The following is a 72,089-nucleotide window of genomic DNA, read 5'->3' on the forward strand; positions in this document are numbered from 1 at the left end:
AAACTTGGAACAGAGACAATCCTTCAGGGCAAAGCATTTCTATTTCTTTTAGTTCTTTTAAAAGATGAGTTCCTGGGAGATAATTTTCATACCTCACAGCCTCTTTGATCGTTGGCATAATTCTCATTAGAAGAGTTTGAAATTCTTTATCCTTTGGAATATTTGCTATCTGGAGAGTCTTGCCTTCCATCTGTTGCTCCCTGGCTCTCATTTTTTTGGTCCCTCAATTAAAACAAATCTGCTGTATATGAGTCACAATGACCAAATGACCTCCTTTGGGTTTTTCCTGTGAGTTTCTTCTCTTACTTAAATAGCAAATTGCCAATAATCATCATACATGGTTCCCAGGACTCTGGCAATATGCCTTTTGAGTTCCATAATTTAAGCCTTTTTGTTTTTCTTGAGAATTTTCTAGTCTGTAGATAAAATTGCTCCCATGGTTTGAGGATTTCTACAGAGAGCATGTGAGAAGGAATATATAAAGAAGACTGAAAAATGACAGCCCCGGAGGTAATGGTCATCCCATCAAGGATGCCTGTGTGAACCAATATGGATGGCTTGTGTCCACATCCACAAATGATAGGAGGCCAGGCATTCATGTCGATGCTCAGATTACCCTCTGTCCTAATCCATATATCTGAATGCAACCCAGGGGAAAATTCTGGTGTTGCTTCTTGTACTAGATGAATACCTAGTGCATGATACACTGCTCTCCTGTTCCCTCTTTTCTCTGTAGGAACGCTAAGGAATCCATCGTTCTTACAGTTCTGCACACTCATCAGGTGAGTGAGCCTCTTTGCCATCTGTTCTTCTTCCTGAGAAGAGATGACCCCTCCCTAGCACATGTTGGAAAACAACAGCATGGGAAAGGAGAGGGATCACTGACTAGGGCCAACATGTGTAAGGTGAGGATTTAGGAGTAAACTTAGAGAATCTTTGAAATCTTCTCTCTACTCAGCAGCCAAGGCTGAGGATTTTGAAGGCCAATGTTTTACAGTGCTTTGTAGCACTGTGCTGTACAGTGTAGTGCTTTGTAGTTCTGTGTGGTGCAGTGTAGTGTAGTGTGATGCAGTGCTGTGCTATGTAGTGCGATGCTGTGCAGTACTGTGCAACAGAGTACTACACAGTGCTTTATAGTGCTATGCTGTGCAGGGCAGTGCTTTGTAGTTCTGTGTTGTGTGGTTAAGTGCAGTGCTGTGCAGTGCAGTGCAGGGCTGTGCTGTGCATTACCCTGTCCTATACCCTCTGCTTTGCCCACTTAAGTTGTCTACTGCCTCAACTTCAAATCTGTCTTTCCTCTTCCATCCATTTGCTATATCCCATTGAAGTTTACCTGCCCAGTATCCAATTCTTACAAAGCCATGGCAAATGGTGGGTGTTACTCAAATTCATTTATGTAAGTATTTACTAAGTGACCTACAATGTAGGAAACAGTCTGTATGTGATGAATTTCATATAAAGTTGCTGTGAGGTACAGATGGATCAGTGTTCTTTTTTGTCTTGGTACAATTGCTAACTGGCTATGCGATCTTCAGTGAGTAACTTCCCTTTTCTGAATTTGTTACTTCATCTTTAATTTGCGAAGTTAGAGTAGAATATAGCATTTCTTACATGTTCCTTATCATACCATACCAATTAATAGGCCTAGTTTTTTTTTTTGCCAGTCCTGGGCTTGGGCTCAGGGCTTGAGCACTGTCCTTGGACTTTCTCAAGGCTAGGACTCTACCACTTGAGCCTCAGCACCACTTCCGGCTTTTTTCTATGTATATAGCGTACTGAGGAATCGAACCCAGGTCTTCATGCATGCTAGGCAAGCACTCTACCACTAGGCCAAACTCCCGGCCCCTAGGCCTAGTTTTTTAAAGTAAAATCCCCAAGCTCCTCTTCTCAAGCTTTGGATTCAGAAGCTGTCCATAGCAATGAATTATGAGTATACAGTAATATACTACAATATGTATATAGTGTACTACCATATACTCACATTGTAACCTTAACTCAAATGTACAAACCCAGATGCAAAACTTCCATGTGTAAAAACTTCTACCCCCTGCCTCCACCTCCAGCCTCTCTGTATATGTCCCTTCCTAGTGTCCACACAATTCTCTACCCCACCATTGATGTACCTCCTCCTGGAGGATAATGTACCTGAGCTGGATCTTGAAACAAGGACAAGATTTCCCAGACATGGAAGAAAGGGGAACTATTTCAGAGAAAAGCAATGCTTATATACAAAATCAGAGATGGAGCACACCTGTGAGCCTGGGTTTACAAGTAGGACAGGGGATACAAACATCACCCAGTACCAACCACCTTGTCCCAAGGATCCAACTCCTTTCTACATCCATGTGAACTTTGCATACACACATACACAAACTCAAACATTTAGTGTCACATAGACTCATGCAGTATTCATATACTCACCCACACACGCCCCGCACAGCCCGCTCCCAGGCAGATAGACCTTGCTCAATTGCAATTCTCTGCCTCTAGGCAGACAAGTCCCTTCCTTCGTTGAAGCTGTAAGTGGTCCCTTCCCCCATCTTATAGCATGTGTGCAGTTGTTCCATCAGTCCCCATCCCCAGTCCCCCTGTCTTGAAAATAGCCATTCTCCCTACAGAACATGCTGTTTGTATAGTGAGATGTTTCTGCTCCTATCAGAGACACAGTATGTGTTACCCTGTTAATTGGGTCTCCTCAAATGTCATCACCTTGCAAACACCTTCCTTGCCTACATTCTCTGAGATAGCACCTACTGGTCATTATATCCTGACTCTGCTTAAGTGTTCATCAAAGTGGATACGCTGTATTTTTATGTATTTTCTTTTGAAATAACTATGGATTCACAGAAAATAATACCGCTAGTATAGAAATATCCCTGCATACCCTTTTTTCCTGTTGCTCCCAATGGTTACATCTTCCATAAATACAATGCAACATCAAAATTGGGAAATCAGCTGGGCACTGGTAGCTCAAGCCTGTAATTTTAACTACTTAGGAGGCTGAGATCTGAGGATCTTGGTTCGAAGCCAATCTAGGCATGTAAGTCCAGGAGACTGTTATCTCCAATGGATCATCTAAAGCCAAAAGTGGAGTTGTGGCTCAAGTGATAGAGGACTAGCCTTGAGCACAAAAGCTCAGGGACAGCACATCCAGGCCCAGATTTCAAGTCCTAGGACCAGCAAAAAAAAGGTGGGGGGGGTGATGGGAATCATACTCAACACATGCGGGTCATCATAGCACTCAGAAAGCAAATACAGAAGGATTTCAAGTTAGCCTGGGCCACATAGTGTGACCTGTCTTAAACAAAGGAAGAGGTCACAGAGACCCACAGAATTGCAAATCCCAGTTACTTAGGAGGAAAACATTGGGAAGATCATGGTTGGTTCAGGGCTAACTGAGGCAAATTGTGACAGGCTATCTAGATCAATAAACCAGACACAGTGGTGCATGCCCTGTGAGTCTAGCTATAAGAGAGATGTACATAAGAGGATTGAGGTCCCAAGGCTTATCCAGGTAAAAATATGAAACTCTATCTGAAAAATCAAAGCAAAAAGGTCTAGGAGGATAGCCCAAATGATAGAGCACCTCTCTAGGAAGCATGAGGCCCTGAACTCAAACCCCACTACTACCAAAAAAAATAATTATTTTCAGAAAATTACCAATATGCATATATAGTTCTGTGTGAATTTATCATGTGTAGGTTTATGCATCCACCAACCCAATCAAGATAATGAAAAAAAATCTTATCATCAAAAAGATGCCTTATGTTGCCTGTTAACAGTCACACCTCCTTCCCCCACTCGCACCCTGAATTCCTACCAACCATTAATCTGTTCTGTATTTCTATAAATGTATCATTTCAACAATGCTATGTAAAGGGAATAATGTACTATAATATCAGTATAACCTTGAGGAAGCGGCTTTTATTCAATCAACATAATGCCCTTGAGATGCTTGCTGCATGATGTTCCTCACAGTGTTTTTGTCCCTTTTATTACAGAGTAGTATTCCACAAGGTAGGTCCCCACTCTGTCAAAGGGCACCTGGGTTATTTCTACTTTGGGTCTCTTGTGGATAAAGCTGCTATAAACACTTGTGTATATGTTTTCTGTTAACCTAAGTTGTCATTTCTCTAAGATAAATGCTGGCCCATTTAATAAGTGAATGCTTAGTTTATTAAATAACTACCCAACTATTTTCCAGAGTGGGTGTATTGATTTTGAGTGTGTGTGTGTGTGTGTGTGTGTGTGTGTGTGTGTGTGTGTGTGTGTGTGAATCCTTGAGTTTGGACTCAAGGCCTGGGCATTGTCCCTGAGCTTTTTTGACCCAGGCTAGTATACTTGAGCCACAGCATCACTTCTGGCATTTTGGTGGTCAATTAGAGATAAGAGTCTGACAGATTTTTCTGCCCAAGGTGCTTTCAATCAGAACTAAGCCTCCTGTGTTGGGAGTTTGGCCTAGTGGTAGCGTGCTTGCCTAGTATGCACGAAGACTGGGGTTCCATTCCTTGGTACCACATACATAGAAAAGCTAAAAATGGTGCTATGGCTCAAGTGGTAGAGCTCTAGCCTTGAGAAAGCCCCAAGATTGTGCTCAGACCATGAGTTCAAGCTCCAGGACTGGCAAAAATATATCTAAGCCTTCTGAGTACCTAGGATTATAAACATGAGCCACTGGCACCCAGCATACATTACATTTATGTAAGATGTTGTATTTGTGTTAACTACATCCTCCATTAATGTGTCACCTCTACAAGTGTGTGGACCATGTTCTGCCATTAATGTATCTTCAGTAGCTGGAATAGCACTGGAACAATGTGGGTATTAATAAACAGTGGTCAATTAATTGAAGGAAACAGCTCTCAGATGGTAAATCCATCTGAAATCAAAGGTCACAACCTACATGTAGGGATAGATATGTGACCAAGTAGTAGAGGGCCTGCCTAGCAAGCACAGAGCCCTGAATGAAAATTCAGTATTGTCAAAAGAAGATCCACAGATGATTCAGATGATGAGTAGAATTTAGGAAACAGTAAACTAGTTAGTCTCTAAGGCTTCTTTCAACTTCTAAATTCTATAGCTGTTAATGGCCTAATACTACTCAATAAATATTTTAAAATACATATTAAGTACCGAGTTGTGACCTAGAAGAGCCCTGGTAAAAAAGCAAAGACAATTTCATCAAATGATATACCATTTTTCTGGTTTTGAAAACTTAACAAATATCCAGAAAGCCTGCTGACTCTTTGCCTAGAGCCACTTGTCAAAGAAAAAAAAGATAAAATAATGAAACCACTTCAGAAAGAACTTGTTTTCCATAGATTGCTTTTGTATGTGCCACTAATGAGGTTTAAATGTGGGGCCTTTGCTCTTGCTTGGCTTTTTCTGCTCAAAGCTAGTAATCTACTACTTGAGCCATACCTCCACTTCTGGCATTTTGCTGGTTATTTGGAGACAAGACTCTCCTAGGTTTGTCTGCCTTGGCTGCCTTGATCCTCAGATCTCCTGGGTAGCTAAGATTACAGGCATGCGTCACACACACATCCAGCTACATGGTGCTTCTTGAGGTATAATATGTGCTCAAACAATTTTTTCTGAATTGACCAACTAATTTGTTATTAATCTTGGCAATCAACTAATAATTTTTATGCTGGGCCTACTGTGTGCTTAGTTCTACGGGAGATATAGTGAATTAAAATTGCATCTCCTCTTAGACAGGCTGGTTAGGGAGATGAGCTATGAGGTGAGCAGTAATTGAAATACTATATTCTAGGGCTGGGAAAGGATTCCGAACAAATGTTGAATTGGAACTGAGTTATAAAAAGGATAGCATTAAGAAGGACACTGGGGTCCAAGAAAGATAGAGATGAGAAGGAGTCACCATGAAGAGTCCAGAAGGAGGAATAAGCCTACTGTGTTAAGATTATTGTGGTTGGAACCAGCAATGCAACAGAAAGTAATGATAAATAGATTTGAGGAATGAGGCTAGAGTCCAGTGTGGCTTGTGGGTGGCATTGGAAGTCAAGAGAAGATGTGATCATCTCTCTGCAGTCCTGACTGCTGAAAGGCCTCCAGGTTCCCTTATCAGAAATCTGGTGCTATGGAGAGGCCTTTTATTATCTCAGGTGCCCACAGTGGTTGCTATGGGAATTGATTATAAGTAGGCTCAGGTGTCAAAGACAGTGAGCCTGAAGAAAGACCAATCAGGAAATGGACTGAGCTTCAGGCAAGAACTAGGGCTCTACTTTCATCCCCACCCTTCTCAGCCCGAATAACCACTATCTTAACTCTTCAATGCTTGGAGACCAACTGTTTCGATTTCCTGGTTAGATAGGATGAATACATTCTGGTTTTGCATTGCACTATAGTTAATAATGGATATTTGAAAGGAACAGGAAGAGGTGATTTTGATGTCACCTGCAATGAGATGATAAAAATTTGAGGTGGTAGGTATGCTTGATCAGTTTGTTGCAGAATGTATATGTGTATCAAAACATCACACTGTACCCCTAAATATGTACAGCTATTATGTGTCAAATAAAAATAAAACTTTTAAAATATGGAACACTATCTTTCAGTGAAGTGTTTGACCAAATACCTAACTTTGGCCAATACATAAGTGATAATAGCCCTGAAATCTGTTCTAATAGAGCCACCAAATTAAAAACGGTCAGGGCATCGCCAGCTGCTGAATTCAGGCCTGAGGGAAAGGCAGACTCTCTCTTCAATTCCTTATTCCACCTAGCTGCTGGCTTCATATTTGCTTCAAGGGGCTTGCAGTGGCCCCAGAGGTACTTAGCAATTCTAGTCCCGTGTTTCAAGCCAAAAATTCATTTTAGCCAGAAAGGGTGCCTGTTGAAAAATGAGACTCACAGCTTCTTGGAGAAAAAAAATAGGGTCAGTGAAGAACTCAGATATCCCAGCTTTAAGGTCTTCAATTAATTTATGCTTAATGAGTTAGAACATCTTAACTAATCTGGGTTCCTGGACCCTACTCTCACAAGGATTTTGAATTTAGATCTGATATGGATGTGAGCCGAGGCATCAGTGTTTATTGACCATTTCCTGGTAATTCTTATCCCTGGGTAGGCTTAAAACTTGTGTGGCAGTGCATAAGTTAGTATGGAGGTCAGCACACTTTCTGTAAAGGACCACATAGTAAATATTTCAGTAAATATTGCAGATTGAATATGATAGCCCCAAAGAAGCCATAGGCAGTGCATACATGAAGACCATGACTATTCCAATATAGCATTATTTCCAAAAGCAGATGGCAGACAAGATTTGGCCCTCATCAGCCTGTCATTTGCTGTGCCCTAAAGCATTTGTCAGCCCCTCCTGGAACCACATTTGCATTTGTCAATGTTTCATTGTGAAGTAGTGATCCCAGTATTCAGGACTTTGGTCTGTTGTATGCAAATGATGAAATGAAAAAATAATCAGTTGAGAATGATTTTCTAAACAAGAAGATAATCTTTTAAATGTGTGCTTTTAAAAAGGAAAAGAAAAAAAGAATTTCAAGCACTAGCTGAGCTTTGAAAATGCTTAGGACATAGAGACCTTTGAGAGCCACCTTGTTTCCCAGTGGAAAGCAGGTCTCACCTGTGTCTATGCATAAGGCTAGACATGAATGTGACGTCTAGCAGAGAACAGCTGGCAATGAGTGAGTCACCATCAGGGATCGAGGCTGAAGCCTGAGAACATGATGGTGTCTCTGAGATCAAGAAGGCAAGGGTCAATGAAGAATATGGCATAAACAAGCTGAAAATAGCTCTGAAACAGCCACCTAGAAGTGTTTATAATCCCTGAAATATTGGGATTTCAACTCTCTCCTCTCCTGGTGCTCTTGTAAATATCTGAATCAGTTGCTAAAATGTTACAAACAAACAAAAGAAATCTTTATGACAGGATCTAATTTTGGTTGTTTGGTAGGACTAGCAAAGATGCTGCCCCCTCTTGTGAGTGAATAAATAAAATCATACCAGTGGGGTTCCTTAGTTGTTGGAATCCATTAGATAGGCCAAGGTAGAATTCAAACCAGTGGATGAAAGATCAGTAGTAGACCACCAGCCTGCTGTGGGGGCATAATCACTAATCCAAGGCTCAGGATATCTGAGTTTTGGCTTCAGCTCTGCTACTCGATTATTTTGACATTTAAGGAAAACTGTACAATCTTCATGTACTTTCTTTTTGCACTTAACAATGAAGCATGGACTGTATGGGCCTTTCAGGTGTCTAGAGATGCTATTCCACAATGGAGGCATCTATCTGCGGACATATGATAACAGGGAAAGGAGAGGGTGACTGTCAGGTAGAATAAAGATTCTACTTTTTTCATGTATATGACACCTCAGTGGTACATGGTGCAGCTGTGGAGAAGGAGTTAAACAGAGTTGCCGGGGCAGAGCTATGGATCTTCCTGTCTTGTCCTTCCCTTTATTCCTGCCTCAGCCTTCAGCCCTCACCCTGGATTTGAGCACCCAGCTGTGCAACACGCAAAGACATGTATTGACTTCATGAGCAATCAATACTGTAATCACTTTCTGCAACGATCTCCAGCCCTGGATTTCATTCTGCTGTATTGTCTGCTGCCAACAAATTGCCCCTGTGACTCGGGATGTGAAGTCTAACATTCTTTTAGCTGAGTGATTCTCAATCTTGGCTACATTTGAAATCCTCAGAGGCTTTAAAAAATACTAATACTCTAGCCCTAACCCCAGGACTTCCAATGTAATTGGTCTGGAGAAGGGCCTGGGCCTTGGGAGTTTTAAAACTCCTTTGGGCCTTTTTTCTGTGCAGCCTGAGTCCTACTGGACTCAGGTGGAACAAGTGGCTTTTGGTGATCTGCCCTCTGGGTAGATGAGATTGCTGCCCTGACAGAAAACACAGCTGGGTCCAGAGCTTAAGACATGGTGGGGTTGATGAGGCCCTTTGTTTCTGATGGGTCTTTATCTTGGGGCCCTGCCCCCCTGTGGTTGATTTGGTAATGAATGCCAACCACAGAGTAAATGGCATGCAATTGCTCAGTTTATTACCTTTCCAGGGACAAGGGACCCTTAGGTAATATAAAGGAATTCCTAATTATAGGACTCTAAAACCAATGGCAAAAGATGATTTAAAGTGGCCCCAAACTTGATTCTCTCCTAATTCTCTTCTTGGTAAATGGCAACCCTACCCTTAGAATTGACTCCTTTCTTGACTCATCAGCATAGGATCTTGGTTCAGCCCTTAAAGTCTATTTGGAAGTCACTCATTTCTCATCATTGCCATTACTGAGAACCTAGCCTATGCTGCCACCATGTTCTAACTGTATTACTGCAGTCACAAGTATTTCTACACTCCATTGTCCACATAATGGTGAAGATGCATCATCTTATTTGCACTCCAGACCCTGTCTGCTCAAAACCCTTCTCTGAGTAAAGTCCAAATTTCTCACCATGATTTACAAAGTCCCACATAACAGCCCCAGCTGCTTCTCTCAGCACATTGCTTCCATCAGTGTCCAGTTACACAGGGGGCCATTGCTGTTCTTCTTCCACCCAAATCCTATACCTTTGGGCCTTTACTGTTCATTCTGCCTGGAAACCCCATTCTCTGGACAGCCTCTTGGCTATCTTCTCTTACTTCCTTAAAGTCTCTGCTTAAATTTGTCCTCAAAGAGGTCTTCACTGAACAACGTACCTCAATCTCATTTCTAGGTACATATTCCAAAGAAGTTGAAGTCCTTATGTCAACGAGATACCATGTTCATTGTAGAATAATTCACAGTAGCCAAAGTATGGAATCTTTCCATTGACAGATGAATTGAGAAAGAGAATGGGATACGTATATAACTGAATACTATTCAACCTTACAAAGGAAATTCTTGCAAAGCCTTGGGTTCCTTCTCCATCGCTGCAAGAAAAAAAAAGGAACTTCTGGCATTTGGTAACTGAATGAACTTGGAAGACATTATGCTATTTAAAGTAAACCAGACACGAAGACAAGTAGCTCATAATCTCACTTAGATATGAAATTTAGAAACACCAAACTCACAGGAGCAGAATACAATGGTGGTGGAGCTGAGAAAAGGGAATAAGGAGATGCCGTTCAAAGAGTATGAAGTATTAGACAGGAGAAAGAAATGTTTGAGATCCATTGCACAGCAGGTGACTACAGTTTAATAATAGTGGATTATAGGTTTGGACATTGCTAAATAACCCCAGTCTCCCTCATTCTTTTGTGTAGTCTCTTTCCTGCTTTATTTTCCATCATACACTAAACTCCCTTTTCTGCAGGGAATACTTTCTAAGATCCCCAGTGGATGCCTAAACAATGAATAATTCTGAACTGTAAAACAGTTCCTAAATATAGAAAGCATTTTTCTAATTTATATATATACCTATGATCAAATTCAGTTTACAAATCAAGCATACTAACAGATTTAACAACCATAAATAATAATAATAAAACAATTATTAAAAGGCACTATAACAAAATTGATTTAGAGCTTTTGAATTGTTTATTTCTGGAACTTTCCATTTAAAAATTTCAAACTGCAATTATGTATAAGTAACTGAAACCACAGAGCAAACTGCACCTAAGGGAAGACAATTGTAGTCCTCATCTGCCACCTAAAAATAGTTTATTGGCCAGCCATAGTGGCACATGCCTGTCATCCCAGAACTTGGAAGTCTGAGGCAGGAAAATCTTAAGTTCAGGACCAGGACTACATAGATTCTTGTAGATGTTTGTTTACTGTCTATATTCCTGATAGGACTGATGATCCAGAGGCCCAGGAGCTTTGTCTGTCTTGTCCAGACAGACAAAGAGTGCCTAGCACATGGTAGGCATTCCCTAAAATTGGCACATGAACAAAGAAACTCCCTCCAAAGCAGGATGACCCTTACCACGATTTCTAAATTCCCTGTCTGCTAGGAGGCGTGGAGCTCAGCAAAGGTCTGGAATTTAAAGAGTAACTTTTGGGCCGGGAGTTTGGCCTAGTGGTTAAAGTGCTTGCCTAGCATGCATGAAGACCCGGGTTCGATTCCTCGGTACCACATACATAGAAAAAAAAAGCCGGAAGTGGTGCTGAGGCTCAAGTGGTAGAGCTCTAGCCTTGAGAAAGTCCAAGGACAGTGCTCAGGCCCTGAGCTCAAGCCCAGGACTGGCAAAAAAAAAAATAAAAAATAAAGTGTAACTTTCCTATATCCAGGACACCTACCATCGGTCCCAAAATCCATAGATGCACAAGTCCCTAGATAAAATGTCAAGTTATTTGCATATGGAATTCCCACATCATCCCATATACTTAGAATCATCTGTAGATGACTTTGTATTGGGCCAGGAGTTTGGCCTAATGATAGACCCAGGTTCGATTCCTCAGTACCATATACATGGAAAAAGCTGGAAGTGGTGCTGTGGTTTAAGTAGTAGAGTTCTAGCCTTGAGAAAGCCCAGGGACAGTGCTCAGGCCCTAAGTTCAAGCCCCAGGACTTGGAAAAAATGTAAATACTGTATAAATGCTCCTTAGACTTTATTGAGCATGAAGATAAGCAAAATGTATACATGTTCAAAACAAACACCATTTTTTTCTTTTTCTTTTTTGTTAATTGTATTTTATTGTTGAGGAAATATATAGTAAGGTTACAGTTACATTCATCAGGTAGTGGGTACATTGCTTCTTGAACACTGATATCCCTTCTCATGTTTTTGTCCCCATTTCCCTCCCCCACGCTTTCCCAATCATCTTCTTTTTCCCCTAACCTTCCCTATTTTGAATCAGACACAATTTTTTAAAAGTATTTTTGATCTGTGGCTGATTGAATCCAAGGATGCAGAACCTGTAAACAGGGATAGATGGCTGTAGTTTCCAATATTTGTTAATAATACTTCCTGTTGAATTTTTGGGAACGTTTTCAAGAACCAGAAAGCTTAACTGAGTCTTTAGGCATTTCATACAAAATTGGATAAGCAAAGCACCCAGAAGTAGAAAGCCAAGAGCCCTAGCTTTAAATCTCTCATATTTTTCTTCCTGAGTAATGTGGAAATGGTGGGTGAGTCATTTTGGAGGGCTATGGTTCCTTTTTCCCAGTTCAAAAACATATTTTTATGAGTTTCTTTGCTAGGGGCAGGGCATATCTGCGAGATGAGTAAGATTACTTCTGTAAATCCTTTGGAACGCTTGTATTAAATTGCAATAAAATCTACCATTTAGGTATATCTCGTAATAAGGAAAGCAAATATCTAAAAATTCTATTGTATTATTACTATAGAAACACCCATAGGCTTATAGCATTCATCAATTTCCCCACATTTGAGTCATGCCTAGCTTTTTTACAACATACTAATTGTATGAGGAGATAGTATATTGCCTTTCACTTAGTAGGCAATCAATACTTACTTATTGATTCCTTCATTAGCAAGGAAAAATGTACATGTACTCATGTACTTGGACATCCTTTTTTTTTTAATTTTAAAACAGGGTAATTCAGGCTGGCCTTGAATTTATGATCCTCCTACCTCACCTTGCTGAATGCTGGGATTACAAGTCTACATGACCACTTGCAGCTCTATTGAGTTGTCTTAACTCTGACATGACAAATGTCAGGATTTTTCCCCAAGGATGGATAACTCACCAACCCTCTGCTCTTTTTTTTTTCCAGTCTCCCAAATCTGCATTCATCAGTGCTGCAAAGAAGGCCAAGCTGAGATCTAATCCTGTGAAGGTCCGATTTTCTGAGCAGGTGGCTGTTGGAGAAACAGATGCAGTAAGTCCAGCTTTGGTTCTACTCCTCAGCCCTTGGCCAGAATTAGCTGGGCTGTCAAGATCTCCCTCTCCCCTCTCTCTTTCTCCTCCCGATTGATAACATTTCTAAGGGAATGGAACCAGAAAATCCCATGCTGTGAATGAGTGGGTGGTGAATAGAACAGAGTGTGTAGCTTCCAAGGAAGTTCCACACACATTGGAGGGAGAAGAAGCATGTATCAGCTCAGTCTAGAGTACCTTGATGTGTAGAGACATTTCCATATAGCACAATAGCATACACTCAGTACAAATGTTTCATAAACATCTTTTGGCTACTTGATATAAGCAGGAAGGAAGTAATGGTTGTCTGAAGATCCAGAGAACAAGAAGCTGATGAAATTGAACTATCTTCACATTTAAGTGAACCTGCAATTTCACATTTTGAACTAGAGAAAACTATGGTGATAGGTGAAGCTGTCTAGGCAGAAATGACCGATTCTTGCCTAAAGTCACCAAGTTTTTATTAAGATCTTGCTGTGTCCTCATCACCATGGGTTACAAAACAAATAGCTGTTCCCTATCACTGGATACCTTTCAGTGTTGGGATATGGGGGGAACGAGTGGTTCAGACTGAGATAGTAGAGAACCCACTGCTGACTTGGAGTGTGGCCTAGTGGTAGAGTGCTTGCCTAGCATGCACAAAGCCCTGGGTTCAATTCTTTGGTGCCACATACACAGAAAAAGCTGGAAGTGGTGTTGTGGCTCAATGATAGAGCACTACCCTTGAGAAAGCCCAAGGACAGTGCCCAGGCCCTGAGTTCAAGTCCCAGGACTGGCCAAAAAAAAGGAACCCACTGCTATGTGGCATCATCTCTACAAACAGCTAATATTTGACAGCTCATGCCATGTAGCTGCCAATCTAGGAGATGCTGGCAAGCCCAAGGCCTTTCTTACTGTTTTGTGGGATTTACATTCAGTGAGCTGTCAGCTCCATATATGCAGATGGGAAGAGGTTGATGGGGAGCAGAAACAAGAGTGTTCAGCTATCGTGGATCTTGCCCAGATTTCCCCAGGAGTATAAGGAAATTGGTGATATCCTAGTGGGGCTAGGAGAGTTGGAGCTAACAGGCCTGTGTGCAGTGGCTAGCTATGCTATCAGAGAGACTTAGAATTTATACATTGGGGCTGGGAGTTTGTCCTAGTGGTAGAGTGCTTGTTGAGCATGCACAAAGACTTGGGTTCAATTCCTCAGTACCATATACATAGAAAAAGCCAGAAATGATAGTATTGCTCAAGTGGTAGAGCTCTAGCCTTGAGAAAGTCCAATGACAGTGCTCCTGCCCTGAGTTCAAGCCCCCGTACTGGCAAAAAAGAAGAATTTCCATATTAAGGCACAGCTGTGGTTGTTGAGAAAAAGACCCTGAACCAGCAGGGAAATGAGATGTCAGGCACCTCTTAGTTCTCTAAGGAAAGCCACTCAGAAGAAAGGATAAGAGACACAGTATCTTCCATCTTCATTGCCTGGTACTCATCATCAAAGACAGTCAGGGCCCTCCTCCACACATGCAGGAAAAAGGCTAGGAAGCCCAGAGGGCTATAGGACCCCACTGGTAATCTGTCTGAGTAACTGGTGCTTAGGATCTATATCCATTCTAGAAAAGGTTGAAGTGAAGGAGAATTGATGAGCAGAGGATAGAGGCTACAAAATGAAGTTCATGCAGATCAGTCCAAAGCAGATTCTGAGTTCCAAATCACCAAAGGGACATTTGTGTCCTGAATCCTTGAAAACTAAGAGGCCACAGGGCTTGAATTTGGAAAGTTGGACCAGTGCACCCCAGCCTACCTCAGTGTTGCAGCCAAATTAGCTATGGCCAGGACAACCAGTAGAAAAGTCCTACACTTCTCCCCTTCCTTCTTCCTTCCTTTACCACCTTTCCTCTTTCCATGCTCTCCTTCCTCCACTGTAATATCTCCATACCTCAGAGTTAGGCAACAGGCAGAATGAAACCCCTACTCCAACCCAACTAGAAAACAAGTGTCCTCGATTAGCAACTAGAACCCTTCCAATGACTTCTCTCTTTCCCTCTCTGGGTCAGGTCACCAAGCATGTCGCAAAGCTCTTATCTGGCACAAAGGCACATCGATCTTCCACCTCTTATTGTGCTTAGGAAATTCCCAGATATCACACTTCATCTCTCCACTGCTGCTGCCAGTATGGACCATAGCAGCCTGTTGGGACTCGGGAAATCCAGATGACTCCAGGCTGTCCCATCATCTCTTTCCCTTGAGTTTCAAGGCTTTATTAAGCAACCAGAGTAAAAATAAATCCTGTGGGCGTTCCTTGCCAACTCTATTTTTAAGCAAAATCAATTAAGTAATTATCTGAGTCCAACCCAGTGTGCTAAATAAAACTTGCCATCGCTGAGCGTCATCAGCCTGGGGAGCCAGGGCCTCTGGACTTAGCAGGATCAAGGCATCTGAGGATCAAGGAGAGAAATAGGGAGACATACTGTTTAAACTTTATTTACTTTTGTTTGTTTATTAATTCATTCATTTATATAATGGGGAATACTAAAAGATAGGACACTCAGGGTCAACCAGGCAGAGGTACCACAAGGCCAAGTCCCATGTGCTCCACAAGATGCTATCTTGTCTATGAGAACTGAACTCATATTCAGCTAACTCTGACCTCAGAGGGCCCTGGAACAAAGCGGCAAGGCCCTGGAGCATAGAGTAATAGTACAGGCCCTGAGTTCAACTCCAAGTACCTATATACAAAGAATGTACCTACTGCTTGTTCATTTAATAGCTATTAATTGAACACCAAGTGTATGTCAGAAATGCTGTTTGGTGTTGCAACTAAAAAGATGAATATATATGGTTTTTGTGCTCTGAATTTATTGCTTGATTGTGAAAGAAAAGTATTATGGAAAAATATTGCCACATGTCTATAACCCCATCATTTCACAGGCTCAGGCAGGAGGATTTTGAGTTTGAGGTCAGTCTGACCTAAGTAGCAAGTTCAATCCCAGCCATGCCAACACAGTAAGACCTTATCTCAAAAACTGTAAGAAAAAGTACACACATGTACACACGTGTACACACACACACACACACACACACACACACTCTTATGCACAGAAAAAGGAGAGGGGTATAAATTTCTCTAGGAATTCATGGTGAGACCAGTGCAAGTATATGGTGTTACTGGACTTAACGATTTATAAAATGCATATTAGAGCTTGCTTTTGAAGGATGGGTAGAGATGGAAAGAAGGCAGAATAGATTGTGTTTATTTAATTTTTTATTGAAAAATTATTATGTACTCTTCTCTAAATAAACAAACTCTAGGTCTAGGAAAACAAGCAAAGGAATGATCAGAAACTTGACAGTGATTCTGAATCAACGTCAGTGAGCTTTCAAAAATGTCTGAAAATATTTGGGGTCATTTCAATGATTTTCATACTATGCATATTGACCGAGACACTAATTCACAGTCCCTGTGATGAAGGATTATTAGTGACATGCAGGCATCAACAAAACCAGAGGACCAGTAATGATAAGAGGTAGCAATGGTCACATCTAAAAGAACCTGTGACCTGGAGATTTGGGATGTAGCTTAGTCATTCCCTTGCCTAGTGTGTATGATGACCTGCTCAGTACCCTTCACTAAAAATGAAATGAGGGCTAGATGTTATAAAGAGAAGAGAATAGCAAAGACCTTGTGAAGGGTCTGGTGGGAAGGGAAGGATGATAAGATGAGGTAAAGAAGCCCTTCAGGGCGTATGTGGCAGTCACCCCGAACCATAGCTATAGATATTTGAACCACAGTGGAACGTAAGTGCACCTCATGTCCAGTGAAGGATGTGGCCTCTTTGGGAATTTGGTTCTGGTTTCCATGTAACATTATTTATCTGCTTTTTCTACTGTCTCTTTGTGCTTTCATTCCCTTTGGCTCTATCATTTCTCTCTTTTCCTGTCTACCCCCCCCCAACATACATATAAACTGGGGCCTTCCTCCTCCATGTGAATGACCCTCATCATTGGCTTTTCCCTGCCTGTTCATAGAAAATGATGAAGAAGGAAGCTCTCCTCCTCATCCCCAACGTCCTGAAGGTTTTCTTAGAAAATGGACAGATCAAGTCATTCACATTTGATGGCCGGACCACTGTTAAGGTACATACAGAGTCTCTTCTTCTAAGCCAGCTGTTTGTCCTGTGTTCATCTGAGATTGCACATAGTTGCTCACTGTTCTCAATGTGCATGAACACAAGGCTATAAAATGGACAGTCCTCCAATGTGGTGGTGGACTTTGCAAGCCCAATTGCATGTTGGTTGTTAAAATGTAGGTGTGCACAAGAGTGTTCATCTGCTTCTGAGCTGTTTCATGTTCATGTTACATGGGTCCTAAAGAATTCTGAATGGGGACACAAATATGAAAAGGGGTATCAGTGTGCGAGAAGTAATGCACCCACTACCTGATGCATGTAACTCTAATCCCTCTATATATTATCCTAAAATAAAAAAAAGAATTATGAAGGACTAGGATTGTGAATATTATTGTGCTATTAATAAAGCAAAAGTTATTTGTACTGATACAATAACATCTATGCAAATTTACACACAGAAATTAACAAGTGCAATCACTTGGGAGATTAACTTAGCCATGCTTTGCTTTTTAAATAGCAACCAACTCTTAAATACTGAACCAAGATTTGAAAAGTCCAGCCACAGCCCTTTCAGCTATGCTTTTCACAGGAAGAGCAATAACTGAACTGTGATTCTTAACAGCTCAGTCAGGTGTGAAAAAGTCCTAGTGATTCTTTATTCTCCGAGAACAGAGATGATGATATAATTTAACCCAGGTTTACTCTGCTCTGGGACACAAATATCCATTCCTAATATTCTGACTCTCTCTAGAAAGAGACTGCCATGCCAGAATAGAAGATTTTTGTGTAACTCATGCACCCTATATTGATGGTTGACTACAACAACTATGAAGACAACCTACCTTGGTCCACAGGTGTTATATGTTTCCCATACTGGGGCCAAAATGATGCTGCTATTACAAAAAGAACCTAGACAAGGAAAGTTTTGCTAAGAGGAATTATTAAGTATACAGAATGGGCCTGGCTGGTTATCTCTTCTGCTAAGGTTAGCATTGCATAGTCCTGTAGAGCTTTTGGAAATGCTTGAGGGTGTTTGGGGTTCATGCCAATGATATATTGTGTTACTGGCATTTTGTCTCTCTAGGTCAGAGATCCTAAGTGTTCTACAGGGAGTGGGGCAGTTCCTCAGTGATCAGTTGTCCTGTCCAAATTTTTAGTACAATAAGCCACATCCAAGAGTTGCTTTGAAAGTCTACATTCCCCAGTACACCTAAGATCAAAATCCACATCTTAGAGCCATGGAAGGAGCTGTTGGTTAGTGAAGGTCTGGGGCTTTGGAAGGAGGAGAGATTAAAAGAGAATTAAGCTGGCTGTGGTATTTTATCTACTCAGGAGACTGAGGTCTGAGGATTGTGGTTCGAAGCAAGCCCAGGAAAAAAAAAAATCCATGAGTCTCTTATCTCCAATTAACCACAAAAAATAACAGGAGTGAAAAAAATAAAGCTGTTGTTCAACTGGTAGAGCACCAGCTTTGAAAGACAAAAGCTAAGGAAACAAGTGCCTAAGCCTTGTGCCCAGGCCTTGAGTTCAAGCACCAGTACAGGCACGTGCATGCACACACATACACACACACATACACACACACACACACACACACACACACACACATTAAAGTCACCCAGGCGAATCTTCTTTGGTGTTTCTTCATAAGTTGCTTTGTCCAGTGTAGATTCTGTCTGTGCATGAGAGTATATGCTGCCATCTCTTTCTGGCGCCTTCTCCAAACATTCTCCCAGCTCACATCATTACCACCATAGTGGCTTCCATGATAGCAGTGTTCCCCTCACTTGAGATCCCAGTCTGACTTCAGGAAGGGTGCATGGCTATTCACTGGAACTTTGACAGGCTGCCAAGCCAGATGTCCCAGAGAGATACCTGCATGAATTGACAGCCTGGCACAGGGGCTGTTACACTTGTAACACCAGTTGGCAGTTGCCGGCTTGGCTGTCCACAATCCCAATGCAGCTGAACTGCAAAGAAAACCTTATTTGTCCCTGCCAGAGATTCAGCAACACAGATGCCTCTGTTAACTACTTGGATAATACAAAGACATCCTCTCAAGTACCCGGCACTTCCCAGCCTACCATTTCAGTGGCTGAGTGTCTTGCAATGTTCACTGAGGGGCTGGTTTAGTAGGCCTAGCTGTCACAGAGCTCTATGACCCCTCCAGCTTGCTTCTTTCCAGCCGTTGGTGACTATGAGATGCTGACAGAACAAATGCATGCACTGGAGCCCAGTGTGGATGCTGAAGTCACAGCAAATAGATGGAGGAAATCTCAAAAGTGACATTTGGGCAGCCCCCACGGAAAATGTTTCCAGACACCCTAGTATTAAAAGTAGGGCAGCAGAGCAGACGGAGCCCAGAAGTTGTCAGATTTATGACTGTACAGCACACACGTGACATTGTTCCTCTGCATGGACACATTTTTCAAGTTGCTAAATTGATCGTCTATAAAAGCCAGCTACGGCCAAAAATGAACATTTTGCCAGTAACTCAAGTCATTTGATTTAGATTATGAATCCAGAAATAGTCTACTTTTTAATCATAGAAATGTAGCTTTTGCTTTTGTTAATTCCTAAGTAAAATGTTGACACCCAAAGCAGAGTAGACATCCTGACTGATGAGAGCAGAGGAGAAGAATTCCAACACAGTACTTGGCACTCAGTGAGCAATTAGACAATCATTTGTCTAGAAGAAGGAGGGCAGGAAGGAGTGACACAACGTTCTTGTGCCATATGCCCAACCAGGGACAGACACCTCCAAGACCTGGGCATGTGATATTCCTCAGGGTCCAGACCTCTAGGCATTTATAGGTCCCTTTTCATGGGACACCATAAAGACCACTGTCTCAGTCTTCTCCATGGTTGTACTTGGTCATCTAGGTTACCTACATGTTTGTTATTTAATTAACTTAGAACCACAATGGATCTTGCCTTTCAATGCTCTTTTTCTCCTATAGGATGTGATGGTGACTTTACAGGACCGTCTCTCACTGAGATACATTGAGCACTTTGCTCTGGTCCTTGAGTATGCTGGGCCAGAGCAGAATCATAAGTTCCTGCTTCTCCAGGACAAGCAGCCTCTGGCTTATGTAAGTGATTCCTTTGGCCTTGCTTGGTAACTATGTGCAGCCTGTACTAGAGAAGAGACACTGAGGTGCTTCCTATCTGGAAAGTTTTGTAACCATTTACTTCCAGAAGCCACATTTCCTAGATGAGGAGGTTACCACTCATATCCAGAGAGCCTAGGATCATGCCCTCTGTGATTTAAAGGGGGCATGCAGATCACTAGTTACAGTCTCCAGCACCAAGTCTCTTGCAAACTCCACCTGCTAGACAGTTCTGCTTCTTGAGGGGAAACTTGAATAATGGCAGTAATAAGAAAGGTCAGGGAATGACATAAACTGAGAATTGTGAATGAGTTCAGTAGGACCAAGAGTAGATTACATTCCATCTATGTGCTTCCAGGGTAGAAGAGGAACTATCCAATGTTCCTAGCCAAACAGGAAAAGGGCTGGAGAAATTCAGGATTGCTACATGAAATGGAATTTCACCAATGGCAAAACACCAAACTGTTAAGTGAGCAAGTTAATTCCATAATCCTATGTAGATAAGAACTAGACAGGGAACATTAGAATTAGGAACAAATATCTTTTTAGTTTACATGCCATCCAAACAAGCCAAATGGTTGTGGTAACACAGGCTTTTAATATCCACAGTCGAAAGGCTAAGGTCAGCCTTGGCTACGTAGTGTTCCCGGCCAGCCAACACTAAGAGTGAAGCCCTCAAACAAGGAAGAAAGAGGGTGGAAAGAAGGAAAGGAGATCGGGCGGGAGAGAGGGAGTGAAGGATGGAAAATTAGACACAGAAAAAATAAATTTGGGGGGAAAAAAGAACCTCCAAATTCAGCCTTCAGTCAAATACATCAAAGTCTATATACACTGTCCTTTTCCTATGTTTACATGCCTATGACAACCTTTTAACAATAATAACATAATAAAAATAGAAGAATTAGAAAAGGTACCATAATAAAAGATATTGAGGGTTAGGAGGTTTGGCCTTGTGGTAGAGTGCTTGCCTAGCATGCACAAAGACCTGGGTTTAATTTCTCAGTACCACATATATAGAAAAAGCTGGAAGTGGTGTGTGGCTCAAGTGGTAGAGTTCTAACCTTGAGAAAGCCCAAGAATGGTGCTTGGGCCCTGAGTTCAAGTCCCAGGACTGGCAAAAAAAGGCATTGAAACATCATGAATTATTTCTGGAATTTACTGTTTGATGTTTTTGGACATGGTTGAGCATGACTACATGGAGAAGATAAAAGAGATGACTGAACATGAATCCACCAGATGGAAACAGCAGCCTAGCCCTGCTGTTAGCCCCACTTTAAAAAGCCACCAAATTGACTGCCATTCATTCTAAATATCTTGTCCCCACCTCTCATCCTGGGATTTAGGTGGTACAGCGGACCCATTATCATGGAATGAAATGCCTCTTCCGAATAAGCTTCTTTCCCAAAGACCCGGTGGAGCTGTTGCGTCGGGATCCTGCTGCTTTCGAGTATTTATACATCCAGGTAGAGTGTGGCTTGGGGAAACAAAAACAGACAGAGAAGTGGACCAACAGGCAGGATTGATCTCCCATCACAATAAAATCACTATGTAAGTCTTTCCAACCTCTTGGTAGCTCTGAAGGCCCTTTCCTTCTCTGCTACCATTGTGGTCCCTGGCCCAGTAGATTGATCTTGTGACTTGAATTGGCTGTGGCTCAAAGTCCTATGTATGAACCCACGCAAAGCTCATCTGTTTTCAGAAATATACAACCCAAATAACTGGTGCCTTCAGAGGATCCCAAAGTTTAACAAGCATTTTTGTGTTTTAGGGCATCTCAAACTCCAGTACCTAGCTCCAGTAAGGAATAAGTTCCCAATTCACTACATCCAGAAATATTTATTGAGTACTTACTCGGAGCCAAACCAGATGCTTGATACTGGCAATCAGAGATGAAGAAAGAACCATCCTGGGTTACTAGAGCTCGCATATGCATAAATAAATACAACAATAGCAGAGTTCAATATTAATGAGGGTACTCAGGAATCAATTCCTGACAGAGAGACAGTGAAGGCTTTATAGAAGAAATGGTTTAGGCTTAAAAATGATTCGGACATGTTCTTAGTTTTGAAGGAAGAGTGGATGTTTGCTACATATTGTAAGCAAGGTCTTTGGCTTTGGTGCATGACATGATGTAAAAACTGGGAGCCATGTATTATAATTGCAGTGCAGGATGTGACATAAGGAAATGATGTTGAAGAGACTGGAGCCAGGTGACAACAGGCTTGCTAGGCTTTATGATAGAGACTTAGCAATGTTCCCAGTGTTCCTGAATCAGCAGCATCAGCCCCAACTGGGAAAATATTAGAGTTAAAATTCTTGGGCCTTAGCCCTGCCCTCCTGAATCATGAACTCTTGATATAGAGCTCAGTAATTTGTTTAACAGGCTATCTATGAAATTCTGATACCCAAAAGCCTATTTGGGGACAATGGTTCTTTTTTTATTAGCATACCTTGGTTGTACATGGGTATCATTGTGACATTTCTGCACATGCATACAATGTACCTCAATCAAACTCGAGATATCTCCTCCACCACTTTCTCATCTCTCTTCTCTACTTCTTAAAAAAATTCCACAGGCTTCATACATGCAAACAAACTAATTCAACCTTATTTACCCTCATTCACTCTCTCCATTAGCCATCTCCCATACCACTGGTATTCTCTCCTCAACAGTACCTACTTTACTTTCATGACAGGGTTATTAACCCTAGCCAGCAACCTTGGATTAAAAAAACCTCAGGTCCACCAAAAACTGATGGAAAAATTGTTGTAGTGGGGCCAAAATATTGGTATTTTAAAAATTCTTCAGGTTCTTCTAATGTAGAGACAGGGTAAAGAAATTCTGAGGAGGGCAGGGACACATAAATGATAAAAGAGTAGCCTGGTCTGGTCACATAAGCAATTTCAGAAGATTACACAATGGTAAAAAGTATACTACATACTACATATGGAACATTGCTATTATCCTGAGGAGAAATCAGGACTGTGATGGAGGGATGGAGTGGAACTCAAAGGAGATTTAAACGGTAGAATAAATAACTTCAACTCGATGAGTGTTTCATATAGTGTCATTCCTCAAGTCATGGAATGGAGACATTGTAGTGGGTTTGGGGACAAGATGAGTTCATTTTGGAACATATTGAATTTTAGGTACCCACAGGACATACAAAGCACTTGAAAGATCAGGCAGGGATCATGTGTTTTTGATAATGCCACCTGGGAATGTGCTATAAGACATCATGGTTTGCCTTTCTGCCCCTTGTGACAATCTAAAATGTTAGGAATATTTCTCTACCTCAAGTTCCTTTGCCAGTGAGTTGTATGGTTGCTTTATGAACTTTACAAATTCATTTATTTTGTTTGCCTTGAATTTCTTCATTCACACTTTTGAGGATTATCTTCATTCTAATATTTTGGAATTTGCTGACAAGACAATTCTAGATTATTTCTTCCCTCTGTGTATTTCTTTTTTTACATATCAGTTTTATTGATATACACCACCAAACTACACTTGTTTAAATTACACACTATAAATTGTGACACACACATTACTCACGAAACAATCATCACTATCAAAGTATTGAACATATCCAATGGTCCCAGAAATTTTGAATACTATACCATCTTACATTCTTACCAGTCATGTATTCGAGTTCCAGTTTCTCCACATCCTTGTCAATATTGACAATATTACTTTATTCATTCTAGTACTATGTAACATCTCATCGTGGCTTCTACTTATATTTCTCTAATGAATAATGATATTGAATAACTTCTGTGCAGCTTTTTTTGTTGGGTTGTTTGTTTTCTCATTATCAAATTTTGGGAGTTCTTTGTCTATTCTGGAAACAAGTCATTTATCAGATGTGTTATTTTCAATTATTTTCTCCTATTCTGCGGCTTGCCTTTTCAATCTGTAAACAATCTTTTTCAGAGCAGATGTTTGAATACTGATTAAGTCCAGTTTGTTAATTTGTTCTTTTATGGACAGTGTTTAAAGTGTCATATCTAGAAAATACTGGTCTAACTCTAGAGCAAAATGATCCTTTATTTTTGTTCTAGAAGTTTGTCAGTTTTACAGTTAGGTCCATGATCTATTTTTGACTTTCATATATGGTTCCAGTTATCCATAAATAATCACAGTAAATGCTATTGATCAATAAGGAATTAGTAGCCAGGCACTAGAGGCACACACCTATAATCCTAGCTATTCAGGAGGCTGAGATCTGAGGCTCTGGGTTCAACACCAACCTAGGCAAAAAAAATGCATGAGATGCTCAACTCCAATTAAACACCCCAAAGTTGGAAGTTAAAGGTGAGTTCTTAAGTGAGAAAGTAAGAACGTAAGACCCTGGGTTCAATCCCTAATACTGGCGCATGTGAGTGCGCGTGCATGCACACATACACACACACACACACAGACAAACACACACACACGCAATGTTACTAAAAATAACTAGGAGATTTAGAGGGTTGGGGATTAAAGCAATAGAGTTATTCTGATCAAAATAAAATATAGGCACATCTAAAGTAGCATGATAAAAACCCCTTGGTACAATTAATATACTCTAAACAGAAGTATTGATAGGACCCTGCCATACCACTCTTGGGCATCTACTAAAAGCATCACAAGCCAAGACACCATTAGACACTTGCACATCCATGTTTATTCCTGCACTATTCACAATAACCAAATGTGGAAACAGCCAGATAACCTACAATAGATGTAGGTTCCAAAAAATGTACTACCTATACACAATGGAATTTTACTCATCCATTAGAAAGAATAATATTATGTCATTTGCAGGGAAATGGATAGGCCTAGAATATATCATGTTAAGTGTGGTAAGCCAACCTCAAAGAAACAGATGTCATGTTTTCTCTGATATGTGGAAATTAGATCTAAAATGCACTGGACATGATAACTTATATAGTAATCTAGACATTCATACACAGTGAGACCAAAGGAGGATACTTCAAGGGAAAGAACCCCAAAGCATAAATCCTCTGAATATTTAAAGTACTATTTATCAAAACAAATTCTAGGAAATCAAAACCTGGGTTTTTATTGGTAGTGGTGATAGTGGTTTTTCTTTGTCATTTGTTAGTGGGTCTGTCTGGTTATCATGCACTTGGCCATTGCTTCTAGAAAACCTCACTTCCAAGACATCTTAGGAGAAAGTGACTCAAGAATGTGTTTATTCTTCAGATCTCAAAGAACATAATGTCTGCTCCATTCCTGTAGTCTATCTTACCCTGGGATTCTGAGCTAGAGCTGCATGGAAAGTCCCTCCTAATGTCTCTCTTTGTTCACATTTGAACTAATAGATGGTGGGGGGGTGAGAATAGTTCCATGAAAAAAAGATGGGAAAGTCTATTGTGATAGAAGGAAAAAAAGAAATTAATTCTATGTCTCACTTGGATAGTAAACTGAATTTTCTGCCCACGTGGGCCTTGTCTCTATGTGTACCTGTCACTAAGAAGGCTGTCTAGTACCTGCTGAGTAAAGCAAATGGTGTCTCCTTGACCCAAAGCTCCTCTGTTGCTTTTTTCCTTCCTCGTTCCTTTAATCTCTGCTGCCCTGAATGATGCCTGTTTCTTTTCTGAGTGACAAAGGGCTAGATGGGAGTGGGAAGAAAATGTTTCTTTTAACTTATGGATTTGGCCTGCCCTCTCTCACAGAGTCGGAATGATGTTATCCGAGAACGCTTTGGAATGGACCCCAAACCAGAGATGCTTTTGGGCCTTGCCGCCCTCCACATCTATATCACTGTCTCAGCTACTCGGCCTAGTCAGAAGATCTCACTCAAGAATGTGGAGTGAGTTGTGGGGAACCTTTTGGAGTGGGGAGAGATTGCTGCATAAGGAGAAGATGCTCTGGTATGCGTTTCACCGAAGTATGCATGCCATAGGAGTGAGAATCAAAGGTCCTCACACCGAGACTGTCATGGCCTACAGCTACAGCTCTCATTGAGGGCCAATGAGATTCTGTCCCTAGCCCTTTCTCTTTCTCTCAGTTTGTATTTGTCTGTCTCTGCCACTCTGCTTCAATGTGTCTTACCATCTCCCTCTCTCTGGCCTACTTTGTCTCTCTTACTAACCTCTTCCTTGTCCTTTGCTTTTAGGAAGGAGTGGGGTTTGGAACCCTTTCTTCCCCCCTCCCTCCTGCAGGGCATTAAAGAGAAGAACCTTAGGAAATCTCTCTCTCAGCAACTGAAGGCTCACCAAACTCATCCTTCTAGCGGCACCAAGGTACCTAAAGGCCATTAGGCACTGTGTTCAGGCACTGGAATAGAAGCCTTGGGGAGGATGGAGTTGTCTGCCAGTTTTCTGGGGATCCCTAATCTTAGACCCAGGTGTATGGGACTATTACAGAGAGGAGTTTGTCAGAGATTCTCTCAGCCACAACTCAGTACAATGTCATTGAGCAAGTTTTGGGTCCTCAATGCAAAGTGATCAAATGCAGATTATTCTCCAATCCTTTCACCAATTAGCGCTGATTGAGCATTTCTGTGGAATGCATTACCCCCAGAGGAAACACTTGAGTTCCGTGGAAATGACTGCTCTACTTTGCAAGTTCATCAGTCCTGGGATGTGGAATTCTGGAACATGAAAGCCCTACCAGGGTCTGGGTGGAGGATGTGACAAGGCCTAATCTGCGGAATGGATCACTGGGCAAAGATGAGGACCAAGGCCACAACTGTGCTGTTCTCCACTTTTGGGGGCACACATTCTTTTGCCAATGAGGGACCTCCTACCCTGCTTCCCTTGGTCATAGCCTGTAGTCCCTCCTTAGGCTTTTGAAGCTCCATGTACTTAAGCTTCCCACTCCAAAAGCTAGAGGGTGATGAGAAGTACTAGAATCTGCGTAGGCATGTAGGTGCAGGACATGGATGGATCCCGCTCCTATACTCGACCATTCCAGGTGTCTGGCATTGCCAACTAGCGTCTCTTTTAAGATTCAAATTTCCCTCAGAAGGCTAAGCTATTCCCACCTTGCTGCACATATTTAATGACATAGTTTTCTTCTCAGCTTAGAGCACCAGGGCTTACCACTGTTTCCACCACTAGCATTTTCTTTTTTGAGCCTGGAGATACAAAACAGAAGAAAGCCTGCTCTCAGTCAAGAATCAGGCACAGTCTAATGCAGAAACACAATAGTCCCAACACAATATCATAGGTTCCCTGAGCTCTGAAAACACAGAGGAGGGACACTAAGAATAGGCTGGGAGAAGTAGAACAGGCCAGGGACTTGTACATTTGGGGCCAGAACTTGCTCTTGAAGGAAGAACAGATAACTAGGAGTTTGTCAACATAAGTTGTTTGGGTAGGTGATGAAAGGAAGACTTTCCTAAGCAATGAAGTCCATTTGTACCAAAGCCCAGAGATAAGAGAGACTATGGTATGAGGACAGGAAAGCAAATATCTGACCCTACCTTGTGTGCCTAGGAGAGGAGAGGGGAAGCAGGGTTGAGCAGGAAGCAGTTGTGATTGAAGTTACTGTGGGCCAGGGCACTGATGGCTCTCACCTGTAATCCTAGCTACTCAGGAAACTGAGATGTGAGGATTGCAGTTCAAAGCCAGCCCTAGCTAAGAAGTCCATGAGTCTCATCTCCAACTAACCATGAGAAACCCAGAAGTGGTTCTGTGGCCCAAATTGGTAGAACAGTAGCTTTGAATGAAAGAGCTTAGGGACAGTGCCCAAGCATTGAGTTCAAGCCCTACAACAACCCACAAAAATAAAGTTATTATGGTTTGGGATGTTCCTGCTAGCAGTGGTTGGTGGAGGGAAGAGTATCTGTAGTAAAGGTTACCTGACTATCCCTCTGCCACAGGAGAGACTATCAAGGTAAATGGCTATAAGAAAAAAGACTAGGCGTGGAGAGGCTGGAGAGAGAGTTGGGTAAGGTGAAGATAATTTGGTAATTATCTTAGATGAGAGGATGGAGTTTAGTGTCAATCTTTCTCAGTTGCCTTAGAAATTCTGACAGAGGCCTAGAAGCTCAGATGAAGAACAGACTTGGGATGTCATGCTACTCAGTCACAAAGCAGAGTAAGTTCCTCAGCTTCAGGTGGTCAGTACCTAAGTGGCTCAAAGGATTTGAAGGATCTCAGAAAAAAGTGCATAGATTAAGTGGGTTGAAAAAAAAGCATTACAATTAAAAGCAAGCTCAAAATGAGCCAGCTGGACCCTTTAAGAGTCAGAATCAGGAGGTTTGGTAAGGGAGAATGCCAGAGGTGAGAGCAGTCCAATCTGGAACCTTCCTCCAATTTCAGCCCAGTCCCTCCTCATTCCCACAGACTAGCTTAATGACTTGTGCCTGTCTCGATATTAAGGCATACCTTTTGATAACATGAATTTATTTTTACTGTGCTTCTGGGCCTCCTCATATTCCAGGGTGGGTTGTTTCCACAGGGCTCTGCGATTCAAGCAAAGCTCCAGTACCTTCGAATTCTGAATGAACTTCCAACCTTCACTGGCGTTTTGTTCAACACTGTGGGCCTGGTCAGTTGGGTGTGGTAGGGGAGGGTGTGATGGATGGAGGGAAGCTCTTGGTTGGTGTCCATGGGGAGAGGTGGGACAGGAAAGACCTTGAATTCAAAATTTCCACATATGTGGATCCCAAATGGTGACCAAAAAATCCTAAGAAAAAATTGTACTAGTACTAAATATATTTAGGCTTTTTTATTGTAATTATTCCCTAGCCAAAACATATAATGGCTATTAACACCACGTTCACACTATATTAGGTATTTTAAGCAGTCTCAAGTATATGTACAATGGGGCTAGATGTGGTGGTAGAGTCCTGTATTCGCAGCTACTTCAATGGAATAGATAGGAGCATCACATGTGTAAAATGGGGGAAAAGCAGGGGATAACCTCTAAAAAACAAACCAAAAGCAAAAAGACGGGTGTGGGAGGCAGTGGCTAAAGTTGTATAATACTTGACTAGCAAGTATTAGGCCCCGTCTCCAGTACCAAGAAAAACTAAACTTTAAGGGTTTAAAAAAGGTATATAGGAGAGTTATTGCTTATCTACCTATAATCCCAATCCTCAGGAAGTTGAGACAGGAAGATTGTGAGTTTGAGAGCAGCCTAGGCTACATAGTGATACACTGTCTTAAATACACACACACACACACACACACACACACACACACACACACACACACACATACATTAATTCACATTCACATACATAATAGCCAGGAAAGGTGGCTTACACCTGTAATCCTAGCTACACAGTAAGAAATCCACAGGACTGCAATTAAAGGCCTGCCCAAGCAAAAAGTTTGCAAAATCTCCATATTCAACCAATAAAAGCTAGGTAAAGTGGCATGTACCTGTCATCCCAGCTACATAGGAATCATCAATAGGAGAACTGCTAAACATAACACCCTATTTGAGTAAGTAAAGTAAAAGAAACTGAGGACATGGATCAAGTGACATTGCCTACATAGCAAGTATGAGGCCCTGCAATCAAACCCTAAAATTATATATATATATATATGATATGCACTATACACATAAATTGAAATGTTGAATTGAAAACTCTTTTCATGAGTATTTAAAATAATAAAAATACACAATTTACATGTCGCAAATTATATATTGATATGTACATAACACCACCTATGGATACTAGAACTTTCAAGGAGGAGGGAATCATAGAGCTAAACCCTCATGGATACCAGGAACCACCTGTACTTGTTTTCAGTACTCCTTTTGTAATTCTTTTGTGTTCCTCTTCTATTTTAGGTGTTGGCAACCTTTTTCTGAAAAGAATGTGGGATAGTAAAGAGTTTAGGCTCTTATGAATGTGCCAAATGGGTGTCTGTGGCAGCTCCTCGGCCCTGCTATCTTAGCATGAAAGCAACAGACAATATATTAACAAATAAGCATTGCTTTGTGCCAGGAGCTATTTTTAGGGACATATAAATTTGAATTTTATATAATTTTTGCACCCTGCAAAATATGTTTTAAAAAAACATGGCTCTTTTCATTTCTTTCCAGCCATTTATAAAGGTAAAAACCAGGAGCTGGGAGTTTGGCCTAGTCGTAGAGTGCTTGCCTGGTATGCATGAAGACCTAGGTTGGATTCCTCAGCACCACATACATAGAAAAAGCCAGATGTGGTGCTGTGGCTCAAGTGGTAGAGCTCTAGCCTTGTGAAAGCCCAAGGACAGTGCTCAGGCCTGAATTCAAGCCCTAGGACTGAAACCATTCCTCAATCTTGGGCTATCAAAGCATGTGATGGTATGGCTCTTTTGCCAGACCCTGCTCTATTTCACTGCCCTTACACATACTCTGGCAGTCCTCTACCCTAGATTTCCTCATGACGCCCCCTGCAGATGCAGCATTCACACTGCAGCAGCACTGCTCATGTGGGGCACAGCTACCCTCATCCTACAACTGTGCCCAAGGCTCCTTGACAGTAGTGAAAGGAAATTCAAAACATCTTGCTGATTGGCTCCAGGTGCTTGTCACGCTCTGGAGAGCATACAGTCCTGTGAGCTGCACACAAAAAGCAGCATTATCAAAATGCCTGTAGAAAGACAAGGTGATGCTAATGGCAGAAGGGTGGGCCAGACAAGGCTCTAGTTTAATGGCTCCAGAGAGTATGTCAGGACCATTTAAAGGAATCCAGTCTCTTAGACCATAGACAGCCATTTAAATATAGACATCATTGAAAGCCCTTCCCCATTCCCTTCCCATCCCCACCAAACAACCCCTCAGTCCTCTTTTCCAGTTATCTACCATTGCAGAATCTTTTATTGGCCATTTCTTTTCTTTTTTTTATTTTATTTTTGTCCATCATGGAGCTTGGACTCTGGGACTGGGCAATGTCCCTGAGCAATTGAGCTTAAGGCCACCACTCTACCCCTGGGCCCGGGTGTTGTCCCTGAGCTCTTCAGCTCAAAGCTACCACCCTATTCCTGGAGCCACAGGGCCACTTCCGGCTTTCTAGTGATTAATTGGAGGTAAGAGTCTCACAGTCTTTAGTGCCTGGGCTGACTTTGAATCCAGATCGCAGCCTCCTGAGTAGCTAGGATTACAGGCGTGAGCCACCATGTCTTTTTTTTGCCAGTCCTGGGCCTGGAACTCAGGGCCTGAGCACTATCCTTGGGTTTTCTCAAGGTTAGAGCTCTACCTTTGAGCCACATCACCACTTCCGGCTTCTCCTTTGTATGTGGCACCAGGGAATGGAACTCAGGGCTTCATGCATGGTAGGCAAGCACTCTACCACTAGGCCACACTATCAGCCCTCTATTGGCCATTTCTTTATATATATTTTTTATTGTAATTAATAAAAGGGTTACATGATATTTGCCAGATAGAAGGTGTATTAATTCACATACATTGATACCCTTTCACATGTCTTGGTACCCATTACCCTCCCCCCACCCACTACCCACCCCCCGTCTTGGTTTTCCCCCCTTCCCTATCAAATTTCAAATAACTAAATACAAATAAATACAATATATCAGATAACAAAGTGAGATACTGTAACAATATGAGATACCCAAGGGACAGCAAAGGAGATGAGGGATAACATAGTACATTAAGGACAACAATCATTTGTTATATGGCTTTTGTTTCAATATCCTGGAGGTCCTTTCAATTAGCTTCATACTATATGGCCTTATGGCCATTTCTTTTAGGTTAAAATTTCAGGAATCCAGGAACCAACGACTTCTGTAAAACACAAGTTTCACAGACTTTCCTGTCTTGGCTGGCTTCAAGCCAAGATCTGAGCATCATGGTTTGATCCTCAGATCTTGGCCTCTTGAGTAGCTTGGATTACAGTTATGAGACACCTGTACCCAGCAGAAGACTCTTATTAAGTATCTAATCCACCTTTGATGTGTTAGAAAGAGTTCCTTTATCATTTGAGCTTTTGGCTTTTGGGGAGTGGAGGATGAAAGTCCTAAAGTTGCTTAGTCAGACAGGACTAGGTGAGGGCCTCAAATGAACTGCAGCTGGCAGTAGAAACCCTGGAGCTTAGCCAGGGAAAGTTCTCCAAAAGCCCGGGAACCTCCTTCAGCACTTTGCTTGAGCTAACCCCGCTATTGGCCACTTAACCCTGCTGCTGCAGTGGCCCTTCCCCGACACTACTCCAGACACTTCTACCACCACTCTCCCCCTGCCAGCAGAACCAATACAATGTGTATTTTGTTTCCTCCTGTCTTCTCTCTTCCTGCCTGTCTGTGAATGCTGTCTGCTCGCCACACTTGGACACCAGGATGAGAAACAGTCAGCCACTACTCTCCTAGTGGGACCCCGTCACGGCATCAGCCATGTTATTGACCTCAAAACCAACCTCACCACTGTGCTGTCTGAGTTCAGCAAGATCAGTAAGATCCAGCTGTTTCGGGAAAACCAGGGCGTGGCCCGAGTAGAGACCAGCATCATGGATGCAAAGGTAAACCCAGCTTTTATGGAGCCATTTCTCTCCAGGAATGTGCTTATGAAACAGAGAAAGAAGGAAACATGAGAAAAAGAGCTTGAAACTGTGAAGTACGATTCTGTGATTCAGTGGTTCATCCCCAGGACCCCATTTAACTTATGTTTCCTTCCCTACTTAGCCCTCTGGGACATACTATTGTGACCACCTAGGAAGGTCAGCCAGTACTAGGATTGCTAGGGATTGTCAGATGAACCTGTGTTCATTCTCCACACGGCAGGACAACTGAAGAATCGACAACTATTGCTAGACCATTACTTCCTAATTTTTCTCATGTTGTACCATAGGAAACTATATTTACAAAGCTGGGCATGATGGTACATGCCTATAATCCTAGCATTCTTGTAGTTCTAACAGTAGGGAGGCTGAGGCAAGGGGATCATAAATTTCAGATTTAGACTAGGGTTACATAGTGAGTGAAACTGTCTCAAAATTATATCTAAATACTATGGCAAAATTCCAGGCACTGGTGTTTCATGCCTATAATCTTAACAACTCAGAAAGCTGAGGTCTAAGGAAAGCAGTTTGAACCTAGCCAAGGCAAGAAGTCCATGGGATTTTTTTCCAGTTCTGGGGCTTGAACTCAGGGCCTGGTACTGTCCCTGAGCTCCTTTTGCTCGAGGCAAGCACTTTACCACTTGAGTTACAGTGCCACTTCTGGATTTTTTTTATATTAATTGGAGATAAGTGTGTCATTGACTTTCCTGCCTAGTCTGGCTTCAGACCATAATCATCAGTTCTCAGCCTCCTGCGTAGCTAGGATTTATAGGCAAGAGCCACCAGTACCTGGCTCATGAAATGCTTATCTCAAATTAACTACTTAAAAAGATAGAAGTAGAGCTGAGACTCAAGTAGTAGAGCACTAACCCTGAGGAAAGCTCAGGGAAAGTGCCCAGGCCCTGAATTCAAGCCCCAGTACTGGCACACACCAAGAATTCAGCAAATGACTGGAAATGGAGTAGTATAGTGCTTGCCTAACATTTGTAAGCTCCTGGGTTCCATCTCCAGTACTACCATCAAAAAATAAGAGAGAGGAACCAGGCACCAATGTCTTACTCTTGTAATCCTAGCTACTAAGGAGAGTGAACTCTAACAATGTTGATTTGAAGCCAACCTTGAAAGGGAAGTCAAAGAGACTGTTATCTACAATCAACCACCAAAAAGCCAGAAGTGGAGCTGTAGCTTCAGTAGTAGAACACTATACTTGATTTTTTTTGCCAGTCCTGGGGCTTGAACTCAGGTTCTAAGCACTGTCCTTGGACTTTCTCAATGCTAGAGCTCTACCACTTAAACCATAATACCATTTCCGGCTTTTTCTATGTATATGGTACCAAGGAATCAAACCCAGGTCTTCATGCATGCTAGGCAAGCACTCTTATTGCTAGGCCAAACTCCCTGCCTATACTTGATTTTTTAAGCTAAGAGAGGGGGCTAGGAATGTAGCCTAATGTAGATTGCTCACCTAGAATGCACGAATCCCTGGGTTCGATTCCGTGGTACTGCATACACAGAAAAAAACAGAAGTAGTGCTGTCACTGAAGTGGTAGAGCGCTAGCCCTAAGCAAAATGTGTTCAATGACATTGCCAAGGTACTGAGTTCAAACCCCAGGACTAGCAAAAAAAAAAACTAAGGTAGAACACCCAGGACCAGGACCTAAGCTCAAGTCCCAGTGTCAGCCCAAAAACAAGAGACAGAGTGGGAAAGAAAAAGAAGAAAAGGAGCAAATGGATGGAGGCCGAGGGAACCAGTTGAAGAAGACTCATTTTGAATCATGGGGGAAGGGAGAATACTCAGGACCTGACCTCAAGTCCCAGTGTCAGCATAAAAACAAGAGAGGGAAAGCAAAAGAAGAAAAGGAGCAAGTGGATGCAAGCAGAGAGGGTGCCAGTTGGGGAAGACTCGTTTTGAATCAGGGGAGGGGATCGGACCATATGGACAGAATTAGGGTGGGTTCCTGGGGAAGAAGTGAGCAGTCAGAAATCCAACCTCATTTCACCTCTGAGTCCAGCACTCGCAGAACTTCAGAACCTTTCTCACAGATCAACTCTTTTAGACTGGCTAACACCCATTGTGACCTGTGCTAAGTCTGGCAATGGTGGTCAGCTACCCCCTCCACAACTCTCCTGCTAATACAATGACCAGCTTGGATAGGCAGGCCTGCCTGCCTGCCTGCCTGCCTGCCTGCCAACCAGCAGGCACTTAAACTAGGTGCAGCTTTCATTTCTTAAAGGATTTGCTGGAGGATGTGGTGTTAACAGCTTAGGAGGCGGAGTGTTTGCTGTTTCTAAAAGAACAAATTATTTACTTTATTTTTGTGTTTGGGAAACCCAAAAAGCTTTAATATGTTAATTTTTCCACCTGCAATTCACAGGATTCCCATTGGTCTGGGAACCTTCCTAGTGCTGTTTAATTGGCTTCTGGCCACTTCCACAACTGGAGATTGCTGCCCTTCTCAGATGTTGTTTGGTAAAAAGCCAAATTAACTAGTAAGGAAAGGGGAGCAGAGACAGGCATGCGGGGGGTAGGTGTGACTTCCTGACAAATAAGAGGGATTTAGAAGGAGAAACAGCTTTCCAACTCCGCTTTCCAACTGAATGGGCTCCTGTGTTCTTTTCACATTGTCACTGTGACTTTTCGCATTGACTACACAGTAGGGATGCCTGGGTCATACTGCCAGAAACCATGCTTTCATTGGTTTCAGGTACTGCCTGGGCGTTGGATTTTTTTTCCAATTTCCCAGATGAAACCAATTTAAGGATGTTGTTTAGTGGGTTAGTGAGTGGTTGTTTAGTTGGCACACACGTGCCAGGTGTGTGTGTGTGTGTGTGTGTGTGTGTGTGTGTGTGTGTGTGTGTGTCTGTACATACAGGTACCAGTACCAGAGCTTGAACTCAGGGTCTTACACTGTCATTTTCTTCATTCACAGCTAGCACCTTAACACTTGAGCCATGCCTCAAGTCCAGCTTTTTGGTGAATTCAAGATGGAGTCTCTCAGGCTTGTATGTCTAGGCTGGTTTTCAAACAGTGGTCCTCATATCACATCCTAATAAGTAGCTAGGATTACTGGCATGAGCCACCGTCACCTGGTCTTTATTTTTTTCTGAGACAGGATTTTACTATACAATCCTGACTGGCTTTGTTGAATTCATGATTCTCTTGCTTCAGTTTCCCAAATGTTTGGAATCCAAGAATACCAGGATTACAAGTGTGTGCTATCACACCTAGCTCTAACCAGTTTCAGAGCTCATGACTACCACCTGTGTGGCCAGAAATCTGAAAGGAAATTAGCTGAGCAGTGATCCGAGTGTATTGCATGAGTGAGGAGCATTCTGGTGCTATCTAGAAGTGAGCATCCGTTACAGCTATGTGTGTGAGTGCTCCAGTGAAGCTGTACCTTTACTGGGGAAATGGGACTCACAAAGCATGCTCAGAGTTCTGGAATCAGACAACGGAGGTTCAGATCCCAGCCATATTTCTTCCTAGCTATGTGACCCCAAGAAAGTACCCAAAGCTTTTTCAATCTTATTAACTGAAAAATAGAGCACTTATCTCCATTAAATGAGAAACTATTTACTATTTGGCATATGATAGGTACTAAGCTAATAAGTCCTGTTACTCTTTTCATTAAGGATAAAGATAACATGAAGGAAATGTAATAGATTAGTGTTGTATGGAACAAATAACAAGAGAGTTTACCTAGATTGGCTGGCTATGAGAGGATGTTTCACTGAATCTTAGAGTTATAGGCATGAATCAGTAGGGACAAATGGGATGTTTTCAAAGGCAAGGAACAAGCACGGAAATGAGCAAGCCACATGTGCACGTTGATAAGCATAGTTGCTTGGTTGGAGAGGAAAATGAGAAAAGAGAGCAGACAGATTAGGGATTTGGCAGAACAAGTTGGTTCAGAGCTTCCCAGGCCAGTCCAAAGAATTTAGATTCAGTGTAATCAAATAATGGGAATCCACTACAGGTCTTTGAGCAGAGGGGTGAAGAAATAAAAGCTGATTTGGACCAGAGTGCAAGATGCATAGAAAAAGGTTTGTATAAAACTAGGGAGGTAAGAAGGGGATTTTGGTACCAAGAACTAAGAGCTTGAGCTACAGGCTAGCATTTAGGGTGGGAGGAGAAAAAGCACGCATGTATCCTCACCCTACACTTTTCTAGCAATCCCAGTGCACATTCCTTCTCATAACTAACCCTGTTTCCTGCAGCACATAATCCAAGAACATTAAGAACTGTACTTTATACACTCACTAGATTGCATTGATGAGACTGCATAATGTCGAAACGAGAATATACTATACGGTAAATGGAGGTGGTATTAATGAATGGAAGAGGCTAGTAGGTTGCCTTTTGGTATTGAGAAACACTGATAGATTAAGTAGTTGGCATGAGTAGTCAGAGGTACCACTATGCCCTATTTTAAACTGATTAAGTGCAAATGAAAAACCATAAAAGACAACAGGATGTGTAACCCCAGCACATTTTTTGTCTTTATTTTTTTTTTACCAGTCCTGGGGCTTGAACTCGGGGTCTGGGCACCATCCTTGATTTTTCTTTTTTGGCAGTCCTGGGATCGAACTCAAGGCCTGAGCACTGTCTTTGGGCTTTCTCAAGGCTAGAGCTCTACCAGTTCCAGCTTTTTCTATGTATGTGGAAGAATTGACCCCAGGTCTTCATGCATGCTAGGCAAGCACTCTACCACTAGGCCAACGTCCCAGCCCCATGTCTTTGATCTTCTTTTGCTCAAGGCTAGCACTCTACCACTTGAGCCACAGCACCACTTCCAACTTTTTCTGTGTATTGTATATGTGGTACTGAGGAATCGAGCTCATGGCTTCATGTAAAGCAAGCACTCTACAACTAAGCCATATTCCCATCTCTAATCCCAGCACTTTAATAGCTAAGGCAGGAAGATTGTGAATTTTAGTTCAACCTCAGCCACATAGTGAGTTCCAGACAAGCTGAGCTCCATAGAAAGATTCTGTCTCAACAAATCAAGGGCTTGGGATGTAGCTCAGTGGCAGAGCGCTCGAATAGCACATGCAATATTCTAGGTTGGGTCTCCAGCATCATAAAAGAGTGATGGGAAGAAAGGAAAGAAAAGAAAAAGAAAACATGAAAAGATGAATTTTCTACTTTATGTCATAATTATTCTGTAGCTCCCCAAAGCTAATCCATATCCTAATCCAATTGCTCAGAACTGTGAGCATGTTCTATGGTAGGGAAGAATTAGGATTATGCGTGAATTATCATTTTAGCATAATTGATTATCAGCTGACCTTAAAGTAGAGAAATGGACCCCATGGAATTGCTTGGATCCACATAAGTGAAGAAACTGAAGAGGTCATACAGATGGAATGAGAGGACTTAGCCCAGCCTTACTGTCTTTGATAAAGGAAGGAGCAATGAACCAAACAGTATAGGCAGCCTCCAGAAGCCATAAAAAGGCAAGGAAACAAATTCTATCCTACAACCTCCTTAGGTGGACACAGATGGGCCTACACTTCATTTTTAGACCAGTGAGACTTATGTCAGACTTTCCCCTCCAGGCATGGCAGAAAATAGATGTGTGTTATTTAAACCACAAAGCTTGAGGTCATTTGTTACACTAGCAACAAAAAATTGTGAGATTCCCTGCAAGTAGCAAGTACTTGTGTACTACATCAAAGATGATTTGATTAGCTTGCTGTCTACTACCAGCTTTTGTTATATAAAGGCAGATACATGTGGCCTAAGAGATAGCCACTTTGCATCATAAGGACAAATGTGTACCTTCTGAAATGGATGCAGCACTTTTTATCATTCTGCTCAGATCAATTAGCGTACAAGATAAATGATGAACAAATGATGACATCATATACTGAGAGCTTGAAAACAGTCATAATGTGTGTGGGTGCACCCAACAAATTGGTAAATACTAGGATCAGAACTTGAAAGAACTGCTTGTGTGACACTTAGCACATATACCTCTGCATGGGGAACTTTCAGCTTTTTATTTTCCTTTTCAGGGGACATAGAAGTAGAACCCAAACTTGACCCATTTCCTCCTAGATATGCCTCTCTGATCTGATAGTATTCTGGAAGGTTCTGGTAAAACTGAAGATTATTCACTTGAAACAATTCCCTCTTTGAGGGCATGTAAGAATTATGTATGGAGATTTCATAACCACTGGATGCCCCAATTCTTAGTCTCAGCTTACTCATATCAAAATATCTGAGGTGCCATGTGAGGACATTTATCTCTTTATAGCTTCCCAGGTAACTCTAATTCTAATATGCATCTGGCATAAGAATCACAGTCATTATGTCATATACTGCTCTACCTCCAAATTGGCAGGTTATGCCCAGTTACCCTTTCCCAGTGCTAAGGAGGCACGAACTAGAATGTACTGGCTGCCTTGAACTTGAGGATCACCATTTTATACCCTTGCTTTTCGAGGCCCTGGATTCCCATTCTCCTGTTGTCAGAGATGCTAGAGTGAGCTGAAGCTACACTAGGGCAAGGAGATGTGATTGGAGCATGTCAAATTAATCCCCACTGTCCCTTCTCCTGGCTGTCTCATGCTTCACACTCCATCCTCCTGATCTCATTTTCCACTCGAAGATGGCCTGGACATATTCTGCTAAGAGTTTTCGCTTGGCTTACTCGCTTTAAAGTAGAGGGAGCATAAAGTAGTAGTGTTCAGATATTTGTCTCCAGGAGATAGCAGGGACTGGGACACCACTGAGATATTACCATACCTCATTACCATAGAAACATGCAAGGGTGGAGATGATTGAAGCAAAGCCCCCAAGGGATCTCTGTGTGCCCTACTCTCCCCTGTGTCATTCTCATTGTTGAACTGTATTGCTCTAGTACTTTCTGTAGAGACAACTATTACATTAAGCATCATGAGCATTCAAATCCTATTTAAAGTAAAATGTTGTGGAGTTTTTTTGAAGGTTTTGCAGAAACCTATCTAACCTCTGCTTGCTTGCCTGCCATTGATTTGATTTTTACCCCTGTTGGCAAAAAGCACATCTGTGTTCCCGTTACAGACTGCATTTGGCCCGTGCTGGGGCTCAGTTGGCTGTCTGGGAATGCTGAGGAGAGACTCCTGATGGGCTGATCTGCACTGGGCTGGGCTGAGCCAGCTGCCAATAGGCTTGGCCCTCTCTATGCATAAGATTTTACTGTCATGCTGTTTTATTGCTGACATCAGGCTATATTGGGAATAAGAAGAAACTGAAGTCACACAGTTAAGTCAGTCAATTAGTCACTCAGCTTCCAGTCAGTAATTCTGTTCATTAGTCAGCTAACCAGCCAGGTAGCTAAGCAGTCAAAATGTGAGACTAACCAACATTCTGCCTGCTCTGCAGCTAACCTGTCAACTAGGCAGGTTGCCCTGTAGCTAGTCAGTCCATCAGTATGTCTATCAAACTACCACTCCACCTGAACTCTAGTCAAACCGTTTTTCATTCTATTTGTCATCCAATGCCTTTTCCTCAAAAGAAGCTTCTCAGCACATGTTCATGACCACTGATCCACAGCTCCAGGATATGCTGTGTTCCAATAGCTCTCTGTAATTTTCCAAGGTGGTACTTTTCCCACCTTGGAGTCATGTTTGTTTGTGTGAGTATCTGTGTTATGCTCCTACTGGAGTGTAAGCTCCATGGTGGGGGGGGCAGGAATTAGATTGGCTGCTCTGGAATGAATGGTCATAGATTTCAGTTGGCCATGCTTCTCAGAAGGCATCAAGCTATTTTGTAGCAGTTGACCAGGTAAACAAGGCAGGATAAAGGAGCACTGCTGTGAGAGGGAAAAAGCACAAACTAAGGTATGGCCATAGGAGAGAGCATGGTAAACTATAAATGATAGGGCATTGCCTAAGCCTCAGGTGAGATGAAGGGAGGAAGACATGGGCAGTGTTAAGGGACATGTGATTAGAAATGTAGCTAGGTCCAGGTCCTGAAGGACTTTGAAGGAGTGAAAGGCAATTAGCTTTAAGCTATAAGTAATGAGTTATAGAAGTGCTCGTGGAAAAGAGATAGGCTTTAGAAAGACCCCTCTTGTAGAGGAAGTGGATTAAATTGAGAAGAGATTGGAACAGAAAAACCAATTAAGAAGCTACTGGAGACTCCTAATTTAGTGTATCCCAGCCTCCTCCATACCATGGAAAAACATCACAATTTCTATGGCAAGACATACCCACAGATGAGCCATATATCCTCAGGCACAGCAGCCTGTGGACCCAGCATAAGAACCAGGAGCATGGGGCCGGGAGTTTGGCCTAGTGGTTAAAGTGCTTGCCTAGCATGCATGAAGACCCAGGTTCGATTCCTCAGTACCACATACATAGAAAAAAAAGCTGGAAGTGGTGCTGAGGCTCAAGTGGTAGAGCTCTAGCCTTGAGAAAGTCCAAGGACAGTGCTCAGGCCCTGAGCTCAAGCCCAGGACTGGCAAAAAAATAAAATAAAATAAAAAATAAAATAAAAAAGAACCAGGAGCTGAGAGGCTCAGATCACTGTCTTCTCATCAGCCACTCCCACATACCTTGAGAAGAGTGGGTCTGGGTGGAAGATGATGAATGCAGGTGCAGTGAGGTTGACTGTGATGTTTTTGAATGTCCCTAAGGCACACCAGGTGACACTTGCTTAGACACTTACAGTAATGATAGTAGCAACCATCCATAAAACCTTTCTGAGTCAGTCCTTCTACATTGGTAACAGGGCTGCTATAAGGAGGATAGCTAAGCCAGGCGTGGTAGTGCAGGCCTGAAACCTCAGCTATTTTAGAAGTTGTGATGTTGTTGGGGCATATGGTGATGAGTGAGAGCTAGTCTAGGCTGAGCCTAGACTTCCAGCTTTACCCACATTTTCCCAGCTGGCCCACACATCTGCTGAGCTCTGAAAAATTCAAATACAGCCACACAGCAGGCACATGATGTTATATAATTTTAGTCTTTTTCAGTAAAAATGGTTGGTTCATTAAATGTGTGAATAAAGGCTGATTTAATATGACACCTGAATAAGAGTCTACTACAAAGAGAATTCCAAATCAGAAGAGCCTAAATGTTTAGTTCTGAAAGTATATCTATCTCTATATAGGCATGCATATATATATATATATATATATATATATATATATATATATATATATATGGTAGGATTGGTACTGGTACTGGGCCTTGAGCTTTCACAGAAGGTACCCCATGAGTCCATGCTATCATCCTTTTGTTTTCTAGTCCGTGGGCTTGAACTTAGGGCTCCTCACTCTTTTTGTTTTCAGGCACGGGGCTTGAACTCTGGGCCTGGGCATGGTCCCTGAGCTCTTCAACTCAAGGCTGTCGTTCTACCACTTGAGCCACAGCATCACATCCTTATTTTTTTAATTTCTTCCTTTACTTTTGACTTTATTATTATTTATTACTTTATTATCATGGAAATGTAACTTGTCTTCCTTCTCATATCCTTCCTTATGTCTCTTTCCATCTCTTTCATAGCCTTTGGTGCTGTTGATGGAGTGGCCCGAAGCCACCAACTTTGCCTGCCTGATTGCAGGGTACTGCCGCCTCCTGCTGGATTCCAGAAAGATGGTTTTCTCCAGGCCTTCCAGCCATCCCCTTCCACCTCCAATGATCAAGGCAGGTAGGGCTCAGCCTCGGTTGGTTTTCAGTGTGCTGGAGGCCCTTTGGATCCTGAAAACATAGAGGGGGAAAGTCTGCTGCTCTCATACTCACTCCACACTCACAGTTCCTAATATAATAATAGCCAGTTCCATAACAAGCACCCTACCCGGGACATCACCACTGGGGATGTGCCTATTCCACAAAGGATTCCTCTAACAACATAGAGTGTTTAAGTCAGTGAATAGACATAAGATACTATGAGCAAGCCGGTGCTGGAGTCAACTGAAGAATTGCATGGGGCAGAGTGGAGTATTACACACCTGTAATCCCAGAACTCAGATGGTTGAGGCAAGCTGGGCAGAAGAAAGAACCTGAAGCCCAGCCAAGAGCCAAATGTAGGAATTGTATCAGGGATCTGTATTAAGATGGTGGCTCTAAGCAGGGCACTAGTGGCTCCCACCTGCAATCCTAACTACTCAGGAGGCTGAGATCTGAAGATCATTATTCGAAGTTAGCCCAAGCAGGAAAGTCCATAAGACTCTTGTATCCAGTCAATCACAAGAAAAGCCAGATGTGGAGCTGCAGCTCAGGTGGTAGATCGTTGGCCTTAAAATTAAGCACAATAGGGCTGGGAGTGTGGCCTAGTGGTAGAGTGCTTACCTAGCATGCACGAAGACCTGGATTTGATTCCTCAGTGCCATATGCATAGAAAAAGCTGGAAGTGGTGCTGTGGTTCAGGTGGTAGAACTCTAGCCTTGAGAAAGCCCAAGGACAGTGCCCAGGCCCTGAATTCAAGCCCCAGCATAGAAAGAAAAAAAAAAAGAAGATGGTTGAGGTAGGAAGATTATGGATTTAAGGCCAGCTGCTACAGAGAAAGACCCTTCTCTAAGAAAAAAATTAAGAAGCATAGAGATCTGTAAAAGAATCCCGCATGTTTTGTATTAGTTGTAGGGAGGTTAAAAATGAAGATAAAAGTATGTGCTGATGGGCCAGGAATTTGGCCTAGTGGTATAGTGCTTGCCTCGCATGCACAAACACCCGGGTGCAATTCCAGAAGTGGTGCTGAGGCTCAAATGGTAGAGCTCTAGCCTTGAGAAAGTCTCCAAGGACAGTGCTCAGACCCTGAGCTCAAGCCCAGGACTGGAAAAAAAAATATGTGCTGGTGGCTCATGCCTATAATCCTATATTAACTCAGGAGGCTGAGATCTGAGGATCACATTTCAAAGCCAACCAGGGCACAAAAGGACCTGAGACTCTTATCTCTAATTAATCATAGAAAATGGAAGTGGTACTGTTGCTCAAGGGGTAGGACGTAGCTTTGAATTGAAGAACTCATGGAAAACACCCAGGCCCAGGGGTAGGGCAGGTAGCCATGAGCTGAAGAGATCAGGGAAAGCACGCAGGCCTAGAGTTCAAGCATCATGACTGACAAAAAAAATAAATAAATAAAACCAAATAGTAAGGGTTTCCAACCACAAAGATCATAAGAGAAGTCCAAACTTAACACCAGTTTCCACCTTTGTCACATGATAACCACTTGATCCATCTTACCTTGCCACATACTGGTATTGTCTTCAAGACTTTATTAGTTTTCAAAGGGGTCACATCTGATTCAGATTGGAGATGGCTGTATGGAAGCATGAAAACATGCTTGTGGCCATATTACCCAGCACCCAGACAGCTGTGTGTCACTTCTGTCCACAACCCCGTGACTTTTCCCCTATTAACAAGTTCATCCCACCCATCATGACAGACACAAACCTTGATAGGTCTCATAATGTGCTCCATGGGAATGACAAGGCAACAGACTAAAAACAGGTATAGGAAGAGGCTGCACATATGGAACAAAAGGGGCTGAGCTGGAACAGGAAGAAACAGGGAAAAGAGGGTGACATTTTCCAAAAAGAAATATGCTCTTTACTTGACTTCGGTAACTGTAACCCCTTTGTTCATCCCCTTTATAATAACAATAAAAAACTAAAAAGACAGGGGAGCAAGGTATTGCACAGCTCCAAATGAAGAGCTCTAAAGAGGCAGCTGGATTTGCAAGCCTACAGATGGCCAAATGCTAGAAAATCTAGCATTAACACTCTCCGTGGCACTCTCCTGTTGTCTAATCACACCCAAGTAACTGAGCAGAATAGAGGAGGGAGGGAAATAGATGGCAGAAGGAAGAACTTGAAGCCCAACCAAGAGCCAAATGTGACAGTAGGAATTGTATCAGGGATGTGAATTAAGATGGTGGCTCTCAGCATGACACCTGTGGCTCCCACCTGTAATCTTAGCTACTCAGGAGGCTGAGATCTGAGGATTGTGGTTCAAAGCCAGCCTGGCAGGAAGGTCTATGCAACTCTTATCTGTAATGAACCATCAGAAAACCAGAAGGAGAGCTGTGCTAGAGCAATAGCCTTGAGCAGAAGAGCTTAGGGATAGTACCCAGGCCCTGAGTTCAAGCCCCACAACAGGCACAAGAAAGTAGATCTATAGTCCCATGCAAGGTTTGTGTCACACCATCAGTACCCTAACCAAGAAGCTCCAAATATGTTCCTGAAGCACCTTCCATGGCTTGATTCCGTGGTTGCTTTTCAAAGGCATAGCTAACTCATTGCACTCTTTTGATGCTGGTCCTAATTCTTGAGAACTCGTATGTGTGCACAGAGTGCCAGAAGCTCAGGCCACTCCTAGCCTGGAGTCTCTGTGTCTACGCAGGACCCAAATGGACCACTGTAGTGTGTTTGCAGTTTGTATTGCTTCTTTCTTAGTATAGTAAATTTGCTCAGGGGCAAAGTCAATAGAAAAAAAATCTCTATTTCTCCTTTCTCCTCTGGTCTGAAAGACATGACCTTGAGCTTCACATTAATTGCCCCATGCTACCTGATTAGGAGCTTGGTCTCTTTGCCTGCAGAATTGCTAGGTGCTGAGTTGACAGTGCCCACCAATTGTTCTATTTGGATGGTGTGGAGGTGAGCTTCCAGCATGCTTTGCTGAATTCCAACAAAACACCAGGGTACTGTGTATATCTTATCTCACAGCCCCAGGAAAGGAAAAACTCCTCTGAGAAAGCCTCAGCCTGGGATACAGTGCCGCAGGTGTGAGCTCCTGGTCTGGTAGACTTTTAGGACACTGTCCAAAGCTGATGTCATTTTTCTCCATCAGCCTTCTCTTTCACCTCACATCAGAAGCCCCAGTGCCAGAAGCTGTTGTCTAGCAAAGTCTTATAGTGAATAGGCATCCTGCCAGTGTCACTGGCCTTGTCCCTCAGGGGCCACAGCTGCAGCTCACATAGGAATTGGTCTCTTAGGAAAAAAAGGAAAAGTTTGGTTTGAGTTTATATTTTTGTACCACAGCAGATATTAGCATCCAGCCATCTCTACACAGTGCACAGACTTCTGGGCCTAAAAGAAAGATGCTGTTAAACCAGCAACTGGGAAATAGCAGGGAAGGCATTCTGTCCTCTCAGTAGGCATTCGATAGACATTTTTCAAGTACCCAAGCATTGGCGGAGAGGGGACAGTTGAGAATAACACATGATCTAGAGTCCTAGTGCTCTTATAATACAGCATAGTGAGGGAGGAAATGTATGAGACCATACCCATACATAAGAATCTGCCTTTATGCTAAATGATTCAATAGCCACCACATACTAGCATGTGTATTAAAAGTCCAGGATACCAAGAAATATGCAGGCATCTAGGTGCTACATGTATCTTGGGGGGAATTCAGGAAAATAAGGCTTTGGGGATCCCAGTTGGGGCCTCAGTTGGAGGAGGTCAATGAACTTTTTCTAGCATGATTAGAGACAGTGCGGTTTGGTGAACTGGAATGTTCTAGTTAACTCATTCTGACTTCATATCAATAAAACCCAGCAACATTCAAAGTGCCAAAGTGAGGCTGAACACAATACACTTCTTTGAATGGGTCAAAAAGAACAGGGGGCATGTAGATGGTCACTTAAGCAATGATGGTTGAACAATGGAATACAGGAGGGCCACATACTGTTGCAGACATTTGTCTCCGTGTGTGTGTGTGTGTGTGTGTGTGTGTGTGTGTGTGTGTATGTGTGTGTATGTGCGTGCACATGAGCTGCATATATATACACACACATATATATATATATATATATATATAGTTTGTTTGTGTGTTTGTTTATTTATAGGTCATGGAGCTTGAACTCTGGGCCTGGGTGCTGTCCCTGAGCTCTTCAACTCAAGACTGCCACCCTACCCCTGGAGCTACAGTAGCACTTCTGGTTTTCTAGTGGTTAGTTGGAGATAATAGTCTTTGGTGCCCGGGTTGACTTTGAACCAAGATCGTCAGATCTCGGCCTCCTGAGTAGCTAGGATTACAGGTGTGAGCCACCACACCTAATGAGCTGCATATATTTTGAGGCACTCTTACTGTCTTGTTTTTGCAGGTGTTTTGAAGTCAGTCTTGTTAATGGCTGAATATAGACTGGTAAATTAGCACTCATCCTCTTCCACCTTGCCCTTGGGGAAATCTGATAAACAATTTACACAGATCTGCAGTCTGAGAGACACACTGTCCCAGACATCAGCCACCTGCACCTGGCTTCCCTGGCATCTCTAACCTTCTGCCTGGAAGAGAATTGGGCTTCTCCAGGCACACTTTTTTCAGATCTGGAAGTCACTGTGCCAGTGACAGGCTAGTATCACCTGACCTTTACTGTCTAGTCCTGTCTTGCAAGAAAAATTACCTTTAGGACTCCAGCCTTTGTCTGAGAAGATATACCCCTTGCTTGATAGATCTGCCCTAGGAGCAGCCTCTGATGGCAGCTCCGTGTTAAACTGGTCCCTATGATTGCTCAGCTATTAGGTGGTTAGCTCCTGAGGCATCCCCAGGCCCTTCTGAAGATGCCTGAAGATAGAGAGACACCAGGAAGCTACAGTTCATGCTACTAACTCAGCACTTCCATGAAGCATTTCTTCCCCAACTTTCAGAAGCCTGAATTGAGACACTGAATCCTGTTACCCTAGTTTATGCAGAGTTCTATAGACACAGCCAGTAAGGCCTGAAGCATATGGACTCATTGTAATTACATTGAGTCACATAGACTAACATGGTCTGTGAAAAGCTGCTATGAACTTCAGTTGGAAGGCAGAGAGACTTAGGTTCTAGTTCTGACTCTGCCATATCTTACCTGAATTCATAAGAGCAAGTTCTGTAAACCGAGTATCAAGCTCTATATATGTAAAATAACGAATATTAATACTCCCTACCTTATGAGGATTTTCGCAGGATTGTATTAGATAAACCACATTAAAGTCTTTCATGATGTAAGGTACTTTTACTTTTTTTCTTTTAAAATAAGGATTAAAGATACTGGTGGCTTATACCTGTGTACCCTAGTTTCTCAGGAGACTGGGATATGAGGATTGTGGTTCTAAGCCAGCAGGGGCAAGAAAATCCAAGAGACTCTTGTTTCCAATTAAACACTCAAAAACAAGAAATGGCCAGACGCAGTGGCTCATGCCTGTAATCATAGCTACTCAGGAGCCTTAGATCTGAGGATCACAATTCAAAGCCAGCCTGTGCACTAAAGTCTGTGAGTCTCTTATCTCCAATTAACCACTAGAAAACCAGGAGTGGTGCTAAGGCTCAAAGCGGTAGGGTGGTAGCCTTGAGCTGAAGAGCTCAGGGACAGCACGCAGGCTCAAGAGTCCAAGCCCCATGGCCAGCAAAAAAAAAAAAAAAAAAGAAATGGAGCTGTGGCTCAAAGTGTTAGAGTGCTAGCTTTGAGCAAAAGAGGTCAATAGCATCCAGGTCCTGAGTTCAAGCTCCACAACTGACAAAAAGTAATAATAATGATGATTAAAAGTTTAAGCCAAGGAGCTGAAAATGTGGCTTAGTGGTAGAGTGCTTGCCTAACATACATAAAGCCCTGGGTTCGATTCCTCATTACTACATAAACAGAAAAAGCTAAAAGTGGCACTGTGGCTAACTTTGAGCAAAAGAAGCTCAAGGACAGTACCTAGCCCCTGAGTTCAAGCCCCAGAACTGACACCAAAAAAAAAAAAAAAAACACTCAAGCTGGATGTGGTTGTACCAGAACACCAGAGGCTGAATTAGGAAGATTAAACACGTTGGAAGTCAGAGCTGGGAGTTTGGCCTAGTGGTAGAGTGCTTGCCTAGCATGCATGAGGACCTGGGTTCGATTCCTCAGTACCACGTACATAGAAAAAAAAGCTGGCAGTGATTCTGTGGCTCAAGTGGTAAAGCTCTAACCTTGAGAAAGCCCAAGGACAGTGCTCAGGTCCTGAGTTCAGGTACCAGAACTGGCCAAAAAAAAAGTCAGAAGTTAGCCTGGGATATATAGCAGAACCTATCTCCAGCATGCCCAGTGCTATGTTTTGGTTTATTTTGGGCCAAACTTTTTATTTAGTATTTTGTAGTTGTTTAACACATACTTAAATGTCTTCCTGGGGGAGGGGACAAAAGAAGCTCTTACAGATTCCTAAGGAAATGTGAAAAAGACACTATATGGCCAGTATTATCCATCAGATTTTACATAGGTATCTGATCTCAGGTTTTTCATACTGAGTACATTGAGATTTCAATTGGAAGACACCCTGAAATCCTAAGAGGAGTGTACCCCAACCACTCTCTAATAGCTAGCTACCTTATCTGTATATGCAGGATGATTCATCTCTCAGTGGAAACCAATATACATGTAAGTAGCTAAGATGTTTGTGTAAGATCCTAGAATTGCTTGCCTCATTTACTAGGAAAATATAGATAGTGACCTTTAGTGACACTTTAAGTTGGAAAATTACACCACAGTACAAGTCTCACACACTTAACCTTTGCTTATTGAAAGCAAGTTATAATAACAAAATTAAGCATGTTTAACTTTTTTTTTCCTCAGAAGAACATAAAAATGAAGAAGGATTTTTTTTTTGCCAGTCCTGTGGCTTGAGCTCAGAGCCTGAGCACTGTCCTTGGGCTTTCCTCAAGGCTAGTGCTCTACCATTTGAGCCACAGCATGACTTATGGCTTTTCTATGTACGTGGTACCAAAGAATCAAACGCAGGTCTTTGTGCATGCTAGGCAAGCACTCTACCACTAGACCAAACTCCTGGCCCAATGCTGTAGTTTTCTAACAAATAGATTTATTTACCTATGATTTCCAAGCCATACAATTTATTCACTTAAAATGTACAGTTCAATGGTTACTTTTGTTGTTGTTGTTTGCCAGTCCTAGGGCTTAAACTCAGGGCCTGGGCACTGCCCCTGTATTTCCGTGCTTATGCCTCATACTCTACCACTTTGAGCCATAGCTGTTCATGTATTTTCCTGACAGGGTTGGCTTAAATCATGATCCTCAGATCTTAGCCTCCTGAGTAACTAGGATTATATGCATGAGCCACTAGCATCTGGCCTCTTTCTCTTGTTTTCATTTTGCTCTTTAGATGGAGTATAGGTAACTGTACTGGCTATTCTCAAACTTGAGATCCTCCTGTATCAACCTTTGGGTTTAGAAGCATGCACCATGCTTGGCAACCATGCAGTTTTCATTCTTTGGTAACATAGTGTATTAAATTAATTTACATTTGATGTTAACTGACTGCATCACTGCAATAAAACCCCTTTGGTAATGGTATGTAATTATTTTTATGTATTGCAGATTTTCATTTGCTAGTAGTTGTTAACTAACTATATTCATGAGATAATCTAGTCTCAAGATATTGTTCTATAGTTTTCATGTGATGTCTCTAAGTTTAGTTTTCATGTGATGTCTGTCTGGGTTTGGTTTCAAGGTTAATGCTGGCCACATAGAATGAGCACAAGAGTGCTTTTTCTTCTTATTGGTTTTGTTTCTGTATCTGAAAGGGCTTTTTTTTCCCCAAGGAAGGGAAGAGGGTTAAATTGCTAGTCAGTTTCTTTCCAAATATTGGCCTACAATATTCCATTTTTTTCAATGCTAGGGATTAAATCCAGGACTCACCGTATATTAAGCAAGCAGTATACAATTAAGCTATACTTTTTTGTCAGTCATTGGGTTTGAACTCTGGGGCTGGGTGCTATCCCTGAGTTCTATAGCTCAAGGCTAGTGCTCTCCCACTTGAGCCACAGTGCAACTTCCACCAAGCTATACTTCGAGTGCGTGTGTGTGTGTGTGTGTGTGTGTGTGTGTGTGAGAGAGAGAGAGAGAGAGAGAGAGAGAGAGAGAGAGAGAGAGAGAGAGAGAGAGAGAGAGAGAGAGAGTCAATCCTGTGACTTGAACTCAGGGCCTGGGTGCTGTCCCTGAGCTCTTCAGCTCACTTGAGCAACAGCAACACTTCCGGTTTTCTGGTGATTAATTGGATATAGGAGTCTCACGGTATTAATCACAATAAAACATTACTTAAAAAAAAAAAGAATCTCACGGACTTTTTTTAGTGCCTGTGCTGGCTTTGAACAGCAATCTTCAGATCTCAGTCTCCTGAGTAGCCACTGCCATACTTTTGACTTTTTGGTAGTTAATTGGAAATAAGAATCTCCTTGATTTCTCTGCCATATCTGGCTTTGAACCATGATCCTCAGATTTCAGCCTCCTGAGCAGTTATTATATGAGTGAACTACTGGCACTCAGAGTTCTGGGTGTTTTGAGACACATGACCCTCTTCTATTCGAATATTTCTGTATGGTACTTTTTTTTACCAATCCTGGGGCTTGAACTACAGGCCTGATCTCTGTTCTTGATTAGGAACAGCAACTAGGCTCAAAGTTCAGGACCAGCACCAAAAAATGTATGTTATTTTAATTTTCACCTAATTGTGCTTTCTTTTATATCACTGTCTTTTAATTTATTCTATTGTGCTTAGGAAATATACTTTGTATCATTTTATTCATTTTAAATTTATTGAGACTTATTTAGCATTCTAATATATGGTCTGGGTAAAATTCCATGTACACTTACAAGAATTTATATTCTGCAGGTATTAGGTGCATAGAATATTTTATAGAGTTCTGTCAGATCTAATGGTATAGTTCAGATCCTCTGTTTCCTTGCTGATCTGCTTTTGTTTTATGCATTGTGAAAGTGGGATATTAAATGTTCCAACTACTGTTGAATTGTGTATCCATCAATTTAATTCCATCTGTTTTTACTTGCTGTGTTTATGAGCTCTGTTGTTACATGCCAGGTCTGAGTGCTGAATTGTGTGAAAGGCAACACTGACAAAAAGATAGTCGGTAGCTCAGACTAACCTCAAACTTGGGGTCTTCCTGCCTTAATCTCTCAAATATTCAGATTGCAAACACTCATCACTGAAATTTGAAAGGCAGTTTGAAGTCTTTTCCAACACCTTTATCACTATGATGAACTACAGGTTAAGGGTTAAAACACAGGTTTTGCTGGGCTCTTGTGGCTTAAGCCTATCGTCCTAGCTACTCAGGAAACTGAGATCTAAAGATTGAGGTTCAAAGCCAGCCCAGGCAGGAAAGTCTATGTGACTCTTATCTGTAGTTAACCGCCAAGAAGCTGGAGGTGTAGCTATTCCTCAAGTGGTAGAATGCTAGGCTTAAGCAAAAAAGCTCAAGAATAGCACACAAGCCCTGTATTAAAGCCCCAGAATTGGCACAAAACATGACTTTTGATGTCTCTCTGACGTATATGCAAATCCAGATCACCACTTATGACACATGTGACATTAAGTGATGTCAGAACCATCTCAGAACCATGTCAAAACCATCTGAGCCAGTTTCTTCCTCTGCAAAATGGGGGTGGTGATAATACCTTCCTCATGGGATGGAGGGGAACAAATGGATCAGTTGTAATGAACTTAGCCTAATTTAGTGCTGGCTTGTCATCTGAGTACTAATAACAGAGCAAGTTCACATTGTCACAGGTTTTGTGGGAAGGGGTCCCAAAACAGAGTGAGAGAAAAAGCCACTCATAGATAAAACATCCACTCTGGATAGTTCTCAAATATACATACCTACCATCAAGAATTGTTGATGCAAACATTTTGCACGTGTCTGTGGAGCAGGCAGTTGTGGTCCTACATGAGTATAAGAAAGTAATAAATATCGAAGAATCCTAAGAAAGGCACTGCCCCATTCCCCACCATCCAATACATACTGCCATACCTTCGTTACACTTTACTGATCAGATGCCCAGAAATCTATTATTTTAGATTTCCTCTCTCACTGGTCCTCTATGGAATGCAAACCCATCACTTTCTCCATACAGCACTACTAACTTGTCAGCTTTATTTCCTTGATTTAGAAAAGATCCAACTAACAGGAGAGCTACTGAGTTGGCAATTGGATTTTCTCTCAAGTGAGTTGGAGACAGAGTTGGAATCTTTCTCAAAAGAAGTTGAAACAAACCCAGCCTCCTTCAGTATATTTACAGCTGACTTCTCAGACCAGACATATCCAATAAGAGTCCAGCAGTGCTGAGAGTGTGGCTTGGTGGTAGAGTGCTTGCCTAGCCTGCATGAAGTCCTGGATTTCATTCCTTGGTATCACATACACAGAAAAAAGCTGGAAGTGGTGATGTGGCTCAAGTGGTAGAGCTCTAGCCTAGAGAAAGCTCAAGGATAGTCAGCCAGGATATGGCCCCTCAACCCCCCTCCCGCTAATCTCTAACAGTTAGGCCACTCCATTGCGCTGCACAAACATGGACCAGAGTTGACAAGTGAACTCCACCTGCTCCCATTCTCAACAGCAGGTTAATCTGTTGATTTTCTCTGTGTTTAGATTACATGCACAGCTCCCACCGCCCTGTCACTGGGGGCCACCTGGGGAAAAAGGAGAGTAGTTATGTGGGCAGCATGGTCACCAGCCCCAGGAAGTCGAACCGCTGCACGCCCCCGCCTGCCGACTCTGAGCTTGTCAGCTTCTGCTACCTCCACATGCGGGAACAAAGGAAGGAGCAGGAAAACCGGACAGATGTCAACGAGAACCTAATCTTCTTTGAAGAGACCAGGCCCCGAACCAAGTCTGACCCTACATCCAAAAGTTCTGGCCAAGGTTATGAGGTGGTACCTGATGACTTTGATGCAGCCAGCCTAGACCACGAGCCTTGTGCCAGCAGGGCCCGGTCATACACCTTAGACAATTCCCTTGGGGCTGAAGCCCTGAATTTCTACTGTGACTCATGCAAAGCTAAACTCCAGGATCAGCTAGGCCCTCGCAAAAGTGGGAGGCCAGGTTCCACTCCTGACAATATGGTAGACTTAATGTCCCTCCCACCACCAGGGAGTGAGGAGGAGGAAGAAGAAGAAGATGAGACAACTTCTCTATTGCCTGCCATTGCTGCCCCACCCCCTGGTTTCCGAGACAACAGCTCTGATGAGGATGATCCCAAGCGGCGGGCTGTCCAGAGTCAGGAGCAAGGACGTCACCTGCGTGGGCTCCTGTACGATGAGATACCAGTGACACTGATTGACAGTGTGCAGACCCGGACAGTCCGAGACCATGCCCAGGAGCTCGATGATGCCCTGGTGTCCACCCTTCAGGCTCTGGAAGCTCTGGCTGCATCAGAAGATGGACCACATCCCCCACCCCCACAGACTGCAGGTAACAGCCCATTCCTCCTCCCTCTTGCCTCCACTTATTTCCCTGCCTTAGGAATGGCTAGCAGGTAAACATTACTTTTTCCTAAGCTGATATTAAAGTGACCATAATAGGTCTGGGGCAGTGGATAGGTCAGAAGTATTACAGACAGGGTTCTGAAAACCCTGATATATGGCAGTGATGTTCAACCCTAGCTAGAGCCCAGACATATGTAGACATAGAGATATGTCAACATAGAGATATCTTGCATCTCAAGGAGTAGAGCTATGATAGCTCTAGAATCAGGCCAGGAGGGAGAGAGAAAACTTGGGAGAACTATAGAACATAGGCAAAGAATATCGTCATACACATGATTAGAAAAACAAAAGAAGCAACGCCACCTTGTAAGATGGCTTCAGAAAAGCCAAGAGCCATTTGCTCAGGCCCAAGACATAGGCTCTGACTTCTTCACTCTACAAGTGTGACCTATGACCAAACACTTACTGCCTCTGCAATTCACTGTTGTCATCTTAATGATGTCACTTAGTTGTGAGGATTAAGTGAGCTCACTCAAGCAGAGTGCTTAAACACTGCTTCACACAGGGGAAGGACTCAAGTGGTAGCTACTACAAGAATTATATTAGTAGAGAGCTATACACTATGCCTACTGTTCCCTATAAACATGTGCTCATCCATCTTTGAGACACACAGCAGATAGACACCCAGAGTCACACATGCACCTCCACACACATCTAAAGGAGGCAAATACCACAGCAACAGAAAAGGGCTAGGAATAAGGAATGGAAGGAAGCATGTGAAACCGTTAGGTGTGGACACAGAAGAGGAAGGGACTAAAAGGAATCTGTTTTTCTGTGTATGAGGACACTTTTGGAACTGGGCAGCCCCTGTGTGTTTGTCCCCGAGTTGGCATTTCTTTCTGCTCAATGTTTGAAACTCAAAACACGATCTGCTTCCAGGATTGAGGTCCAGGTGGCTGCCAGAGAGAGTACAGGCTCAGCTAAACGGCCTCAGCTGCAAGAACTGTGGGGAGGCCTGGCCAGATGAGGAGGAATAGAAAGAGACCACTCTTTGCCAGCCCTCTTCAAGACAATGAATGAATTTCCTAGCTGTTAAATCTAAAAATAGTGTTGATTAGCATGTTGTTTTGCATGTTAATTTGTCACCAAATGGCCCAGATCTTCTCTGCATCTTTTGTTATCGTTTTGGATTTCTGTCTTTCATACCCCTTCTCACATCTCATTCCTCTTTGTCCCCTTCCCCTTCACTCCTCCAACCCTGGACCCTGCATACCTCCTGGGCTTAAATGGTTTTCCCCCCAGGCTTGAAATACTTCTTGCTAACCTTGGGGTCCTTGAACTTCTACATCTGCTTGCATGTAAGTATAACCATTCCCGTCACTGTTCCTCCAGGTCTGATTGTGCTGGCCACAATCACTCCTGAATCCTCGCTGGACTCGGGCCATGAAACCAACTCTTCAGAGCTCACGGACATGTCAGAGATGATGTCGGCCATGAAGCAGCACCAGAATACCACCTACTTCTTGACCCAGCACCTCAATAAGGACAGCCTCCTTGCCCGCAAAGACCTGCCCTTTCGGATCCAGAGTTGCGCAGCCCAGGCTGTTCTCACGGCCCCTTATTCTCTTGGGCGCCCGGATCCCAACCCATCCCTCCAGCCAACTGTCCCAGGCCAGAGTCCTGGTCCTCCAGGTGCTCGGAGAAAGCTGCCCCCATCTGAGGCTCAACCACAGGGAGAGCGAACCTACTCCCTGGCAGTGCACCCAGCACTGTCTCCACAGCTCAGTGAGCAAAAGAATCTGAGCCTTCTGCCCCCAGTTCCTGAAGACAAAGGGCCTGGCCATAGCAGGGCAGGCATGGAGATGTCATTGAGGGCAGCCACACCGACCCTCGGTGAAGAGCAGATCTCAGAGCTGAGGGAGAACCTGCCCAAGGAAGTCAGGTTGAGCCCCAAGCTTATCCTGGACTCAAAAGGCAGTGTGACCCCAGCTATCATCTCAGCTGCCTTTCAGCAGGTGGTACACAGTAAGAGTCTAGCTGGGCCCAGCGGGGCTTTGGGGAATCCCCCCAGCAGGGGTGAGAGAAGACTGGAGGCCAGCATGGGGAGGCCAGAAGCTAGCATGGTGAGCAGCAGTGCTAATAAGAATCCGAAGATTAAAGTGAGCCCCAGTGCTCCAGAGCCCTTGTGGAATTCCCAGCAGCATCTGAGCACAGAGGTGTCTGCCAGCCCCAGAACACCCATGGGCAGCCGGGCAGATAACCTCCACCTCTTCCCACAAGATGACAGACTTTCTATTCAAAGTTTCCCTCCCAAAAACTATGTGTCACGAATGAGTCGAGAATCATTTGGCAAACAAGCTTCAGGGGAGATGGCAGGCAAAGGCGGGCTGGAGGGGGCAAAACCTCCCCTACACAAGCAGAGCACCAGCTCCATCCAGGGGGAGAAGGGGCCACTGGAGAGCACCTCCAAAAGCAATAAGCTTGAGGAGACCAGCCTGGTGCCCCGAGCTGGCTACCCGATGGTTCTGCAGAGCCCAAGCTGCCAGCCTCGAAGCCACAGCCCTAGCTGCCAGCCCCGTGGTCACAGTCCAAGTAGCCAGTCCCGAGGTCAGAGCCCCAGCTGTCAACCTCGAGGCCAGAGTCCACTGAGGCCTCAGGCTACCAGCCGGCAGGTGAGCACCATGCCTTCTAGAAAGCTGGAAACCACCCTGGATGGAGCCCACCTGGCCTCTGAAGGCTCCACAAAGCCCAAGTCCTCCCGAGGTCCTTTCCGGCTCCGCAATTTATTCTCTGCTACCTTTCCCACACGTCAAAAGAAGGAGACAGATGAGCGCCAGGTCCAGCTGCAGAAAGTAAAGCAATATGAGTTGGAGTTCCTGGAGGAACTTTTAAAGCCACCAAGCCAGGGGGAGCTGCCGAGCACTGAGTACCTGCAACCTCCAGCACCTGGCCGCTGCAGCTGCCAGCTTCGTAGCAGCCCAGTGCAGCAAGGACCTGGCATGTCCCGTGAGCAGAGACGGAGCTGTGACTGTAAGCGTATCTGTCGAGGAGGCCGGCCACAGGCCGCCCAGACACCAGTGCCTGGCATCCATGGGAGGGAGAGGGACAGAGTCCCACCTACCCAGAGGCAGCCAGAGGCTGGCCCAGGCTTGAGCCTCAGCAGTCCTATCAATGGCGGGCGCATCCGATCCACCAGCCTGGAATCGCGAGAGTGTCGATCAGACCCTGAGAGTGGTGTTTCGTGCCTGGCCACGTGTGCCTCGGGGGGTGAATGTCTGGGAGCTCCCAACTACCGGAAACTGATGCGCCGCTACAGTGTCAGTGAGCTGGACCAAGGTGATAGTGCCTCACTGACCTCAGATGTCTACCCGCACCCACCCCTGGGCATGCTGCCCCGGGAAGCCAAGGAGGTAGAGGCAGGTCTCCCTCTCAGCTTGGGTCCCAAAAGCAAGTCTGTGGAATCACCAACCCTGGGAGACCCGTCCTATGTCCAGGTAGCCCCTGAGACCAAAGGCCCCAGACAGATGGCTGTGTTCTCACTGCCAGAAGAGGTATACCGGAAGCCTGCCGACCTAGATGAAGACAGTGAGAGTGGCAAGTGCTGCTCTATCCGCTACTGCTTCTATTACCGCAAGTGCGACATGGCCGATGATGCCAGTGATGGCAAGGACGAACTCTCCTACTCCATCCCCATGAAGATTCTGCCTGGCATGAAGTTAGATGAACAGGTAGTCCCTGTGGTGAGCAGAACCCTACAGGTGCTGGACGCCGCTACCTGCAGCAGCAGCAGCCCTGAGGCCTCTCGTACCCAGGAGATTGACCTTCGGGTGTCCACCTTTGAAGGGAGCCTGGCCAAGATCAATGCCCTGCGAGCCCATGCGTATGGCCTTCCTGATGGCTTCCTGGCTGCCCGACTGGACACCAATGAGCTGCTAACAGTCTTACGGCAGTGTGTGGCCAGCCCAGAGGCCCGTGCCCCCAAGCCCTATGTCTCCCAGATTTCTGAATACAAGCTTGAGCTAGCTCTCAAGTTCAAGGAGCTCCGGGCTTCTTGCCGCCGCGTGGCCAACGTGGACAAGAGCCCAACTCACATGCTGGCGGCCATCACAGGCAGCTTCCAGGTGCTGAGCAGCCTCATTGAGACCTTTGTGCGGCTGGTGTTCATCGTGCGCTCTGAGGCCCAGCGCCAAGAGCTGCTGGCCAAGGTAGAAGAGGTAGTAAGGAATTATACCTTCCTCCTGCGTGCAGCTGAGGAGTCCACAGCCCGGAACCTCAGCCAGCAGCAGCAGCAGCAACAACAACAACAGCAGCAGCAGCAACAACAGCAGCAGCAGCACGCAGCAGCAGCAGCCGCCACAGAGGCTGCTATGGGGCACCCACCAGGCTCCCCGACTTCAGCGACTGTTATGAGCACATTCACCCGCTCCTTAAAAACCCTTATTAAGTAGGGCATTGCCTTAGGCCTGCCCCTCCCCACCCACAGCACCAGGTTTGAGCTTTGTGGTCCTTGCATCTTGTGGTGAGTGTGTGTGTCTGCTGGGCCAGTCAGGGTCCAAGAGCCTATCAGTCTCCAGGGAGTGAAAACTCCCTTGACTGGGGCTCTCTCTTAAGGGCTGCAGGCCTAGCCGCTGCTGCCCTGGGGTCTTCCCCCACCCCACTCCACCCCCAATTGCCTGGCCTCTGGGTGTCACTGTGAGGGCAAAGGCCCCTCACCACTACGTCCACCCCAGAGCTGTATTTTCTCTCTTCTCCTCTCTGGAGGTGAGAGGTGACATCAATCCCACTTCCTGCTCCTAGGTGGGCACCAGGGCACCTGGGGTCTTGAGCTCCTCCTACCATCTGCTCCCTTACAGGGAGCAGTAGCAGTAGCAGTCGGCCCAAGCGCCGAGCCGAGAAAAGTGGGTGCTCCGTCCAGAGGCACCTGCCCATCCTGGGCTCATATTCACCTGGCAGGAGGCACTGCAGAGGCCCATGCCCAGGTAGGATATACGCAGAGAACAGCCAGGCCTGGCTGTTTGTGGCTGGCCCAACAAGCTGGCAGCCTTGGGAGTCTTTGGCCCCAGGTACAGTAGCTCCACACCAGCCATCCCCAAAGTGCCCTGCCCTTCACTGATGGGCAAGGCAGCTCAGTCCACTAGGGAGTGAGCCTCTGGGATCACCCCATTGCGTGAGGTAAGATACCTGGTGAAAATGTCTGCCCTGGGGACACCTTGGAGCCTGCCTGGCCCAGCTCTGCTCTGCCCTGTGTGGGGGGCTGTGGCCAGAGGCATATGGTTCCACTCTCAACATCTCTATCAGACAGACTTGTGCTTAGGAGTTTAACTTAACTATGGATTGGGATGGGGGGGGTGGGGGGAGGGGGCAGGGGTGGGGTGGGTGTTGATGACTATATCTTAAACTTCTGGAAGCTAGCGTGATATGTTAATCCTGAGTATATGCTTTTGGCTGTGTATTGACCCTGTGGATTTGTCTCTCTAAGAAAAGAAGCTGAGCGCCTTACCCGGTGCATTCCTGCACCTCTCTCTCCCTCTCCGGAGCCATCTGGAAGGGAACTCACACTGTTTAGCATCCTCCTTGACACACATCTGTTGCCGCCGCTGCTGCCGCCACCACCGCTGCCACCGCCACAGCCACCACCGCTGCCCCCATCCCCTACCCCCTACCTCCTGGGAGTGAAGACACGGAGTCCCTACCGAGGTCCCACCGTAGGGAACAAAGAAAGCCAATGTTTCTTCTGTATAGATTGCTTCTTGTCCACCTCTCCATATCTTCCTGTGGCCTACCCCAGCTCCCAAACCCTTTGTCTGCCTCTCTGTCATCACTCTGTGAGAGACCCATGTGAAATCTCTCATTCTTACGTGAGTTTTATAAAGATGTACACTGTGCTGAGCCCCTGCCCAATCTTGGTAGCCCCGACTGCAATAACCTCACCCCACCCCACCCCACCCCGCCCCGAGTGGCAAAGTCTCCTGGCAAGGAGGAGGAGTGTCCCTTCTCTAGAAGCAGTGCCCCCCCTTCCTTGCCTCTCCTTCCCCAGAACCATGTTGTTTAATGGGCCAGAGATGCAGCCAATGGGGAGCCCTTTCCCCTATAGCCACTGCCAGTCCCAGTGCTGACGTGGTCTTCCTCTCCCTCAACTTCATGATCCTACACCTTCTCCACTCAGTCTCTGCCTGTGTCATTCCAGCACCATCATTCACCTCTCCCTCAGCCTCATAGAGAGGGAACATTTTCTAGTGTCTGTACATAGTATATATACTACATAAATATATAAATTATATATACACTAATTTATGTCTTGTTTTTCAAACAAGAATGATTAAATCTATTCATGTTATTATCCCAACAAGTCTCAGCGGTGCCTCTCTGTGAGTGTTATTGTGTCCTTAATGGGTGTCAGCCCTTTGAGTAACTCCTCCTGCATCTCTATCCCTAGGCACCTGGGCAAGAATCGGTGATGAGAACTAACAACCCTGCTCTTCCCATACTTCTACCAGCTTGTAGTGATTCCCTTTACTTCTCTGAGAAGCCTACTACTTGTCATACACTGAAGTATTATCTACTCCTTTCTGTTGACTGTAGGACCTCTGGCTCAGTCAATAGGCCACCATAGGTGAAAGCTCAGAATGGATGGATAAGGATCAAAAACACATGTGCTCACAGCCTACTGCGCCACATGTTTAGGATTTAGGCCAGCTGTTGGATTAGGATTAGGAGATGAAATATCTGCTCACCCGAAGTTTCAACTAACAGATCTCCTGCATCAATCTCTGGTAATTTTTGGCAGGAACGGGGATGTTGATAGAAGTATTGAGACCATAAGCATGGTTACCCTCTCTGGCTTTTCAGTGATGTCTTGCTGAAAATGTATTTCTGTTCTTCTCCTCATCTTTTTGGTAGTCTTAGGTCCTTACTAGTGTATCATTTACCTTTGTACAGAATAGAGAAAGCTACTGTGCTGTTGTTGGCTCATTTCAATAATTCTGGCTACACAGAAGGTTGAAATTTGAGGATATTCAAAGCCGTCACAAGCAGGAAATTCCATGAGACTTATCTCCAATTAACCACCCCAAATCTAGAAGTAGAGATGTGGATCAAGTAGTAGAATGCCAACCTTAAGGAAAAAAAAAGGTAAAGGGCATTGCCCTGTCCTGAGTTCAAGCTGCAGTACCTGCCAAAAATTAGAAATTACACTCATTACCCAACTTATAATATGGCAACTCTTATGTGCAGCACTTTAATAATAACAAAACTATATTTCCAAAAAAATAGAGGAAGCTTCTCCCCAGTGCTCCCTCAGTGATTAATCAGAAAAAGCCCTTTCTCAGGAGAGAGGGAAGAATGTCCAAATATATCACGTCCTTTTAATTTTTTTAAAAAAAGCATTCCTTCTGGGACTGGGTGCATAGCCTAATGGTATTCACCTAGCATGCATGAAGCCCTGGGTTCAATTCCTCGGTACCACATACACAGAAAAATAAATATATAATTAAAAATAAAAGCATTCCCTCTGGATAACGACAGCGCTGAGGGCACATGGCTTGGTAATTCCAGCTCACTCCAGTCCCACTTGCCCTGTTGGCTGGGTCCACAGTCATGTTCAGTGGCCCTGATAAATCACCTCCACCCAAAGACTAACTTTGCTTATATCTGCAAAGGCCCTGGCAAAAGAGGTTTGGAAAACAAGCAATTGATAAGGAGGAGCCAAAGGCAACTGGCAGCCTGAGCTGCGCTGCAGATTTCTCAATGTACTCTCATGGGAGGAAAGTTCAGATGACAGCCTGGGACTAGTGGCAGGGCTCTTCTGGGGGATCCAGCTCAGACTTACAATACCATGCTTGGGATTCTGTAGAAGTCAATACCAGTATAAAGTAAAGTCTGCTGACAGTTAAGGTGAATTGCCTAAAACTTTAGCCCCCTGTGGCCCTATATCAACAACACTGGTAACCTGTGAAAATCTGAAAATGTATATATTTTGGATCTGTACACTGAATATCCACCCAAACAATACCTAGCATATAGTAGGTCTTCAGATACATGTTTGTCAAATTAATGAGTGTTTGATAAGACAACTGTCATGAGCAAACTGTTACCATGAGCAAAGGACCCTCTCTCTCATCAAAGGAAGAGTTGGGATCATCCACTAGTGTCACGCCACCTCCACTGAATCTGATCAACAGCATCCCCAAAACTTCTAAAATTTTCCTGAGGTGTCTGCTGCCCTGCTATCCTGTGACCCAGGGCCAATCTCTGCAGTAGCTGGTAGGAGGGACCAGGGAAGAAGGAGGCAGCATTTTCCCACCATCTTCACAATATCTCTGGCCAGGCCTGGAGCTGATGCTTTCCAATCACCCCCATATAAGTACCTGAGAGCCTGACTCCTGCCTTTCTGACTTCAGCCAATTACAGAAATGGGCTCAGACTGTTGACATGGGTCCAAAGTGCCCATGGGGCTGGCACAGGCACATTTTTTTCAAGCTGTTGTCAAGGCACTGGGATAATAGGCAATTTCATCAGCAATGAATTGAAAGGAAGTGCCTCAGCCAGAATTTTTTGCTGCCAAAAGGGGCAGGGAAGGATCAATTGCCAGCACTGAAAAGAGGCACACATTTATGTCTTAGGAGTCAAATTTCACCAAGCAGCCAGTAGGATGGGAGTAATGACTGAATCCTATTCCTCAGCCCACAGCCTGCAGGCAAGAATGAGTTTATGCCTCCATGGAAAGGGAGGAAGTGACCTCTGAGATTCAGTCCTGGGCCCTGGTGAAATAGCTTGGGACTCCAGGTCAGTCCTTTGGATCCAATCCAATGCTCTGGCCTGCTGCTAGGAACTGTCAGGTGGGACTGAGTGCTTGTTTCAAATCAACGCCCCTCCTACATGTGCCCACAGACCTACATGGGATATCAGTGTGTGGCATCTCTGCCCCAGCATCGTGCATCCATGGTGATCCTGACATTTTCAGCTGCAGACAACAAAACTGTCACTCAGGAATGCAGAATGCTATTTTCTCTCTGAGCTCATACCTCATTCTTTTTTGCAAAGCTTTGGTTGAAAGGAACATATGCCTGCATTGTGTAGGGAACCTTCCACAATACAGAAAATAGGGTACTCCAGGGAAGAACAGGTAGTCTAAGGTCTCTGTGGTAGAGCACTTGCCTAGCATACATGAAAGCCCTTAGTTTGATCCCTTCCTCAGGAGGAAAAAAAACAGAACTGGGCATGTTAGCACACCCTTGTAATTCCAATACTCAGGAGGCTGAGGGAAGAAATTCATGAGATCCAGGGCAGCCTGGGCTATATAATAATACCTTGCATAATGAGACTTTAACATGAAAACAAGAGGGGGAGGAGGAAGGGGAGGAGGAGAAGGAAGAGGAATTCAGCTCAGGAAACTTGTAATCCCTGTGGTTCAATAGGCAAAACAACTTGCCATGTTCTAAGTATTTTACATACTTTCCATACATGATCACATTTAATTCACACAATCATCCTTTGAGAGTTATTAACTCAATTTCTCTGAGTCCACTGAAGCCCAGGTAGTGGTTAAACCACTACCTCCAGGTCACACAGCTAGTAAGGGGTAGGGCAATTTTCACACCCAGCCCTTGTTTTCAAATGTTACCTTACCCTGCCCAGCCTTTCAAACACAGCTGCTAGGAACAGAGGGGTGGGTACATTCGGCCACACTGGTCAGAACACAGCCTGTAGTTGTCTCTAGGGGTCCAGACAGCCTGTGGGTAACAATGAAGCATGGAATGCAGAATACTTGGAAATCCTCCTCCCCACACACACATACCTGTCGTCACCTGTCTTCCCTGTACCATGTGCCCCTCACAGAACCAGGAATAATATGGTTCATGCTTATGGTAATTTGTAGGTATAGCAGTTATGTCTCTCAAAAGCCACTATCAAAATAAACATGTGAGTTGCTATGTGGCTCACTGCCTCCTTCTATCTGCCCAAAGTTATAGGGCCCCTTTGTTCTCCCCAATCTGGGGGTCTGGAGGTCCCAGGGCATTTGATATTGCACTGGTACATGCAAAGAGTCACAGTCATAGCCAGGTACTGGTGGCTCATGCCTGCAATCCTAGCTACTCAGGAGGCTGTGGTCTGAGGGTCACAGTTTGAAACCAGCCTGAGCAGGAAAGTCCATGAGGTTCTCATCTCCAGTTAATAGCTAAAACCCCAAAGCAGAGATGTGGCTCAAGTGTTAGAATGCTAGTCTTCATAGAGAACACAAAGGAGACAGCACTCCTGCCCTGAATTCAAGCCCCAGTACTATCACAAAAACAAACTAAAGTCACAGTTATAGGGTAGCCCATACTATTGACACATGAATTTTTTTGGCCAGTCCTGGAGCTTGAACTCTGGGCCTGGGTGCTATTCCTGACCTCTTCAGCTCAAGGGTAACACTCTACCACTTTGACCTACACAGTCACTTCCAGTTTTCTCATTGTTTTATTGGAGATAGTGCCTCACTTTGGTGCCTGGGTTGGCTTTGAACCATGATCCTCAGATCTCAACCTCCTTGAGTAGCTAGGATTACAGGCTTGAATCACCGACACCCAGCTATGTATTATCATAGAATATATATATATCATGGAGACTTGGAAGCGTGGTTTGGATAGTTGAGATCCAGCTAAAGAGCAAAAAACATCAGGTACCATGTTTGAGTCCTAGTCTCAGACAAAAAATAAAGAAAATATATCATGGTGGGGCCAACAGTTTGGCCTAGTGGTAGAGTGCTTATCTAGCATGCACGAAGACCCGGGTTCAATTCCTCAGTACCACATACATAGAAAAAGCCGGAAGTGGTGCTGTGGCTCAAGTGGTAGAGCTCTAGTCTTGAGAATTCCCAAGGTCAGTAGTCAGGCACTGAATTCAAGCACCAGGTGTGACAAAAAAATAGGGCCTAGCTATCTTTGCCCCTTTCTGCCTCTTCCCAGAGTTGGTTGGTTATCTCGCACTTAAGCTGAAAGTCGGCCAAGGAGCACTTTAAAAGGAGCCTGCTTCTTTGCGTGGTGGAGATTAGAGATGTCTGCACCTGTTATGAGCAAGCAAAGCAGGAAGGCCATGTGGGCTATGTTGCATGGTTCACTCCAGAATCAGGACTCAGGTCTATTTTGAGCCCAGTCACTGACCTGCCATATGATGAGGTACAAGTCATTTCACCTCTTTGGGCTTCTTCTCTAAAATGAAAATGACTTCGTCTTCAGCCTCCCTCTGTGGCTGTGAGGATTAATGAGGTAGTACTATAAAGGCAGCTGTAAAAATCCTGACTCCACTCTGTACATGCTTAACAAGTGCAAATTAAACTGCCCCATTTACACTCAGTCCACAGAAACTAATTAAGCTTGCACCAAAGGTCTGGAACTAGAACCTTGCATTGTACAAGTTTGGGGGTCTGATTCCTCCAAATGTTTATTGCTCAGGCAAAACCATCTTCTATCAGTTACCCCCAAAATGGACATGCATAACCCTCCTCCATCCAGCCTTTCTTCCAACACCAAGAAGCCAGCAGGGCCTCAGTGAACAGGCAGCCAACCCCGGCTTCCTCCCAGCCCTTGGCCAGTAATTTGGTCTATCAGACATTCTCCAGATCTTCTCTCATTCTCATCCTCCTTTGGAAGATGCACCTACAATCAAAAGTTTGAATCTCCAGTTATTCCTCAACATGAGGCTTCTTAAGATATTCAGGAGACTAGGACTTAAGGATGAAAGTTTGAATCCAGCCAGGGCAGAAAAGTCTGTGTTTCCATCCCCAAAATAACTGGCAAAATGCCAGGCTGGGGACATGGTTCAAATGGTAGAGTGCTAGCTGTGAGCAATCAAGGTGAGAGAGATCATGAAGCCCTGAGTTCAACCCCAGTTTGGGGTTGCGCACACACACACACACACACACACACACACACACACACACACGATGCCAGGTTGAGCAGGGCACAAGTGGCTCATGTCTATATTCTTAACTATGCAGGATGCTAAGATCTGAGGATTATGGTTCAAAGCCAGCCCAGGCAGAAAAGTCTCCATGAGACTCTTATCTCTAATTAACCACTCAATAACTGGAAGTGGTACCATGGCCCAAGTGGTAGAGCATTAGTAGTAAGCAAAAAGAGACTCAGGGACAGTGCCCAGGCCCAGAGTACAAGGCCCATCACTGACCAAAAAAATTGCCAGGTGATGGTGGATCATGAATGTAAACCTAGCTATTCAAGAGGATAAAATATGAGGATTAGGGTTCAAAGCTAGCCATGGAAGTAAAGTATGAGACTCTTATTTCTAACTAACCAGCAAAAAACCAGAAGTGGACCTATGATTCAAATTGTAGAGTGCTAGCCTTGTACAAAAAAAGCTCAGAGACAGTGCTCAGGCCTTGAGTGGAAGCCCCAGAACAACCTTGCCTCCCTCACCACACACAGAATAAAATTTAAATGAAATTAAATAAAATATGAATGAAACTAGAAAAGTCTTAATTAGCTTTGAAGGAAGTTTTTCTCAGCATCTTTTCATGGGTACATTTTAAGTTTGTTCTTATGGCAGAATCTTGCTGTGGCCTCAAACTCGTGATCTTCCAACCTCAGCCTCCCTGGTACAAGGATTACAGGCATGTACCATCATGCCCAGCTTTCATTTATGCACTTTTAAATGAAATCAAGCAATTCTAGCCTCATCCAAATATTCCCCAAGTCAGTAATTAAACTGGGAGAACTCTCCAATTTATAGAAGTTCAACTCCAGAACAAATCACAAAGCCTACTTTGGTCCTGCTGCTTTCCTCTAATTGCCGTCTGTTGCAGGGGAGGAGGGGCTGAACTCTCCTTTTTTTAATCCTGATTTATTGTAGCTCCCTGAGATACTAACTTTACAGAAGAACACATACAAACAGAAGGAGAAATAAATTCATAAGAACCCCTGAAGAATAAAACTCATTTAGGCAAATCTTAACTAACGTACAATAAACTTCATTATATAAAATAAATCTTTCAGAAGAAAATTTTTTTAAAGATAAATAATATGGCCAACACAACTGGCAAAATGCCAGACTAGAGACATGGCTCAAATGGTAGAGTGCTAATATTGAGCAACCAAGGTGAGAGAGAACATGAGGCCCTGAGTTCAACCCCAATATTGGAACACACACCTACATACACACACACACACACACACACACACACGTGTGTAGGTTTTTGCTGCTGTAGTTGTTAACAGGCAAAGTCTTCCCCCCTCCCCGTTAACAGCAATGCTAGCTAGGACTGGCACATGCACGCACGCACACATGCACGCACACATACACATTGTTGTCAATAGGTCAATTTTTCTTCTCTCCCCCGCACCTTGTTTTTCAGTGCTAGGGATGGAGCTAGGGCTTCAGCATGCTAGCCAAATTCTTAACAGCTGAGCCACATTCCCCACCCACCCCCCTTTTCTCTTTGCAACATTCAATCATTTTGTAAAGTCATTATGAAGTCACCTCCATGCTCCCTGTGGATACCTGGAATCCCAGCACTCAAGAGGCTAAGGCAGGAAGATTATGATTTGGAAACCAGCCCGGGCATAGTGAGACCATCTCAAACAAATTAATAATGTTATCTTATTCAAGACTACATTTCTAGTCAAATCCTTAAGTGTTTAAAATTCATCCCCTCTGAAGTCCCTATGTTAGGGATAGCAGAACAGACGACTGCGAATCTTGTGGAGGAGTGGGGGCAGCAAATGAGAGGTAAAGCTTCAGAGAGCAAGTAAAATCAGTGTGGGCTGCTGCAGTGGAGACGCTTTCATGGGTGTGCTCAGGCTTCATTTTACCAAGAACTTTGGAATCTTTTTTTGTTGTCTTTCCTTTTCTTCATTAGGTGATGAACCCAGGGTCTCTGGCATGCTGAGGCAGTATATCACTGATTGCCTCCAGCCCAAGCCTTTACAATCTCTCTGGTATGCTTACAAACGTGAGATACCCAGCTGCTACGCATTTTTGGCATTGGAATGAGTTGGCTCATTTTTTTTTGCCAGTCCTGGGCCTGAGCTCAGGGCCTGAGCACTGTCCTTGGACTCTCTCAAGGCTAGCACTCTACCACTTGAGCCTCAGCACCACTTCTGGCTTTTTTCTATGTATGTGGTACCAAGGAATTTTTTTTAAGAATGAAATAGCTGGGGGCTGATGGATCACACTTGTAATCCTACCTAACTCAGGAGGCTGAGATCTGAGGATCAGGGTTCAAAGCCAGCCCAGGAAGGAAAATCCATAAGACTCATATCTCCAATTAACTACCAGAAAACTGGAAACAGTGCTGTGGATCAAAGTGGTAGAGTGCTAGCCTTGAGTAAAAACAGCTCAGGGACAGTGCCTAGACCTGAATTCAAGCCCCATTACTTTCATTTTAAAAAACAAAATGGGGGAGTTTGGCCTAGTGGTAGAGTGTTTGCCTAACATGCATGAAGACCTGGGTTTGATTCCTTGGTATCACATACATAGAAAAAAAAAACAGAAGTGGTGTTGTTGCACAAGTGGTAGAGCCCTAGCCTTGTGAAAACCCAAGGACAGTACTCAGGCCTTGAGCACTGAGTTCAAGCCACAAGGCTGGCAAAAAGAATGAAATGATGTCATTTGCAGAAAAACGGAGGGAACTTGAAATCATCATGTTGAGTGACATAAGCCAAGCTCTTAAGACTTTTTTTTGGTGAGTCATGGGGCTTGAACTCTGCCTGGGTGCTGTCCCTGAGCTCTTCAGATAAAAGTTACTGCCCTACACATGAGCCAATTCCCACTTAGATATGGTTATATGTTTGAGCCACCAGCACTATGCCAGGGTCCATGTTTTATTCATGCCTGCAACCCAAATGTTGACCACTGTATTTTTTCCATAGCTACCCTTGAGATACTTGGAGAAATAATGGATTAAACAAAATGATGGATTTAGATTTTCCTGTAAAGTCTGGAATCTCAGAGGAAGGCAAAACCAGTGAGGAAGAAACATCCTATAGGGGTGTAGAAGACAGAGACTTTCACCAGTGAAATATTTGGAAACATGAAATATGGACAAGAAGGTGTCCCTCAGAATCTTCTTTTCTTTCTTTCTTTTTCCTTTTACTTTTTTTTGGGGGGGGACTGTGGGTTTTATCTGTCAAAGCTAGCACTTTGTCACTTGAATCATAGCACCACTTCTGGCTTTTGCTGAGTATTTTATTGGGGGTAAGAATGGCATGGGTGGCTCAAATGGTAGAGTACTAGCCCTTGAGCACAGAGAGGTTCAGGGACAGAGCACAGGCCTGAATTCAACTCCCAGGACAGGCAAAAAAAAAAAAAAACAGCCTGGCGTGGTGGCTCACACTTGTAATCCTAGCTACTGAGGAGGCTGAGATCTGAGGATCATGGTTCAAAGCCAGCCCTGGCACTAAAGTCCTTGAGACTTTAATTAACCACCAGAAAACCGGAAGTGGTGCTGTGGCTCAAGGGGTAGGCAGTAGAGACTATTATATCCAATTAATCACTAGAAAAGGGTAGAGTGGTAGTCTGGAGCTGAAGAGCCCAGGGACAGCAGTGCCCAGGCTGAGTTTAAGCCCCATCACCTACAAAAAAAGAGTGTCATGGACTTTCCTGCCCCAGCTTTGAACCATAATCAACAGATCTCAATCTCCTGAGTAGCTAGGGTTGCAGGCATGAGCCACCAACTCCTGGTAGTCAGACTCTTCCTGAATAAAACCATTAGTGATTCTCCTCTCGTTTCCCCTTCAGGTCAGAATCAGATGTGTACTTCTTAGGACTCTAAATTTTACTCTCAAATCCTCAAACTGTCACCCAAATTTTTCCAAAATCTGGTTTTATATTAAGATTGACCAGAAAGAAAACCAGTTAAGTGTATACCGAAGTATTTATTGTCAGGAAACAGCTTATACTAATTGGGAACTGGCTAAACCAGTCTGAAACCTGAGAGGAAGGCTATTAAGAAGGACAACAATTCCATCAATGAAGCTGCAGTCTACAGGTGGAATTTCTTTTCCTCAGGGAAACCTCATTTCTGTCTTTCAAGTCTTTTGATAGATAGGATCAAGCTCACCAAGAGGAACTAGGAAAATGTCATTTAAAGTCAACTCATCATAGATGCTAATCACATCACAAAATACCTGCAAAGCACCGCCTCTATCAGTTTTGTTTCTGTTTTGTTTTACTTCAGATGGAGATCACTCTATATAGCCTAGACTGGTCTTAGAACTCTTGATCTTCATCCTCACAAGTCCTGAGATTACAAGTGTGCACCACCGTCTAAATCTTTGACTCAGTAACTAAAACCAGCCAGGGACCCTGTGGTTCATGCTACTCAGGAGGCTGAGATCTAAGGATCACGGTTCAAAGCCAGCTCGGGCACTAAAGTCCATAAGACTCTTGTCTCCAATTAACCACCAGAAAAGTGGAATTGGGACTGTGGCTCCAGGGGTAGGGCAGTAGCCTGGAGCTGAAGAGCTCAGGGACAGCACCCAGGCCCAGAGTTCAAGTCCCATGACTAATAAATTATTCCTCCATCTTTCTTTTTTCCTCTCTCATCCTTCTAAACAGTGCTACTTAAGATAATGTTTCACTCTGTTGACCAGGCTGCTTGAACTGCAGGACTCAAAATTTCCACATTTGCCAGCCTTTGCAGTGCTGGGACTACAAGTGCCCACGATCATAACTCCATCTCACACCTGTTTAAAACCCTAGGGCTTCTTCATACCTTTGCTTCCCACCTGGAGAGAGCTTTCTCCTCCCAATCACTGCCCTTGAAACCCTACCCATCATTTCACCTGTCGAAATACCTCCCAGGATAACCCATGTACAAATTATACTTTTGTGATGGAGACATAGTTTAAGAGGTAGGATATTTCCCTAGAAAATAAAAAGCCAAACATAGGGCTTGAACTTAGTGTCTGGGTGCTGTCTCTGTAGTTTTACATTTAAGGCTACCACTATACCACTTTGTGCCACAGCGCCAGTTCCAATTTTCTCCTGGTTAATTAAAGATAAGACTCTCAAGGAATTTTCTGTTTGGGCTGACTTTGAAATACGATCTTCAGATCTCAGCTTCCTGAGCAGCTAGGATTACAGGCGTGAGTCACCAGGACCAGAATCAATATTTTTAAGTGATTTTTTTCTTTTACTGCTGCGATTTACCTTAGGCCTTATATCTGCACTTCTTCCTAAACCCAGAGCTGTCCCACAAAACATTTCCTACACTTTCTTGCAGTTAAGTGTGATTTACAATTAAGTTCTTGCTAAAGAGATGTGAGGGAAAGTGAGAAGTACCAATTTTACCTTGCTTGCTGAAAAGCAAGGAAATCTGTTGTCTGGACTACTTCATTTTCCCCTTTCCATGAGCTATGATGAGGATGTGCCTATAATCTAGCATGGAGCTGTCCTAGACTAGCTACCTTGCTGGACAAAGAGAAATAATGTGCCTCAGCTAAGCTGCTATATCTTACAGTCTGTTACTGCAACTTATCCTTTACCCAAACAGCGTCTCAGGGGTAGTTTATTCAATTATACTGTGCCTTATGATTACTTATAAAAATGTCTGAGCTCTATTAGGAAGCCAAACCCTATTAAGTCTCTCTGCTTCTTGCATCTATTCTCAGCACCTAAAATGATTCTTTTAAACAGCAAGTCAGTTCATGCCATTCTTCATTGAAAATGCCTACTTAATAGAATCAAAAAAAATTTTAAAGACAAAGTATGACGGTACAACGTTGTAAGCACAACTTCTTGGTAAGTGGGAGAAGGATTATGAGAAGTTTAAGGCTAGCCTGGGAAAAGGATAAGAGGAACCCCTGTCTCTAAAAGAAATAAACAGGAGGCCACAAATGTGAGCTAGTGTTAGAGTGCTCACCTAGCATGCACAAAGTCCTAGATTCTATTCCTCAATACTACGTACACAGAAAAAGACAGAAGTGGTGATGTGGCTCCAGTGGTAGAGCACTAACTAGCCTTGAGGAAGCTCAAAGACAGATCCCAGGTCCTGAATTCAAGCCCCAGGACTAGCAAAAATTAATAAATTAATTATACAGCACCCAGTCAATTGTGGCTCACACTTGTAATCCTAGCAACTCAGGAGGCTGAGATCTGAGGACTGAAATTCAAGGCCAGCCTGGTCAGGAAATTCCATGAGACTCTTGTCTCCAAGTAATCATTCAAAAACCAGAAGTGGAGCTGCAGTTCAAATGGTAGAGTGCTAGCCTTAAGCAAAAAAGCTCATGAACAGCTCCTAGATCCCTGAGTTCAAGCCCCAGGACTTGCACACACTAAAAAATAAAACAAGGAGGAGCAGGAGGAGGGGGGGGAGGAGAAGAAGAGGAGGAGGAAGAGAAGGAGGACGAGGAGGAACTGAGGATCATGGTCCAAAGCCATCCGGGTCACAAAAGTCCTTGGAATCTTATCTCCAATTAACCAGCAGAAAACCAGAAATGCCCCGTGGGTCAAAGTAGAAGAGTGCT

At 43.7% G+C, this 72,089-nt stretch overlaps 1 protein-coding gene across 1 annotated transcript; it reads left to right on the top strand.

The window, feature by feature from the left end:
- Nucleotides 1-12,682: 12,682 nt before the first annotated feature.
- Frmpd3 (FERM and PDZ domain containing 3) lies at nucleotides 12,683-58,950 on the top strand. The gene is made up of 11 exons (XM_090327036.1): nucleotides 12,683-12,749; nucleotides 16,796-16,903; nucleotides 19,857-19,988; nucleotides 21,350-21,469; nucleotides 25,689-25,825; nucleotides 26,132-26,258; nucleotides 28,423-28,512; nucleotides 32,252-32,431; nucleotides 41,963-42,107; nucleotides 52,793-53,614; nucleotides 55,021-58,950. The coding sequence occupies exons 2-11, from the start codon at nucleotides 16,799-16,801 to the stop codon at nucleotides 58,074-58,076; spliced, it is 4,914 nt and encodes a 1,637-aa protein (XP_090183162.1). The 5' UTR covers nucleotides 12,683-12,749; nucleotides 16,796-16,798; the 3' UTR covers nucleotides 58,077-58,950.
- The last annotated feature ends 13,139 nt before the right edge of the window (nucleotides 58,951-72,089 follow it).

This window comes from Megascapheus bottae, chromosome X (assembly GCF_031878675.1).
Source record: "Megascapheus bottae isolate mThoBot1 chromosome X, mThoBot2.hap1, whole genome shotgun sequence".
In the NCBI taxonomy this organism is placed as follows: domain Eukaryota; kingdom Metazoa; phylum Chordata; class Mammalia; order Rodentia; family Geomyidae; genus Megascapheus; species Megascapheus bottae.

Coding starts and splice junctions, on each gene's coding strand:
- Frmpd3 (XM_090327036.1), top strand. CDS start 16,799: ATGATGAAGAAGGAAGCTCTCCTCCTCATCCCCAACGTCCTGAAGGTT. Junction 42,108..52,792: donor ACCTCCAATGATCAAGGCAG/GTAGGGCTCAGC, acceptor CTCTGTGTTTAG/ATTACATGCACAGCTCCCAC. Junction 53,615..55,020: donor CCCACCCCCACAGACTGCAG/GTAACAGCCCAT, acceptor CTGTTCCTCCAG/GTCTGATTGTGCTGGCCACA.